Source organism: Blennius ocellaris, assembly GCF_963422515.1.
Source record: "Blennius ocellaris genome assembly, chromosome: 11".
NCBI lineage: Eukaryota > Metazoa > Chordata > Actinopteri > Blenniiformes > Blenniidae > Blennius > Blennius ocellaris.
In genome coordinates this window covers 21,882,403-21,950,884 of record NC_137660.1, presented here as the reverse complement: position 1 = coordinate 21,950,884, position 68,482 = coordinate 21,882,403, and the positions used below count along the sequence as shown (strand labels likewise).

The window sequence follows — 68,482 nt, the reverse complement described above, 5'->3', positions numbered from 1 at the left end:
ATTGTTATTATTATTATTATTACTATTATTTTTCTTTCTTCTTCTGCTACTGCGCGAACCGCTGCATTTTTGACGGCCTGAACGCGGCGAGACCTTCGTCAAAAAATTTACGCGCGCGTCAGAAAGTCCGCCATTTTGTATTTTGAGTCAAACTATTGAAACAAAGACCTTCTCGGATGTGCCTGTACACGCCCAATGCTGGGAACGTTTCGTGTATGATCACATCTGCAGGCCAAAATACACCGTCAGTCACGGCGCCACCTGGAGGACATGCTTCCATCCCGTTCAATGCTGTTTTTTTATTTAAAGTTGAAGAACCCCCCCCCCCAAAAAAGACACATTTTAAAGAAATAGCACTATTTAATTTAAAAAAATTTTTTTAAACAAAGCTTCTCATCAACATACAGCGCTCACACAGCAGATTGCTGGTGCTGTATCTCTCCTCTTAATGAGGGTTTAGCTGAAACAATATTCAATGAGGGCGATTCCTGTATGCACGGCGTGTCTCACGAGCGGTGGATATCCATTAGTTTTCTCCATAGCAAGCCCCCCAATAAGCTCCTGAGGTTCGGAGGCTCGGCGCGGAAGAGTAAAAAAAAAAAAAAAAAGATGGAGGAAATAGAACATCACCTTCCCACTTTCTATCTGCATTAATTCAATAGTTGCCCGCAGCGTCGCGAGGCGCTCACTGGCTGGAAACGTGGAGGTGGGGAACAATATGTGCAGTCAATTACAGTCGACCTCGGACTGTTCCCATAAACAACACGGCAAACATCGTCTAATGAGAAATAGCTGCTTGGACTGAATGCACAGGCATGGTGCAGTCCTGCGCATTCGCAGCCTCGTTTCTTGGATGTTGATTCTGAAATGGATTTCAGCCAAAACACTTGGAGCCACAAAGGCCCCGGTGTGACACGGTGCCAGCAACTGTGCAGCGTCAGACATAATGTGCGGTGAGTTATTTCCTCCTCCCCTGACAAATATGCAGGTATAATGTGTTCCACTTGAGATTTGAGGCGACATGTAAAACAGTCAGATTTAGTGTTATCGTCTCCCTTTAATTTATCATGTTTATGGGAGCGGTTTAAACTCCGTGCGGATGAATGGCGCTTTGGCATGTGGCTCCCGCAAAGAACTGCCAAGGAACATTTCATGATTTTAAAAAACAAAAACGGTCATGAGATCACAGTTTTAGAGGAAATAGTTTGATATTTTGAATATTGTCACAGTCACAAATGGTCTTTTTTTCCCCGACTCCCTGTTTATAACTGGTTGTCATTTTAGAGCCAGCTTCACACAACAGGGTCTTGCTGGGGGGCAGAGCGCAGTGTGCAGAAAAGCCACAGCTGCCCGGCCTTGTGAACTCTGATCCAGGATCAGCTTAGAGTTGACAGGTACGTTTCAATATTCATCCAGTCTGACAGTTGGTCAATTTAATAGCTGGTAAAAAAAAACCTCAGTGGCTTTTAAAAACGTAAATATTTTTTAGATCTTACGCGACGCACTCTCACAGTGGGATTGTACAGGTCGAATCCTGACTTTGACGGCCGTTTGCGTGTTCTTCCTGTGTGCATGTGAGGGTTTTTTTTTCTCCAGGTACTCAGGTTTCTTAAGATGCAGTACGTAAAATTCATGGATACATATCTAAATACATCTCTCATTTGGAAGCGGCATAATAGTTGGTTTTGAAACGCTTGTTACTCGTCAAATGGTTGCATTTCTCTGCATGTTTTGACTGATAACGGTGATTCGTATTGTAAACTTCCTACACATAGTGATCTATGTACACTGTGGGTGGAAAAAAAATCTGCTGCTATTAAAAAGAAAAAAAAAAAGGTAATTAGTTGTGTTGCAATTAAAAAAAAAAAAAAAAAAAAAACTTATATTCTCTCATTGATCTCTTGCAGGCCGGTTGGCGAGAACCAAAGCACCAGATGTAGGATGCCACGGTCTGCTGCGTTTGGTCGTGTGTTTCTGTATTTGCTCTACGATGGACTTGCGGCATGTCCAGGCTGCACTCTGCTTTCATCTGTTATCATCTGGAATCGGCTCCAGCCCCCCCCCCCCCCCCCAACGGCTCTAACTTTGAGACAGACGTATAAAATATGGATGGATGCGCCAGCGTAGTGTACCTATAGCTCACTTGCGAACATATATTTTGTCTGCAGTATTACCGCACTGTTTACTAATTGTGAAACAGCAGCGAGGAGGTTAGCCTGGCGTAAATACGGAAAGGAGAGAAACTATTAATTACCTGGATCTGTCGAGAAAAAAGCCGACCAACCTTTTGCTAATAAACGTGTTGTTTCTTTGATTTGCACCAAAGTGTAAACACAGCAAGCTGACTCCACAATTGTTATTTCTCGCAGTAACTTTCCTGAACATCTGCCGCCAGCAAGGAAATAGCTTCCAACTTCTTTGAGAATCGCGACTTTATATAATTTGCGCCTCTCGTTTTTACACGGATGAAATGAGATTCAAGGTGATTTCAAGGTGCTTGTGGTTTCCCAGGTGGACTTGATAGTTCCATTCCCTGTATTCACCTCACGTTTAGTGGCAAAATCCACATTAAGCCCTTTCATCATGTCGTCAGTGAGGTAGCAGCTCAGTGTGCTTTGCAAAACATGAAATTAATATTTTGAAGACTGCGGCCCATTGGGTTACGTCTTGACCTTCAGTGTTCTGGCAGAAATTATATATAATGTAAGAAATAACAAAGCCTCCAATGCATGTCCTTTCTGTGACAACCAGTGTAAAACAAAGCAGCCAAATAGACATCTTCCAGCTTAAAATGATAAAGGATAAAACAAAAAAAAGGCTTGAATATTTTGTTAAATCTGTGTAAAGGCTAACATATATGGAAATTTCACGGTTTGAATAAAAAGTATGAGAAAATGTACTTTTTAACGGTATTTGCACCGAGACGAGCTTCTGACCAAAACTGTTTCCAGAGTATCTGTTGTAGAATAACACCATTTTTTTGGAAATGCTATTTGCTTTCCTGTTAGTAAAAAAAAAAGAAGAGGGTTAATGCAAATTAAACCTGGATGCCAGGAAGAATAGTTGCAACTCGTATGGCAGATAATGAGGATTTGAGTCTATTTGACGAAGGCGTTCTCCTCCAAAATGTCATGAAATAAGATAAATGCCAGGAGCTCTTGTGACCTGTTGACCATAACGGACTGTAATAATGTAAGATAAGGTCAAGGGGAGGCTTGACGTTATGACAAAAGGAAGGAGTGGTAAATCAGACGGAGGACTTCAGGCCCGTCCCTCTGTTCTTTCTCTCTCGGTCGGTACTGGAGGAGCCATCAGGTACGATTAGTCCCAGCAATAACAGCTACTGCTTAATCAGCAGGTCAATAGGCAATGTTACGCTTCGTTCCTCTCATCTTAGCCAGCGCTGATATAACATTTAACAAGGAGAGCAGTCCGGACCATTGTCTGCTCCTCACACACGGCACACTCAATAAAACATCATAACGCTGCGAGTAGAAACTTCAAAAACTGTCGGAGCTTCCTTTAAATGCTGCAGCCGCACTATTTGGTAACCTTCCGTCGGGCTGTTTTATAAAAACGTGCGGGTAAAAACAAGACGAAGATTACATAAACATAATAGACTTGTTGTATTACCCCCTACGGGCTTGCAACAGAGTGTAAAGTTCATTAAGTCAGGTTAATGCTAATCTTCGGCTGTGTGCAAGAAGGGAACGCTTTTTTTTTTTTTAAGACTGCAGGCAAGAGGAACATCTGTTTGCAAAGACTAATCCTAATTTAGAAAGCTGCTGCTGCTGCTGCTGCTATTCAGTCTTTATCAAAGCCAAGTGGAGCCGTTGCCTCCTGTAGCTGAGCACCGAGCGCTCGCATGGCAACACACTCCCAGCGTGTGGATGGTTGTGAAGGTTGAGGCAGAGCAATCTGGCCGCCGCACGCCGCGGGATCCGCAGAGCAGGAAGCTGAGCGCTGACCGTTCGACCACAAATGAGATCGAATTAACCGCCGCGATTACGAGAGAAGCCTCTCGAAACAGCCGAAAAACCGGATCTCGAGATGGATCGTTGAGCTATTCCATCACACAAATGCAAATGAGGCCCTTTTTTTGGGGGGGGGGTTCAAGTTGGCGTCACTTCCCGTCTATTAAAGTCTGCACACGTGCATCCGCGCGCAAACAGACACGTACGCCAGCGATCCCATCTTCCTGGTTCTTTCGCATCGACGGAGAGCAGATCTACCCCTTTAAGCCGTCAATAACCTTCACATCACAAAATCTGTCCTTAAAAACAACATGTCAGGAAAAAAAAACATATTGGAAGCTGGTGAGTGCACCGTGTTCATAATTTTTGGGTCCGAGAGGAAGAAGAAAAAAAAAAGAATATATTTCAGACAGGGGGATTGGGAGGCCGAGGAGGCCTCGTGCAAACCCCGGTTGCCATCCTTTGTGCCCGTACCGTTGCACTGACAAGAAACAATCACGATGTTTTAACCGGATGTTAATTGAAATGACTGCATTAATGAATGAAATCTACATTAAAAAAAAAAAAAACATCAATTACAAGCACGTTAGCTTATTGAATCTAAAATTAGGATCAAACCCAGGACCGTAACTTAGCATAGCTTCTCTGATTATGCACACGTTAATTAGTATAGAGCCGCATCGATTTGAAAAGTCACTCTGATCAGCTCAGTATCATTTGTGGAAAAAGGTCAAACCAACAAGCCGCGGCTCCGTGAACTCGTCAGACTGAAGAGAGTTGTTACACAGTGACGTGTGGTTTGTCGCCACAGATCAAGAAAGGAGCTGATGGTCGTTATCACTTCTGTTATTTCAGCCATTACTTGAAACCACAATGCATTTTTTTTTTCCTATAGTGCACGTTAACTGTATTAACTGCTAAATCAAAAAATTACATGGAATACGACGATCTCTATGTCAATAACAGAAGGTATTTTGTGATTGTATTAGATTAAAAAAATATATAAAATGACTTCATTGAATTACCGGTATTTGAAGCATATCACGTTTTGAGTTTTTGAGATTCTAATTTGTTTGTTGTTGGGTTTTTATTTTGGTTTTTCTGGCAAATAAATCAGCGGAAACTTAAAATCTTAGAAGCACAGAGATCAACTTTACAATCTTCTTTGTTCACGACTTTTTTTTAATGCCAACTGCAAATTAGTCGGTAAAAAAAAAAAGATGTATTAGGAGTAATAACTATCCATTTATTTACATTAAATTGTGTTGGACTCAAAATCCTTCCGTTACAAAGTCGTCTCACGTGCAATGAAATACACTGCAAAACACAATTTCAAGCACCAAGAAACAAAGGAGGTTTTCTCCTTGAAAGTTAAGTCGAGAAATCAAACTCGCACGTTCAAGACAAATGTTTCAGAGTGAGCGGCTGGAATAAAAAAGTGTCGGGGAAACGGGCACGATAGTTTGAGAAGTTTAAGTTTTGAAGAAGAAGAAAAAAAAATTTGGAATTTGTTTGGGAGGGCAGGAGGAGTTCAGTAACTTCATCTCATGCTGGCTGAGGTGACTGTTCTTCCTCCAATCTGTGAAAAATATTCAATTTAACAAGGTCAAGGCTCGCTCTGAGACTTACATAACTACTCAAGCCTTTTGATATCGCCGCACTGCTGTAGATGAGACAAGAAGCTCCTTTCCAGATCTACTTAAGAACTGAGATCTGGTTTAAAAAAAAAAAAAAAACTGTAAGAAAAGGAACATAAAAGGAGTCTTTAGTCTCACTGAGCTCCCTTATCTTTTCCTAGGGGGGCAATTAGGCTAATAAGAGGATGACTAAGGAATATGATTAGCCAAAGAGACCGAGAGATAAAAAAAAAAGCTGTGCATGTGACGAGCTTCTGACCCTCGCTGAGGTCACTGTGACTTCAGCGGCGTCGCTCCGCTCAGCGATCCCCGCCTCCGTGCCAGACTTTACAACCAGGAAGAGTCAAGAGAATGGCAGTTTGGTGGTGTGTGTGTGTAAATATTGTATTTTTTACACACGCCTGCTTCATCAACGCTCAAAAGACTTTCGGTGTTTTGCGTACGCTCCAGTCGCAGAAATGATTTCACCCGGCGATAAAGACTGTGTGCTCAGAGTGGTCGTCTCTCGGTCAGACGGTCGCCGATTCACTTCCCGATCTGCCCCTGCCCACCCGTCGAAGTGTCCTTGAGCAAGACACCGAACCCCCCACCCCCAAACTGCTCCTATTGGATGAAATGAGTGCCTTACAATGGCAACGTCGTCCACTGGTTCGGGGACAAGTGGCGACCGAGACGTCGAGAGAGAGACAGACTTGGAATCGGCAGTTTGCAGGTTCGAATCCCTGAGCAACACCACCCTCGGCAACCCGCCTGCTCCCCCCCCGGACCGCACTTCCGCATCCTAGAAATAGGACGGGTCAATGCGGGGAAAAGGAATTTCCCCAAGGGGGATCAATAAAATATGATGAGATAGTTCGTTACGATAACAGTTAAGCCTCTCACACGCTGGAGCCTCGCCAAGCGTGTGATCCACGCCGCGCGATACATTTTGAATTTGTGTAAGAAGCCACCGAGAGCCATTGAGCCTATTGACTCCTAATTAACCATCTTTGCTTTCAAACAAGATGGTAATCCAGCCCTAATTAGAGATACCGCGTCGCGCTGCAGCCCGGCGGCAATCTGCTCGCGGCCCGAAAAGGAGGGAGCGTGAAAGGAGGACTGCCTCGAAGTAAACAAATGAGCAAGGGCCGCAAAGGAGGACAAAGGGAGAGTGCGAGAGGTGGTCACCGTGAGACACAGGCCACTGCGAGTAATGGGGACAGTGAGGAGGTGGATGGACCAGACACACAAACACATGCTGAGAGCGGAGGATGGATATCAGTGTTTAATAGGCCTGGCTGCAGCACAGGAAATAAATACAGGAGAGAAGCTGTATGTTTCATGCTTTAGATTTTATTAGTTACAACATAGCAGTGGGAAAGAGAGGGGGGGAGTGAAGTGGGGCTGTCAAGGAGGAAAAAGGAGTGGGGGGGGTTGATGGTTTACCACATGGTTTAGCTTGATGACATTTCCAGTGACAACAGCAGTGCGGTGGAGCCCAGAGAGAGTACACACTCACAAGCACATGAAGTTGGTGGCAAAAGAGAAACAGTGATGAGGCTATGACATCATCCTACGCATTCAACTTTACAAACTTAATGGAGGAGGAAGGACACGGCTATAGAGACACTTGTCTTCACATGCGCGCGCTCGCTCGCACGCACGCACGCACACGAACTCCCCAGCATGCGGGAGTAGTTGCAATTTTCGCTCGTGTGCACTGGCCACAGTGTGGCTGGGGATGATTGCAACATGGTGCAGACAGGCTGCAGTGGCAGACAGGAATATTATGTCATTTTTTTTTTCCCTTCTTTTTTTTTTTTTTTTTTTTTTTCCCGCTCCATCGTTACACAGGATATATGTAAGAGACGACGGATCCTTCACCCCTTCTCTTCCCCCCCCTCTCCCCCGGTTTTTTTTTTTTTTTTAAACCTCCCAACCTGCATCACATTATCATCACCATCATCATCATCATCATCATCATCAACCATTATCCGTACCAAGATTGATATACTCACCACATACGCTTCCTGGGTGGAAGGCAATGTTCTTTGTTGGAGGCGGTCACCCCCAGAGCCAGCTGCATAACAGTAATGTATTTCTGGTAATTCACCATGGTACTGTCCGCCGCTACTAAAAATCCAACCCAAAGAAAAGCACAGGTGATCATATATTTCTTTATTCCCTGGCATCCGCCTCCGCTGCGTCTTCCATGCTCGGCATCACAACGCCATTTCCAGCGCTGAAGGACTGACAGTGAAAACCCTCCCCGAGGAGCTGGGCGAGAGGTGCCGTGCCGCTGCGACCCATGTCTGCAATCACTCTCACCGGGTTTTAGCGCTCGCAGACTGATCGCCGATCCATCCGATTTGTAGATGTAGTATTTCTTTTTCTTTTTTCTTTTTTTTTTGCCTCCCTTGAATATTTTTTGTTTTTTGTTTTTGTTTTTTTTTGCGGTCAGGATTTAGACATTATCTCCTTCCTCCTTGCCTCCTCCCTCCTTTTCCCCCCCCGGTTGTTGGAAACACTCTCTTAAAAACGCTGCAGCGTCCAGGCGTCCGTGTGTGTGTGTGTGTGAGAGAGAGGTAGGGGGAGAGATGTGTGTGTGCGTGTGTGTGTGTGTGTGTACAGTGTAGTCAGAGGGGAGGAGGGAGAGGAGGAAGAGGAGGAGGAGGAGGACTGACTCGTTTAGGTTGGAGATGCTCGGATGTAGCATCTGTTTAGAAAGAAATAAAGTTGGTGTTTAATTAGTTATCGGAGACTTTTTTTTCCCCCAAGCGTCTTGGTGTTACGCAATACTTCCGGAAAGCAGGACTGCCAGGGGCGTCTCTGAAGATTCTCAGCACCTGGAGCCCCATGCCCCCCCCCCCTACCCCCACAACCCTACCGCAATACAAAACAAACAAAAAAAAAATCATTGTCAAATCCAGTCCACACACTGACAAAAACAAAAGGTACGGTGCGCAATCCTCCAAACCGAAATAGATTTTGTTCCAGTCATACAGGATTACTATTGCAACAAAACACACACACGGTGCATCAACCGGCCACTATGTGAGTGATGAGTTAATGCAGTGGTGTCAAACACGAGGCTCGTGGACCAAAACCGGCCTGCAGCAGGCTAAAATCTGGCCAAACCAGCAAGAAAATACTACAAAAAATTTCTTAGAATTTTCTTTAAGAGTCGCCGACGTAACACAACACCAAGATATCACTGATGCTGCCATGAACGCTGGCAAACTAGCATTAGACCCAAAGCCATGCTGTCAGGGCGAGCTTGTAAATCAGCCATAATGTGGAGTTAATATGAGAAGTTTTTTGGGACATTTTGTAGCAGAAAGTGGTTTTATGTTGAGATTGTAGTCATTTTTAGTTGAAATGTTGGTTTTGTAACAATCTAGACATTTTCATGACATAAAGTTTGAATTTAAAGGTTATTACGACACTATTTTACTGGTCTGGCCAAGTCAAAGTGAATGTTCCCTCAGCTGAAATAAGTTTGACACCTCTGCGTTAATGGTTCACACATTGCCTCGGAGAAATGGGACCAGACCGGGTATTTGTAAAATAATGTCATATTCCTGTCACGTCTGAGCTCTGACTCACTTTTTTTAGGGAAAAAAAATCATGTCCAGCAACATTTTATTGCAAAACTGACATTGATGATGAACCCATCTTTTACATGATATTCATAAGGGGAAATGGCTTATATTATACATATTTTTCAACGTTTGAGCTCATTTAGACGGAACCGAACTTATGTACCGTAATGAGCCATCTTACTATTTATCTACAACACTGACAACTCTCTGAGAGGCGGCAGGTGTTTGGGGTCATCCCTATTCGTGATGTGCAATAGTGAATATGCATGCGATGTGGTGAAAAAGTCATCAGGTTTTTATGGTACCCAGGAGGTGCCACGTCCTGCTCCTCTCTGATTTGCTCTCATCAAATGCTAGAGGCAGTGCAGTTTGCATATCTGTCGGTTTAGTGTTAATGACGACTTACATGGAAAACACAAGCGGATGGTGACAGGACACAGCAGGTGTTTCATCGTACTTAGCAGTCCGCCACAAAGCTGACAAATACAACGCAGGCAGAAACATGTTCGTACTGAGCATCATACCTCATTACGTTTTTGTGTGTCTTACAATCACTGGGAACTGCCTGCTTGTTAATTTTGATGTGCTGTATATGAAAACCCTTTTGCAAGCTATATTTTTTGTCTGGTGGTTATTTTCTTCTGCTTTGGCCGACAACCGCTTGCCTCTAAGTGCTTTTAGATGTATTTGCAAAAACGAAACAATAATTATTTTATTGTACATGCTGATTTCTATCACGTGTGTAGTTTATTTGTTATTTTCTTGCAGCTTTTTCTCATAATGTTGAATAATACTGATTGATTTGATTCACGCAAATAGACCAGAATAATGTGTTTGCAATACCATTTCACATCCGACCAACTGATCCAGATGAATTTAATGAGCGAATCAATCATCAGTCAGACACTCACGGGGCTGACAGCTCGGCTAAAGTGCCACAGAAATACATCTACATGCACACTACTTAGACACCCAAAATGAAAGAGATGATTAAAATGAAAACAGAATGTTAATTTTCCAAGCGAGTTATTTTTAAACTCAAAAGGTAACGACGTATTTATTTTCAAATTAATTACCGCATTCAAGTACAGTTCTTTGGTGGCACTCCGGATTTATGTACACTCGGTGTTTTAGAGTCGTTAAAGAGTGAAAACACTGAAAGCGTTTGTTGACATCAGTTCAAACACAACTGGACTGGTGAGAGGGGTTGAACATTAAGTGCCAGGATCAGCAGATGTGCTCATTAATCTTCCACCTAATCCTTCCTGACATGATGACCAGCAGCCATTCAGCACAGTAACAGACCTGTACGACTGAATTAATTCAATTGGATATTTTCACGGTGGACATGTCTTTAAAAATTTATTTTTAATTAAAATAAAAAGAAATATATATAAATAAGAAATATATATATAAGAAATAATAAGAAATATATATACATATACCAAATAACTATTTTTACTCATTAAAACAGATTGATTTCTCTTATTGTAGGTCTCTTTAGTGTTACAGTGAACTGAAGCTTGGTTTTGTATTCACTGAAGTCATGTTGTATTTAGAATAGTCTATTTTGTTATTGTCTGTAATTGTCTTCCTCTGGCAAAAAGACCAAACAATTAAAAAAAATAAAATAATAATTCACAGGAATATTTACATCCTGTCATCAATTTAACCACTTGATCATTACATATCTGCCTTTAAATGGGCACGTTTTGACGGTTGCCACCAGAAAAACTCACTTCTGCTGTTGATTCCAGTGAGAGCTTGTGGAGGTGTGGTGCCAGGTCGCTCTGCCTCGGTGGACTGTGCCCACAACACCTGTCATGAGCAGCAAACAGGAGCTGGCGTGGGTTGTTTTCCAGTCAATAGACTGACACGATGGCGCCGTGCTAAGCCCCACGGTAAGTCGATTAGTCTAGACTCTGAAGTCTTAAAGAAGAGCAACACTTTCCCACACTGAGTTTGAGGGGTGTGTGTCTCTCACTCTCACTTGCACAGGCGCTATGTCACAAAGTGAGATAACAGCGGGGTAATAACATGGGGCAATTTGTCAGGAGTTGAGCTGGACAAATGATGGCGTTGCTATCCCGATTTATTTAATTCTAAAACGAACGAAACCGAAACTCATCCTGAAAAATGGTGGTATCCGCCAAAATATTTCCACCATACAGCTAAACAGACAAAACATGACGCTGGCACTGTCGGTGTCAGGGGAGCAAATCCCTCTGTGGCTGACGCTGCTAAAAATGTGTACACCCCATGATAGTGGAGCGCTCTATGGACGCCAGTACCCTAACCTACACAACTGACTGCGTGAGAGTCTCTTCAGCGAGTTCAGGATCCACACGTAGATACAAAGTGTGTGACTATCTATAATGAGAAATGTTGATAACCCAGTTGAAATATGACAGAATCCTGTTTCTGAAGTAAATGTCTATGTTTTTCTGGGTTGAGGCATTGGGGAAGTCATGTAATTTAGCTCAAAGCTGACATAACATGATGTTCATTTTCGGGCTTATTCCCGAAATCTAAAACAGACCTTTCTGCGGTTGCCAGCGAGTTACTTCTGGGTGACTGGAAGCATAAAAAAGCCTTCAGGGCATTAAAGAGCCTAAATTTTCATCAGTGCTCACATGTCCGAAAATTCCTCCCATCCACTACCTGCTGCTGAGAAGAGTTATATATATATTTTTTGTTTTTATCACTGTGAAGATATTGCATGTTATAGTCTGAACCAAAAATGGAGAAATGATATAAATATGGACAATCGATATGCTGGAGAGAAAAAAATACTGGTTTCTGTGCTCCAATCCAAACAACAAAACCAGTACACTGTGATAAACACTTACATTTACATCCATCACTCATATTTCAAATATATTTGAGTCTTTTAGATAAATCTATACTCTGATTGCTTTTAGGACATCAAAATCAATGTGAGATGAAGTCAGTGTTCATCAATCAGAAATATTATATGATGCTCCAGTTCCTAATAATTCCCAGGGGAAAAATTAAATAAATAAATATATATATATACTATCAGCTTCTCTGTCCCAAATATACTACTGCATTGTCCACAGACTGCACCCGGACCATCAGTTTTCATTATTGTTTGGATTCAAAGACACTAAACTCTGATGAAAATGGGTAAAAAAAAAAAAAATTTTTAAAGTTGTGTAATGGCTGGTTAGTGATCTGTGAGAACATATCTGATTTGAATCCACGTTTGGGTCTTCTTCTTTCCAGATGGAGTTTGACTGTTCTCCGAGTGCGTTCCCAGGTTTACCCCTGCACTCCCAAAAGACATGCACTTGATGACTGTGAGTGACTAAATAGCCTGCTGGTTGTCCCTCTGTGTTTGCCCGGCAGTGGACCGGGTGTATACCCTGCATACACAGTCAGCCGGGATCGGTTCCAGCACCCTGCAACCTCAACATCCAATTCCATTTCAATTTTATTTATACGGCGCCAAATACCACACAGTCATCTCAAGTCACAAATATAAAGCAGAACAGAAGAGAGATTGAATTATATTGCAAGATAACACAATAGTAAAGTTTGCAGTTGTAATATAATATCCCTCCCATGTAAAGACAACCTGAATTCTGCCAGGAATGTCCTGTTTGGAGCATTTTCAACGTTGTCAACAGTCAACTCATACAACCAACTAAATGAAATCATGAGAGCGGAGTTGTGCTCCAACAAACTGACCAGCACAGCAGTGTGTCGCCTCCCATTAACTGGGACGCCGCGGAGATGGCGCTCCTGATTAATCAGACACTACACATCATCATTATCAGGCATGTAAGACACAGCAGCCATTAGCAGATGAGGAACACACACACACACACACACACACACACACACACACACACACACACACACACACACACACACACACACACACACACACACACACACACACACACACACACACACACACACGCACACGCACAACCCTCCATCGTCTGCTCTCGCACACAGATCTCAGAGACATTGTGGAGGCCGGTGGTAGTGTGTCAGTGGGGAAGCACTGACACAGCAGTGGGTCAGTGACTGTGCTGCAGTCTGAAGCCCTACTGCATATCCATGCACACACACACACACACACCACTGCAGCACTTTGATTTCACATTGGCATCCCCCTACTGCATCTCCACAGTAGTGGCTGAGAGCAGCCTGCCCCATCATTACCCTTCTCACATGAGAACCCACTGCTGACATCCTCTATTGTGCTCCGTGCCTGCGCACGCACACATACACACACATGCTAATAACCCACTGGAGTACTTTTTTTTCCTTCTTTTTTTTACTGCTAGTATATAGGACAAAGGGGGCTGCCCTTCTTTCTTGTGTCCTTCGACTTGCTTGTCCACTTTATTCCGCGCGGCGAAAATCAAAGCTGGTTTGTAGGACTCGGAGGCTTGCCTGCTCCCAGAGGAGACGAAAGCTGGACAAGAGCCCCGAAGAACCACTGCCGCTGTAACGCTGGTGATTTATTGCTTTTTTGCACCAAACAAAGAGGAGTTCGCAGAGAAAGTCCTCCTCGCATGAATGCACTGCACCAAGAAGGCCAGGAGTGATGAAACGCGCACACGCACAGTCACACCTCAGCGCTGTCGCAGTGCTTTCTCTCAATGTGCCGTGAGGTGAGTCATCAGCACAGAGAAGCATAACCTCACAGCTCCGGCTAATCTCTCCTCTCCTCCTCCTCCTCTTCCTCCTCCTCCACCTCCTCTTCAACCTGCCAGCATCTCATTTTCTCCACTTATGGATGAAGGCACAGTGACTTACATCATTGCTGCAGGCTCTCATATACATATAAGGCCGCAGATCCCAACACACGGCACAGACCTGCCCTGGTGAACCACGCACGCATCCTCTGTAGGTGAACGTTACGACGAAACCTTCATAACAGAAGGGCCATGACTTGTTTTCTGTATGGAGCACATGTTCACACTCAGATGTGTGCTGCCGAAGAGGGATTTTTAAAAAATTTTAAACACACAGTCCCATGTAAACAATGTGCTAATTAATCCCTTAACCAGAACTGAGTGAAGTTTCTACTCTGCCTTTTACAGAGATACACAAGTTCTTGGTGCCCTTTAAGGATGAAGCCCGGAGATGTGATTAAATGCTGCATGTTCACTCTCAGTCAGCAGGATACTGACCAGGAGGCAGACACCAAAAGCCAAACTAATAAACACAGTGCCTCTTTGAACCCACACTGCTGACAATCAATCTGCTCTTCTTCTGCGGATCAAACAAAGTGTGCAGAAGGGTGTCCAACACACACACATGAAGGTGTGAAGGTGCAGTTCAGACAAACGACTCTCAGGTCGCCTCCTAACGACACGCTCCACTCTGTCATTGCAGGGACGCATGCAGGCGCACACTTTTTGAATCCCAGCATCCATTACTTGAGGCAGTTTCTGTCCTACTTCTCCCAGGAGTGAGTAAACAACACATTACGCTGCTTTTTGTGTGGATAAACATGCTGTTTAACGTTGCTCGACCACTGTGCTCGAATCGCGGCGTGTTTGTCACGGGTCATTTGCGAGCAGGATTTCAAGGATAGATTTCGAAACGTCAACAGCGGCAGCGGCGGCAAAAGACATTCACCCCAAGTTCCCCCTTTTGTGATATATGAGATACGTCACTGTCCAAGGAGCATCACTTGCACACCGCCACGCGAAGAGTCTGAGGCACATCTACAGGAAAACTCTGCAATAAAATTATAGGAGGACTTACATTTCCTTGCTGGCGTACTGCATCTCCTGTACAGGCTGTGTGACTATTCTGACTGTGTGTGTGCTGCTATGCTGTGTTATGTGTGTTGATTTGTTTCTGTCAGCGCCTGTGTGTGTGTGTGTGTATGTGTGTGTGTGTCAGTGCCCAGGGCCAGACCACTGGGATAGCTGTCTCCATGCTGACTTGGCTGTCATACATTTAAAAAAAAAAAAAAAAGGCCTCCTTAACGGTCTGGGGAGCATATCAGCTTCTCTGTCCCATCACTTGAAGCATCGCATCCGAGTGACCACGTACACCCCCCCACCCCCATCCCAACCCACCCCCTCCACCGCCACGCAACCCACTCCACCTCTCACACACATACACACAACAGAACATATATCCACACACACTATCAAATATATGGCGCCCCAACCCCCACTGTCACCACCGAGTGAGCTGGGCCAAGGGTACTCTCCAGAGGTACACACACACACACACACACACACACACACACACACACACACACACACACACACACACACACACACACACACACACACACACACAAAGGAAGATGCCATCACTCAGTCATGACGCATTCACACTGACACACTGACAAAATCCGCCCTGCAGAGCTTCAGTATGCCGGATCACTCACTTACACGCTAAAAGGAAGCAGCTGAGCAGATGTCATTTTATGTCCTTCTTTTCAGCCGTTTCAGTGTTTGGCAGCGTTTTTCTGCGCTCGGCCGGCTCAGTCATTCAAAAAGAAATTTCCCCATTTAGTATAACGACATAACATAATGTAATCAACGCGATGTAATGCATTCGGGCCGAACATCTACCTCAGAGGCTCTTGGTGATTTCAGCTGCAGATGCCACAACACATCATTTCATGCTCTGTCCAAAACAGCCAATGACCCCTTGTGCTGCACGGCGAAGCATCTGCTACCCTATTTAGCTGTATGTTTGAATCAGGGATCTCAACACCCCCCCCCCAACACACACACACACTCACACACACACACACACACACACACACACACACACACACACACACACACACACACACACACACACACCCCGAACTCTCAGACATGCTTTGACTCACAGCAAGAAATATATTTTTTTAATAAATGACTGTAATTTAGTTTTATTGTTAAAGGGCTCCAAATGTAATAAATAGCATAACTCCTCTCTGACTAATTCGATGGATTTGATTTTAAATATCAGTTAAGTAAATGATTTTCAGTTATATAACACATTTCCCAAAGCACTTTTGGATGTTAATGACATTCACCCATTCACAGTCCAATGGAGGCGCTAAGTCCATTCACTAGGGATTGGGAATTCAGTGTCTTGCTCAAGGACACTGTGACAGTGTCCCAGTCTTCCAACGGACTCATTTTCCTAAATTTCACCGATTCCTCTCGGTGGGTTAAAACCATCAAAACCATCCCTGAGAGACTCGTTTGTTTGTGGTGAGATTAGCACAATAATAAAATATAGAATCTGCATCTGTTTCAATCAAAGCAGGATTATATATTATTACCGACTTTCTTCCTTCTCCCCCCCCCCGACGTCAGCAACATGTAAAGTGGCTCTCACCTGGAGTCAAACACGGGGTCGGTGTACATGGGAGGCGAACACAGGGGTTGCTCTCCTGGGCTGTTGGGCGGCACAGAGGGCCCCCCCGTCCTGTCGCGTCCCCGGGCACCATCTGTGAGAGGAGATTAATCGTTTAGCCACTTTTTATGACGGAGAATTCACACACCCCTTCTTCTTCCTTTGTCTGGTGTGAGTAAGCAGGAGGATTCCCAAGTTCTTCATTTGTGGAACATTAAGCACACACGCAAAGGGGACAATCACTCAGCTGCCAGCACGCGTCATTTTTTTTAGAGCACTCGAGTCGTCTGCAAAGTGTGAGACGACCATATTGATCTGGAGTAGTACAGCCAGGACCGCCAGCATGTCGAGGCCACAAGTTGTCAGAGGCTAGTTAGGACCGCTGGCGGCTCAGTAATCTCCTCAGCCAGCCAGATTTAAGAAGCTATTTTTTGCTGGCTCTTAGGCTGGGGGCCGCTGGCTTACTGGGAAGTTGGTTTCATTTTTGTGGATTGTTTTTCTTTTTGTCCCATTTCCAGTTTCTCACAGACAAATTAACTGTGTCACAGTATAAGTGGAAAATCTTGAACATGTAAGTGGAAAGTCGCTGTGGATCGATGCGAAGTATTCCTCTTAAATTGCACCCTGAAATGTTTTTTTGGGGGGGTTTTTGGTAGAGCACCAGGAATGTACAGCTCTTTATAACCTTCAGTTTTCACGTTGGTCATCAGTGTGATTGGTGGCTCAGCAATTACCTTCCTCATCCAACAGAAAGCAGGTGAGCAGGTGTGGGCACACTTCCTCCAAAACAGAGCAGAACGAGCAGAAGGCCACCGGTCCCTTGGAGGACAGGCGATCCAGGAAAATCTCTGTCCGTTTCTTGCCGGAGTCCTGTCCCAGTATTTCCTTGTACTCCCCCAGGGAGAAAACCCTGTCGTACACCAGGTAGGGGAGCACGGTGTTGACATCCAGCTCGCTCAGGATCTTTTGCCGGTGCTGCTTTAGGATCTTCGCCGCCCATATCCTCTTCTTCCTGGTGCATGGCCTCCTGCCAGACCTCTGCGGCTGCTGCCGCTTCTGCCTCTTCACAAACCACCTCTTGGTGCCGCTGCCAAACATCTTCAAGTTGAGGAAACCCACCAAAACTTCTTCCGCCGCTCTGTCAACACAGGTCCCGAAAGAGGGGAGGTGCATATTTCAAGCCAGGGAAGAGACCATGCCACATTGTTTCCTCGAGTCTCCCTTTGTTGTTGTCTGAGTCGTTTATCTGGGGCATGATGAGACAATCTGGACAGTAGCTGATTTCTAGCTGGGTACTTACCGACGCTAAGCAGATTAACAGACTCTTAAGTACACCGATGCACTCTGCTCACCACTGCTCAGATGTCCACAGAATATTTTACATAATTTCAGCCTGTCAAACAGTGAGATTTACTAAGGGGTAGTCATTTAATCACCAAATTCCCCTTTAATTAAAAACACGTCCATCTGAGTTTTACTCTTTCCGTTACTTCTAAAAAGCTAAGGTGAAAAAAAAACAAAAAACTAAAACATTTCAAAGACTCTGGGGTTATTTTAGATAGTACTGACTGGTCTGCAAATGGCACAGGGAGTGACAAACCAAGAATTCCGAGATTTACAACCTCTCCACTGTTTTGGGGAAATGCACGTGAAACGAATGAGACAAAGCAACGGTATATCTTGAATGGGTCGACGGATCTGAACGTAATTCAAACGTTCTATCATTGAACTGTGACATTTAGATGTCAGGGAGGGAAACACCTACATATTACAATGGATGAGGACGGGGACATTTAAAGGGGGTTGATCAATGCGTTGTACCGAGAATCAAGAAAGAAAGAAAGAAAAAGAAAAAGCAGTAATGCAGCACAATCCACTGTGACCTTGAATGACATTTCATGAGCTGCTGTCAACGGCCCGTGCTTTCCAGAAGAGGGAGCTATTTGAGAGTCTCACTGTTACAGTAAATTGTGCTGCCACAGGTTTTCACATATGCCAGGACAACGAAGTTCAACAAGATTTCCCATGCTCAACACAAGAGAGCATAATAGTGCTCCACACCGTAAAAATCAATACATGACTTTTGAAAAAAAATTTAAACTGATATTCCCCATTATTGTTGTTTCCTCATCCGTATCCATCTGCACATATTGTCACTATGTCTGAATAATTAACAGGCTAGGAACTATAAAATATTGATTTTTAGACAGCCTCTGTAATTTCCCATTAACAGAATGGCTTTTGCTTCAGTGAAACAACCCAAAGAGGAAATACTGAATTAAAGTAAATATGGATTGATATTATAAGTAAATGGCTTAAAATTGATTACTTTACAGAAAGAAAGAAAAATCCCCAGGAGCCCATTGTCTTTTGGCACACGGCAGCATTGTGTTTAACACTCTCACCTCATGTCATGGATTCAAATCCAGCATGGACACCCTGGGAGGTAAACACAAAGAACATACACACTCACATTTACATACAATACTCACAAAAGTTGGGGGCATTTAGTTTTGAGGTGAAATTTAATTTGATTTATCATTCCCTCATTATAGATTTCTCCTCTCTACAAAAAAACTAAATAATGAAAACTAATTATTTTAACCAGAGCTGTTTTTTTTATTTCATCATATATTCTCAATAAATAACAGCTGAGAAGTAACAATAGTGCCACATAACACAAATCTACTGCTTGATTTATGCTGCTTCTGTTCTTTTACTGATGAAAGAGTTGTATTGTGTTCTACTGAGAAAAATTTAGTGTGAAAATTGGTCTTTTACATTGCATGCCATAATCTGATATATCACTGAATTTGATTTGGGCTCTCAGACACATTCTGAGTTTTTGAAGGCTGATCTGCTCTTCCATTTCTGGTCTCCTCTTTTACATCAATGAGCCGGCGTTTATTTGCTGGTGCTTTTCTTCAAATATTGAATTATCCTTCCAGATGCCAGACTTTTTGCAGACACAGATTTCTCTTCCCACAAGAAGTGCAATATATAGGTCAAGGTGAGTGGATTAAAAACAAGACAGAGTTTGCAAGAAGACTCTCTCTGCTCCAAATGACCCAGTGTTTATTATGTCCCATTTATGAAAAGATGCAATTGTGTTTTTTTTTTAATACATATTTATTTTGCTTTGTGGTAAACAGGGCCATTGTGTCTTTGGCTCAGATATGTCAACATGTGAGTCGCTAAAACTCAATTTCTCCTAACATGAAAGCACCTTGTAGTCATTTTTGTCCACACTGGTGCTTGTTTGTGAATGTGGTCGCATAACCGGAGTCCATTTAATATTCTAAAGCCATTACCTGTTTGTTTGCAGATTTAAGAAAGCGGTATAATAAGTGCTGTACGCAGTGTGATTTGTGAGCGGGTGCGCAAGGGATGTTTATTTTCCCAGCATTGCCATATTTACTGTAATTTGCCTCTCAAAGAATTGTATATGTCGTGAAAACAAATGAAAGTGTAAAATAAACTCTTAGTCCGTAGTAATAGTTGACAACCCCAAATAAACCCTTGCAGTAAAGCTATTTTGATAAATCTCAGCCAAAAGCTCCCTGGCTGCATGTAAAAGTCATTTATGTCTTCGGTGGGAGTCCGCCGCCGTGCTAAATCTGGTAAACAACACCGAATGACAGCATTCGGCCATTTTCATGAGGGACACAAAGAAGGTAACAACATAAGCACGTCCCAAGACCTCCGCTGACTGGATTACAGCAGTCATTTAGTCGGTGAGAAGATGATTTACATTTAATCCCTCAACTGCAGAGACTTCTTCGCTAGTGCTGCAGAGGTGCTCACGATCCAGGCACTTAACAACAGCTGCTCCAGTGAAGCTCAGAGATCAGACTGGTGGAACTGGACTGCTGCCAGCGGTGAATATATGTGTCTGTGTTCAAAGGGCAGGGTCATCTCAAGAAGAGATCGTTGCTCTCTGAGCTAAAACTTTGTGTGTGTGTGTGTGTCTGTCCAGTGCAGACGTTTTGGAAATGACGAAGTATTAGCGCCCTTCAACAACCTCACAGAACTATTATATTAAGATTCCCCAACCTTGAATTGGATTAATAGACAATTACAATAAATTATGTATTTATTAAATATGTGCATAGACCCATCTCAGCTCAAACATATTAAACCAACCAAATAAAGGTCTGCTGATACTTTTTTTTCCAGGGCGGTGAGTTAAATTCGTCCTCACATAAACAAGAATCGTGTTGCATGAGCAGCTCCAATGTTTAAAAAGTAATCCATATAATCGTGCGGAACTTTGTAATGAAATTAACATTAACCTCCAGCTGTCTGGCTTATCACTCAAGCGACAAATCAAAGTTATGAGTTTGGATTAATTTGAGTGTATTTATAGTCCCACAGCTTGCAGCACCGCAGGGAACCACAAGCAAAACTTTGATTTATTTTTTTTTTTCACTGAACAAATCCTCACAGGCCCTTACATAATCTGATGTCCTTGACAAAGACGAAGCCTTTAAAGCCACTTATCTTCATTTTAGTGAAAATGTACAATTTATTTTTCCACATACAGCATTCTACAAAAATCTGAATAAGATTCCATTAAAATAAATGGTCCACAGTGATCTTGAAATCATACAGTCATACATTCGGAAACTGTGACACCCAAATTCATTAACACGAGTCAAAAGAAATGAACTCCCTGATACATGATGGGAATAATAATTTAGACAATGCAACAGACAAAATGTTCAATTGATTGGAATGGATGAAATGGTTATAGGATGGATATAAATACGACCTTACTACGTAAAATTAAATCCTATTCAAGTTACTCTGATTGGTGTTTAGCAAATTTATAGACTTAAAAAAAGGGTATCCCTGTTCTTCCTGCAACCCTTTGGACCAATGCCAAAAGTGAGTTAGAAGTTCTCGTAGTGATGAATGAAATGGGCCTGATCCCTCTTATTCATCTGCTGGCAGGCTTTCTCCACGTTCTTGGTGAGTCCCGGGGGTCCGCAGCTGAACACGCCCACTTTGCCCACCTATGGGAAACAATGCCAAATTTTAATGCTCATGCAAGTTGTTTCAGATCCAGAGGTTTAGAGACACACGGACGAAAGGCTCTGACCTCGGGGTGAACCTCCTGCAGTGAACTGAAGAACGACACAAAAGGCGGGCGGCCGAAGTGGGTGACGGATCGCAAGCCGGTAAACAGACTGCGGTTCCACACCTTTTGAAAGTGGCGCTCGCACACGTACTGCAAACACAAACCAATTACATATATACTTGTGCAATAGATATTAAAGGAAAGAATTTAACATGTGGCGCCGGATTATTTATCCATCCATCCATCTCTGTAGATGCACTGTACTGCTCAGAAACACCGTTTTATCATCACTTTGACATAGATATCTGCACATCTCACCAGCATGGTTGTGCGAAGGTCAAACTTTTCAGCCACCTGCGTGATGTACGTGTGGACGGACACCAGCTCCTGTGTGTCCACTTCCTCCACCTCTCGGATGATGTCCGACATCCACTCAAACTGGCGCTGCGTTCGTGTGACCCAGATGAAATAAACCTGCAAGCAACACAATTGTCAAGAGACAATGCATGTAAGAATCCACACGGATCCACCCTGTGGTTTAACATTGACGTGCACCTTTTTACACAGAATCTTGGACTTGATGGAGGACTTGAACACCAGGTCTTTCAGGATGGACGCAAAAGGCGTGACTCCAATTCCTCCTCCCACCAACACGGACACCTCGAAGTCGATCCACTCCTGGTGGCCCTCACCGAACGGGCCGTCCAAGTAGAGCTTTTGCCACAAGAGAATATGAACGTCAGTTTTCCTGAACTAGCAGGTCAGAAGTTGAGACGCAGGGAAGCTCGCCTTTGGGTAGAATCCCTGCTCGATGATATGTTCTTCTGTGTAAAGCTCCCGGAGCTGACTGGTCCAGGGCCCCACCGCTCGTATGTGCAGACTCAGGGTCTCTTCATGAGGCGCTGATGTCAGAGTGAAAGGGTGGTACTCATCTGTGCCCAACTTCAGACACGCTATGCGAACCCACTGGCCTGAACGGTACACGAAGCCCTGCGGTCGCTTGAATTCCAGATGTGTCACACCTGCAGGTAAGCGTAGTCGAAGGGGAAAAGGTTGTGTCACGATTTCAGTGACGAACGGGGTAACGAGAAAGTAGACGGGCAAGAAATGGACCTGAAGGCAGCAGCTCAGCTCTGACCACAGGGATCTCCACCTTCTTTCTGCTCAGGCTGATGAGCTTGTCCAGCAGAAAGAGCAGTGCAGGCGGGATGAGGTAGATGTGGAAACGAGGCTCTTGAAACAGAGCATAAGTGCCGTGAATGACCGTCTGTCGGAAACAACAACAACAACAAAAAAAGCTGGCATCAACCGGTTTAATACGGTCTGAGCATTGCATTTTTAGAATAACACTCACCAGAATGTACACCACAACGTAGAGATAATGAGTGACCCAGAATCCTTGAAAGCTGATGTGACGGAAATAGCGTGAGGCAAAAATGTAAATGAATGCCAAGGCAAAAAGAAGTAACACACCAGTGACTCCTAAGAAAAACACAAACAGTACGAAAATTAATTACTGCATAAGTTGAGGAGCGCTTCATGTACTGCCAAGAAACTAAAATTAGTACGATGATGTACCTGGAACCGTCTGAAAGAACCACCAGGACCACTTGAGGGGAAGTTCAGACCTATAATTAAAACCATACAGCGAATTGTGAAAAAATAACTGTGCGGTGTTGACAAAGTGTGAAATTGAGGGGGGGGGGGAATAAAAAGAAGTCCTTACCCGTTGTTGGAAAAGACTTTGGGAAACAAGCAGGACAAGATGCTGAGATCACTGATCGAGAAAATGTAGATATTGACCACGTGTCCCAACGTATGAACGACTGTTGTGAGAAGACGCACACAAAGCAACGAGCAGCGTGTGAATGAAAAAAAAAAAAAAAAAAAAAAAAAACATCATCCTTGTGCACTGTCATATCCACCTGAGAAGAAGAGCGCGGTCATGGCCATGAAGCGATGGAAGTCAATGGCAGCGTCAAAGGGGACGTATCGGTTGAGGAAGGTCTCTCGGCACAGCGTGATGAGGTTGCGGCACACGGTGAGAAGCATGTAGGGAAATAGGAAGGAGATGGTCGCTGCCGAGCCCCGGGACACGATGATGCCCACCACCGACGTCTCGGGGACGCCCGTCGCTTCGGCCTGCAGACCAAAGTCTGAAAAAAAAACGGGATTTCGCAACGTCGTCAGACCAGAGGAAGTACGACGACGGTCGGTCCGGTCAACGGATTTTCACTCACGGTAACATCTGTCAAGCGTCACGCCGGCCGCGATGCCGTAGACGAGGGTGAAGCACACGATGTGACGGCGATAGTTCTCGATGAAGCGTTTGAACTGCTGGATTTTCTGCCGCACCGGGTTCCTGATGTACTGCTCACGCTTGGGCTTCACGTACACATTTGGAGTGTTGACGTTCATCCTGGGAATATTCAGACACGTCGGGGAAATCAGTTTCTATTTGTGCTGAATGTTTTTTTGTTTTGTAAATTACTGCAGGTGCGCACGAGACTTTGTAACCTCTCACTAAATACGGGAAATTATTCAACAAATCATCAACCCATCCGTCTGACATTTATACAGTGGTATTCAACGTAAGGTCGCTGGAGCTCAGCTGACTCTGCGTGACGGCACCACGCACCCTGATCCAGATCACACACATTGAAAAATCCCACCTATAAGCTATTCAGAGGCACAAATTAACCTCAAATACATGTTTTTGGACTGTAGAAGGAACATCGGGAGAAAGTGCACACATGTACAGTGAGAACATAAAAAACCCATTAAGGCTCAAACTGGAAATATTCTGCCTGAGTGCAGTGTTGTGTATTTCTTTTTCATTGAGATTCTACCCAACGTCCCAGTGTGTATACAGAATGCAACACATGGGGATTAAACGCTGTGAAACCGAAAGACAACAATATTTGGCGGTTTCACCACCTTCTTTAAAAAAGAAAAATCACACACTACTACAACAATAAAAGCTTGTTGGGCTGAACAATGCATGTGTCCATTTCTTTACATTTTTCAATATAAAAGTAATTTTTTTAAAACATACTTTTTTCGTCTGCGTAGTTCTGGTCCCTCTATCTTGCTGCAAGAGAAATGTTTAAAAAAAAAAAATATATATATAATATAAACGATCTCCTGAACAAGCAATGTGCAATGTCTGCAATGTGAGACGAGTTCATCCTGCCTGTCCTTTACCTGTTTGCAGGGATTATAAAGGACACCCTCTGGTCCCGGCTCAGCCGCTTCTTGCCTTGTTTCTCCATCCCTGCGCACACAGCAGGCACACGCTAATGCATCCGACAAGGACGGAGAAACGAGGACATGACACAGAAAAAAAAAACAACAAAAAAACTTTTTCCAACCCTTGACATTGAGCTGAGCAAACTGGAGCTCCTTCTCATGGTCCCGTAAGAGGAAATGAAAGTCTTCCCATGAGATCCTCTCCTTGTTATCAAAGCCTGCAGCTTGAATCATGGCCTTGATCCCGTCCTCTGCCCGGCTCTTTGACAGAGCGCCGTTGGAGATTTCAATGAAGGACCTGCAATCCATCGAAAGTGTGAAGAAAAACCCAACAAAAAACACATTCGGGGATGAATTTAAAGCAAAGAGGGGCATGAATTCAACCTGAGCATCCGGACAAATTCATCTTTCGATAAGTAACTCGTTCCTCCGATGTCGTTCATGGAGAACATGAGCTTGGATTTTTCCTCTGGAGACCCTGAAACAGATTCCACACACAAACGTCGTCAATGACATGAAGGAAGGATCCAAACTGTCAATAAATTCATGTCGTACTCATTCCTTGTTCATCACTCTTTACGTATATTATTTACTCGCCGTTCTCGCATATAGTCTTTGAATCCTTTTCGTTTGTGAGACGGTTCCGGTTTGTCGTCAACAGAGGGTTTTCCCTCGAACAGAAACTTAATGTGATTGTCCAAATCATAGGAGTTGAACGTATTTAACTTATTTAACTTATTCCAACTTCATCAGACCATTAAAAAAAACCCAATCACATCTTAACCAAGAAATACCCAGAGGTCCAAAATGTTTATTTTGTTTTAATGCAAACTGGTACTTTCTGAAAATGTTCACATGAATGCACTATTTTCACCAATTACCATGTAAAGGTAAAACATATATCATGTCATTACACTCATTGGTCATTTCTCAAGCCATTTATGCATTCCAACACCCACTTTCTCAGTGTTTCTTTTCATTTTATTTTCATTTTGTGCAAAATGTATATTAGGTCTCCACTGCAGCATGTTGCTGCATCAGCTGTTCAATTCTGGGCACCAGTGTTGTTGTGTTCGCTAATATTACTAAAACAGTACGACCCACAGTGGCTGCTCTAGTAATACCATTTTACATTTATTGAAAATGTATTATTAAACATTTAATGTCTTTCTTTGTCATTTTAAAAACTTTGGTCATCAAGTGAGTAGGAGTCTGGAGGAAAGCGAGAGGATGAATTAATGAACAGTTTAAATGGTCCATTCTGCAAACTTAATGCACTCTTTGCTAATTCAGCACCTATCATATATCAACATAAATTGTATTTAAAAGTACTCTGTATGCATATCTTGTTTAAATATAAGTAATTCAACAGGGACAACAATGTAGTCTTTGTGTTTTGAAGCAGAATATTTGTTTCACCTTTCATGAAGATGACTATCACATCCAGGAACTCTTGAAAGGACAGGTAACCGTTTCCATCTTTATCCGCCAGCGTGAACATGGACTCCACGAACAAGGAGTCGGGTTTGAGGCCGAGCGCGTCAGCAAACTCTGACGCCGTCAGCTCGCACTGCAGGACCTCTCTGGCTTTCTTGCGGGAGACGCCGCTCAGGTCGCCAGCGTCACACTTCTCTATCTCCAACACCTGCGCGCCAGAAGACGGTGAGGTCAGCGTCGTTACGTTGTTATTACTAATATCGCCAGACGTCAGTGGAGGATATCTGCCGGGTTTGAAGTCACCGGTGGAGACCGGCGATTAGTACCTCTGGTTTGAGGTCAGACCTCGTGTGGCCTCCGACAAGGATTGACGATATTGTGTGGCCGAGCTCGGGGCCGTAACACAGCGACCGGGGTGAGGTCAAACCTCGGCGGGCTGTGACTGTACCTGAGAGAAAGCGTGTCGAATGAAAGTTTCCACAATCTGAGCCCTCTGCTCCCTGGTCAACGCCTCCCTCAGCAGTTCCTTCTCTCTCATCTCCTTCACTCGAATCTCCTGCCCGATGTCCGTCACCTCGTGGCGCAGCTGCTTGACGAACTCCGCACGTTTGCTCTCGTCGTCAAAAAGCAGCACCTGAGCGTGCAAACAGGGAGAGTCGGAAAAAGAGATAAACAGGACGTGAGGAAGATTAAAAAAAAAAAAAAAAGATGGACGTCAGCGCAGATCTGCCGAATCACACATGCATCAACAAAGCAATGATGGATGGGGTGAACATATTAGACGGGATCTAAGTGTGAGAGAGAAGTCCTACTGTGGGTCCTACTCACCAGGTCATACTCTTTAGATACTTTGAGCAGCAGAGCTCTGTGGCGTCGGTCGTTGGACAGAAGGACGTCCAGGTGGCGCTGGCTTCCCAGACTGAGGCAGCGGTGAGCGGACCCCGCTCGGTCGAAGACCTGCAGCCTCCCCTTCTCATTGACCCACACGCTGACGGGGTGCAGCTGCCTCTTGGGGCCCTGCCACTCGTATGCTGGAGAGGAAGAGCCAGATAAAAGCATTTAACAACCTTGCAGATGATGTTGAACAAACAGGCCTAAGTGCCGAAATTTGTTTTTTTTCCTGGGAACAGAAGAAAATAGATTGTTGAGGTAAAAGTTTTCTTGTTGTAACCGATAACGCGTTTCCTGAATATCATTTCTGCAGTCAGTGGCAGCTGCTGCCCATCTGCTGTTTTGCCAACAAGTGACTGAAAAAAACACACTCAGAAATGGCTCTTTGTTAACACTGAGCCCGAGCAAAATCAAAGAACTAGTGGATATTTCCAGATTCAGATACCAGTGATTCCCACAGCTGGCTCCTCTGTCCTGACGCCAGCTTTTCTTCTTCTCTGGAACTTCCTGTACCGGTATTTCCGAAGATATGCAACCATGCAGGCCACGAGAAAACTCACTGTGAAAAAGTAAAATAATCAAATATTTCACACAGTGCAGTGACCGAAGTGCAGAAGGAGAGAGTGCGTGTGACACTGACCGACGGGGAAGAGCAGCAGAACAATGATAAATATCCCAAAGCCAGCTTGGCTCCCATCAAAGTAATTAAGTGTTGTAGCATTAGTGCAGGGAGGGAGCATTGACGCATTCAGCTGTGCGGGCTGAGGACAGGGGTCACCTGAGGACAACGGAGACAGCCTTTTCATCTCAAAATAACATGCTCAGTCTAAACCCCACTTTGCAATAAACATCAGAGAAACAGTTTCAATGGTTTTGTATTTTACACACACCCAGAAATCAAATCACTACAAATAAAACAGGAGTCAGTCAAGACACCTTACAAAAAAAAACAATGGGTTAAATAAAACAATAAAAGCAGCCTGAGATATTCAGTCGTTCATTTGTTGGAGCAGTTTAAGAGCACTGGGAGAGAAAAAAAAGAGACCTCATGTCTTATAAACAATAATTAATAAATAATACATGTTGACATACAGGATGTGTGGTTTCTGACAGAGAGAAGGCTCTGTAAAGCGTATTTTTTACCATCCCTCCAGAAGAAGACCTCCTCCTGTATGTCGGTGGCCTCCGCGTCTGTGACGGCGATCAGGACGTGATGGTACGTCATGTTGCGGACCGACTGGATCTCCTCTTCAGAAAACAACCTTGGAGGATAAACAGTGTGGTGAGCTGAACCACTACAATTACACAACTCGGTGAGAATATTCCAAACCCGTATCTATTGAATCGGTCACTGCAGTGTGTTGTCAATCCTGAGGGTTACCCATTCTGCTTGTTCTCAAACCAGAAGCGGTCTCCGTTTCTGATCCGTTCAAACTGGTCCAGGATTATAGCCGAGAAAACTGGACCCGGACCGCCGTTCGATTCCAGCAATCCTCCGGGAAAGAGCTCCAATTTCGAGATATCGCCATCATACAGCTCCGCAACGTCACGGAGCAACTGTTGTAGAAGCACATAAGATTTAGGTTTAACTCGCATCCATCCGATTTACATTTGCACACATTCACATTTGCAACCAGTTACCAAGCATGCATTATTTTTGTGTGTGATTGTGTTAAAAAAAAAAAAAAATCCAGACTATCCTGAAAACAAAACAGGGAGGACATGCAAACTCCAAAAGTCCTTGACCCAGAAACATCAGTGCCGTGATCCAACAGTGCTCACCACTACGCCACCTTGTGGCACCACACAGGAATAACAACAAAGCCTTCTTCAAGACAAACATTCCCTTTTGTGTAGAAATGTATGTTTTGCTCGCAGCGTTCACCTGTGGATTGGTTCTGTTGAGCTCAGGACTCAAACCTTCAAACCTCGTCACCGGAGGCAGATCCAGAGCTCTCCTGATCTCAGTGTAACTTCGCAGACCAAAGTCTCGTCCCCGCTGGACGGTCAGTGCCACCAGGTCTGTCCGGGTGAACCTTAGGGGTCCGTACATATAGTCTATTAAAACAACAATCAAATCACAACAAGACAAGTAAATATTAGCCTATATATATATCACGTGTGATGAAATGTATGAAAGGCGACTGGCAAAAGACGGAAACACCTCTGAGGTCCTCCACGACTACATTGTCTTCTCTCTCGGCAATCTGGGAGGCCATGCCCATGACGAGGTCATCCACGTCCTCGCTCGTCTTCAAGTTAGGCTCCTGGAGAACAGGAAAATGGTGAAATGTGTTTAAATATGTGTCTGCGTGAGGACGGTAACGCATTACACGTGCGTCATCAACAAAACACCACAGGTTTATCATGATTTGCCACCTTGCGCTTCCAAAAGTTGTTGCAAAGACGCATCGCCGGCGACGTACTTCCGTCAATATTATGAATCCTTCGAAAATGGCAAGTTCTGTTTCTGCAGGGGGTGAAAACAAGAGTGTGTCATAACACGGCTGCCTTCAAACGTTCATACAAAGGGTGACATGATCCACCACACGGGTCACAATAGGGAGGGCAGCAATGGCGAAAGTGTATTGTTCACTCTGAGGCTGAAGAAAGAAGAATTACCTCATATAAACACCAGGGGGAGCCATAGTGATACCGAATCTTATAGCAGCAGCCTGAAACTCAGGGGAGATGCCCGGATCTACAAATTTCTGGTAACCTGTGTCAAGAAAAATAAACAGAAAAAAAAAAAACAAATGAGCATCAGATCATTCGGAGTAAATGAAAAGAAGAATCCAAATCCACTCTGGTATCATCACGGCCACAGTGAGGCAACAAAAGCAGTACAGATATGAAAAGTGACTGAAGTGACGAGACCATTCAACCGGCTGTGGGTGCTTATTCAGCAAGCAGGGGCAGACTCGGGTTGATGCTTTGCTGACAGAGCAGGTATCCACCAAACCCCCACCACCGACAGCTCACCTCACCACGGCTTGTGGTCACCGGTGCATTACCTGCTCACCTCCACTTGTACGCACACGCACTCCGGCCTGCCTCTTACCTGGGTAAGGAGGAAGCTTTTTGTCTTGGAGGTATGCAGGCAGCCATTCATAGAGAGCAATATTCTGTGTGGGAACACAGCGGGGGTTCAAAATCAATAAGGCTTCTCTTCATTTTGACTTTTAAAACAAATTATTTTGCGGATGAGCCCCTAAACCATATTTTATTATTTAAGCTTGTCTCTACTGCGCAATAAATGCTTTCATAAAAAATGTGTGTTTTCATAAAATGATCAGTCGTGTCAAGGAAAAGGTTGACTTGTGCACAAGTGAATAGTTAAAGCTCAGTTCCTTTCTGCCTTTTTCTCATTCCTTTTAATTGTGCACAAGGATATTATGTAACAGTACAAATAATTATAAACACCAAGTGTCTCTTTGAGTGTCAAGTGTCTTTCAACTGCCTCACTTGTGAGGTTGTTATCTATTGTTTTCAATTTAGGTAAACACCAATTCTCAAGTGTTCAATGTTGTGCAAAATGTTCTGAAAATCAAAAAAAAAAAAAAAATTAAAAGCACTGAGACTTTTTTCTTTCTACCTGGAATGTGGCCACAACCATCTTCCTGGCGCTTTGAAACAGCGTCTCGTCCGACCACGCCGGGTTTTCTCTGTGCAGCTTGGAGGCGACGTAATTGTGGTAGCGAAACCAGACGATCCCCTCCGCTGCCGTGAACACGTTCTCGTTGGCCCAGGCATTTCCCAACCCTGGACACACACACAAGAGGAAATACTGGAGGAAACACCTGCCATTTCATAATGTCAATTAAATCATTTATTGCCAAATGGTAAACACGGTAAGCTGTTTATTTAGAAGATTAAAATGACTGCCGAACCGCTAAGGGAAAGATTATTTCACTTTGTGGTCAGAGATAGCCTTTTCCTCCCGCCTGTTTTTTAAGAGGAGCCAAGAGGGCAGTGGCAACAGACGAGGATCCTCCTTCTTTGACCCACATAATAACTACACACCTTTAACAACACAAGCAACAAAACACTGGTTGCATGACTACCGCGCGGCAGCTTCTCTGCTATACAGGAAGGGGATTTAGTGCGGTGAGTGTGACAGGCCTTTTACACAATAATTAAAGAGTCATAGCCAACGTCAAGGCCGGGCCTCTCTTGACTCAGCCTGAAGGTGACCAAGGTGCAACGCTGTTTGCATGGAATTTCATCTGTTTTGTTTTGGAACATTGTGGGGCTTTGAGTGGGTGGGTGTTGCAAAAGAAAAAAAAATTCTGGAAAGATCTGGAGTTGGAGGCGGCCCCACACCAACATGTTTCTTGTTTTTCACCTGTTTGTTCACCTTTGTGGTTCTGCTATTGGTCTGAAATTACTTAATCTGTGACTTGGTGCTGTTTAAATAACAAACAAAAAAAACAGACAGTAAAAAAAACAGACAGTAAAATAAACATTGCTCATTATAAGAGTGAACAGTGATTGATACCAGCTCACGTCTCACCATAAAGGCCTTCGGGGCCGTGTTCTCCGGTGGAGGGATCTGGAGCGCGCCACATGCGATTGTGTTCTCCTCCCTGACTTGGCATGTTCCACTCAGAGCCTGAAGTCAAGAGCCCTCCAGAAAAACTTCTCAGGGAGTCAGACCAGGAAGTGGACGGACCATAGATGGAGCTGCCGTCTATCCATGACGTCACAAGGTTAACCTGACATTTAAAAAAAAAAAGAAAAAAGAAAAGAGATTGTTGATCATCCTCAGCAACTCTTTATTTATTTTATTTACCACTTGTTCTGATTGACGTCATAGTAACAATCAAAGACTGAGCACCGGCGTGCGAGGGTTACTGGGACTCTGTCCAGACTCTTTGTCCCACGGTCCTCTCTGGAAGGGCAGCAGAGCTTTTCCCGATGCAGAAGGGTCAAAGACGGGGTCACCTCTGGGGACCTTGATGTTCATGAACTCAGGAGGGCAACCAGGAGCTCTTGAGTTAAACATTTCAAAAGCGACATGATAACCTGCAAAATGTGAGCACAATTGAGTGCATTAATATTTCTAGCACTTGATCGAATCATTAATCATAATTGGATGAAACACTGGAACACAACAAGCAAGGCTTAGAGCTGGATGTCTGCTGTATCTGATTAATAAGATCATTTGAAATTCACTTAGTTCAGGCAGTTTTAAGTTTAATATTTGTTACAACTTACTGCATATTTGTTCAGTTTTGCAAAAATAATTTTTTTTTGAAAAATTGTAGCAGTGGAATTCTATATGTACACCTCAAAATATTGTATTAGCATAATCTATCTATCTATCTATCTATCGATCTATCTATCTTCAGTGAAGAAACGACTCTTCTCAAATACTAATATCAAACATTTTAACAGAATTTTAAAAACATTCTCTCTTCAGTTCATATGTGCAACATATCTAAATTTAAAACATGCATGTCAGACAACCAAGTATAAATAAACAAATATTGATTGAAACACAGGTTCAATCAGTGGTTTGGGAAATAGAGTGCAAAGTACGATCGTGTCATAAATGTGTGAAATAAAATTAGATACTTGGAAAAACTTCCCCCGGAAAGTCCTTAAAAACAGTATTTATTAATATTGGAATAGTTGCAATCAGTTACCTTCACTTTTAAAGTGTGGTTATTTGGGGTGGGTAATATATGGTACAACTACTATACTGCAACTAGCTAGTGTATTCCTGCAACAGGGAACTCGTAGTTACCAGTTGTAATCGTTAAATTTCCCAGTTGGGAGCGTAAGAAGAAACAACCAACAAGTTTGCTTCATAAAGTCTGCAGATACATGACAAATGATACATAATATTGTCATTACCTGTACAGGCAATCACTATTCATTTTCCTTACTGGGAAATGGGAGTTTTTCCCAGTTCCCAGTTAACGCATCATTAGGTCTTCCACCTTCACTAAACATGTAATTTCCTCTTTTTTTAAAAGTCACACATGTGCACCTCCTGCAGCTACATCCTGTTTTTTTTTCTTTTTCTTTTGCTTCTGTGGAAACTTGTTGGGGTGAAAAAGTTTGTCACGTTTACCGAAGAAGAGCGCGAGCACGGTCCGGTTGCTCGCGGAGGGCAACCCGGGGGTCCCGGCGGTCAGCACGCGGCTCACTGAGCGTGGGTTTGGCAGCAGAGGCTCGTGGACGGGCTGCAGGACTCCGTCCCAGTACTGCGCGGGCACGAGGCGCACGAGACGGGACCCTGCTCGAGCGTAAACACAGTGAGGTGAGTTAAAAGTTGCGTGCGTGTGCGTGTTGCGTGTTGAGCGTGCGCGCGTGTAGCGGACTCACCGACCACTCCGCGTCTGGGACGTCCCAGACTGTTGTACCAGCCGTCAAAGCGGGGAACCTCCCAGGACACTTCACACGCTGCATCTGAGCAACACATCTGGACTTTAAATACTATAAATAATGTCTGCTTGAAAACTTAAATTTTTGGTAATTTGCTAAAAAAATAAAAAATAAAAAAAAAAAATAAGAAAAAGAAAAAAAAAGAAAAAAAGAAAGACAAACTCACGTTCACTGACAATGAGCACTGAGCCAAACACTGCACACACACTCCAAACCCATTGACGCAAATCCATTGATGCAGAGAGGTGGCTTTCAACTCGGTCCGCAGCCAAGAGGAGAGGATGACTTCTGAAAAGTTGAGATAAGGTGAAGGTAAGTGACATTTATATAAATAAATATATATTTTTTTTTTATTCCGTGTACCATCATTTCATCTCATAAACTTCAAGTTGTCAGAAGTCAGTGTTAAAAAGCCAGGATGTGATGTCTTTGTAATGCATGAATAAATAGCAAGAGCTTTAAAAAAAGAAAAAAAAACATGTTGCTTTTAGTAAAGGCAATTAGTCTTAAACACTCAAAGATATCCCCAAAATTCCAGAAAATGTCTTAAAATGTGATTTTAAGAAAGAGGAAATGTCTCACCTGCTGGAGTCGCTGAAGTGTGCAGAATTGCAGGAGCAGTATAGTGAGGGGTACACATGTGTCGCGCAAAGTATCCCAAAGTGAATGTGACCTCCGTTTCCTGAATGGGAATGGCTATCGTTCTTGGATCACACCTCTTTTCCCACAGCGTTGCAGTGAGCACATCCTCCTCTTCGGTGACACGGGGGACGACCACTGGTATAAAAGAAGCGCACCTCGACGTTCACATTTCACTCTCCTCTTCTGAACTCATCTTCTGAATCTCAGGTAAAACTAACACTCTTATTCTTGCTTTTTTTTTTTTTTTTCCAATTTAACTTTTGACTTTTAAGTAGAATGAAATCAGGTTATAATGGAGCCAATTCAAGAAGATTCACTCTTGTCTGGCTTGCATGCATGTATAGAATTGCATGTTTTTCTTACTCAGGAGTAAAATCCTACACAGCCACACAACGTTGGCTGCTACAAACAAAACAAAACAGACATGTTATGTTTAATCTTGCCACATTTCAAGATGGAGTAATAGACCATCTCTTATCAGGTGCAAGTATCAGGAGCTGCTATCTCTGCATCTGGAGGAAACTGAGAACTCTGCCACTAACACTGGTCTTCTCTGTTTGCACCGTCTAGGTTCTGTGGTGTCCGTGAGCTCAGAAACCAGGATGACTTTCTACGATGACATTTACCCATTCTACCCGCTACAAAGGACTGCCTTCATCTTCAGCAGCCGCCTGCTCACCATTATTCTGGTCTTCCTTGTGCTCGCGGTCTGTCTTCTACTCATTCTGCCGGGGATCCGCGGGAAGTCGGTGAGGGAGACTCACTGCAAACATGCTGTATAGAACTTCTGGACACTTTAGCTTTTTTTTATGGGCTTAATAGGATTGTTGTGAAATTGTGATTTAATAAAAAAAATTTTTGTGGTTCCTCTCCCTTCATGTCAGCGGCTGTTCTGGATGTTCCGAATCCTCACCAGCCTGTTCATAGGAGTGGTGATAGTGGGTAAGCTCCATATTCTAACTCCTCTTGACGCAAATCAGAGATTTGTCTCTACTCCCGCCATCATGACTTTCCTTTTTTTTGCGTCCTTCTGTCTCCAGCGCTCAACTTCACTAACGACTGGGCCGAGGGCAGAGTGACCACGAACGCCACCTACAAGTCTTTCAGCGATGCCGTGGTCAACGTTGACATCGGCCTGCACGTGGGGCTCTATGGCATCAATGTCACCCTCAGAGGTGAGTCACTGCCGCCGCCATTATGCCTCAATCCAACACCCAACGTAGCTTTGAATGAGACATGGAGTTTGAGTATTACGTTCTCAGAAATGTTCTAAATTGTGCCTCTCAACACGTCTTGCATTTTTCTTCTATACTGTATTTAAGTTTGGTGTTTTTTTTTTTTTTTAGGGAATCCTGTCGTACAACTCAATGAAACTATTAACTACAACGAGATGTTCAGCTGGCAGGACACTATTGAGGAAGACTACGAGGAAGCTCTGGAGAGGGGATTGCCGAACCCCATCCTGTACGTCGCCGAGAAATTCACCATGCGCAGCCCGTGTGGTCTCATCTTTCAGTACAGATACTCCGGTCGATACGCTTCTGCGACTCTCTGGTTGGTACTAATTTGTCATTTTTTTTCAATTTCGTGAAATGCTCGTGGAAAAAAAAAAACCCCACAGAAATTAAAACGTTTGTATTTGCGTTTTTACAGGACAGCTTTTTGCTGCTGGCTGCTCACAAACATCCTCTTCTCTATGCCAGTCATCCTGTACGCCGGGTACATGATGCTGGCCACTGCTGCCTTCATCTTCTTCTCCATGGCCTCCTTCTCCACCACCATGAACGTGCCCCAGTGTGTCTTCTCAGTCGGTTCCGACTCCTTTGTGACGGCATACAGCCATTCCTTCTGGCTGGCTCTCGCCACAGGTAAAAAGTGGTGAAGCTTTGCGCCCGCATGTCACTTGCATCGCGCTCGCGAGATCGTGCAGGAAGCCGTCGGGTCTTCTTCTGACTGAGATGATTTCCAGGTCTGCTGTGCGTCGTAATTGGGAGTCTTGTGGTGCTGTTGAACTTCCTGATGCCGGAGAAGATGAAGGAGGCCCTTAGCGCCGGGGCCGACGGCGACGAAAACGAGAAGTTTCCTTACGGAGACGGCTACGTGAATTCGGTCTTCATCGACGGAGTGATTATTTATCCAGTGACGTCAAAATTTTCGGCGGTGAGTTGTTAATCCTGCACGTTGTCACAGAATACCAGTAATACCAGTACCTGTAAATTGATGAGTCCTTTATTTACACAGTACATTTCTTGGTCTGTTTGGCCTCCGGTTGTACATACTGCACACTGAAACTTCATGAGGACAACATTCCTTCATCTGCAGCACACTAACAGTGATAATGTTTTTGTTTTTTTGTTTCAGGCTCATCTATGAAGATGTCCACATTTCCCTCAGGGAGCTTTCCCGATTTATACTTGAAGATGTTTTCTTACTGAATGTGTTTGATGTTTTATATGTCAGTTGTACATAGTCAGATATGCACGGTTCATGGTCTGATCCGTACAGTGTATACGTACAGTAATCACCATATGGTTACAAGCAAAAGTACTCCACTTATATAATGCACTCTCGGAGGTCATTAAAGCACTTTACACTGATAGTCTCATACACCCATTTACAAACACTCATTGGTGGGAGTTCAATGTTTTGCCTAAGAGCACTTCAGCACATGGACAGGCAGAACCGGGGATCCAGCAACCAATCAATGAGTTGGAGGACAACTAATCCTACCGGCTGAGCCACAGTCACTCAAATATGGATGATAAATCTATGATGTGAATGAAATCTGTTCGATTATCAATTATATTCATGTTGGATAACTTCAAGTCCGGATCTCTTGCATGGCTTCAAGAGTAGGTTTTGGGGGAATTTTCTGGAATTTGTGTAAGGTTTCTGAGATGTCTCTGTGGCTGTACAACTAAAGAGATCCAGTTAAATGTGAAGCTGTGGGGAAAAGAATTAAAAAATCAGTTAGAGACTGATCTCTAACCGAGCCAAATGTACTTAGATTTTTGTGCACCTTCTTTCTTGTAACCCTTAAATAAAATGAAGACAAACAAGTGTTCAGCTGAGAAATTGTATTTTTAGTGTGTTTTACCATTACATCTTTCCAGTAATGTATATTTGATACATTCTTGTACACTCCGGTAAAAGTAATGATCACCTATACTATGTGTCTTTTGGGTCGTAGGTGTGTCTTTGGCCTTCAGCGTCACCATAATACACAGAGTTTAGTGCTTTTGTACAGCATATTGTTATCATATTTTAATACTTACTGTTGTAGATTATCATGTCGGATTGAGAATGAATCCCCGGTCAGAATTTTTTTTCATAATCTCATGCATATACTGTAGGAGTAATATGGCCTTTCCAACCAGATCCTTGAGTAATCCAAAGTATTTACACGAGAAATACAAGTTGTAACTCCATACACATTATAAAAATGACTAAATAAAAAATAAATGTACTAATTTATCTCTTCATAAGAAAATAATCATGACCGTAAAGCTACTTCTCTTCAACACCATAAACTCACGTACAGTACTACAGACAGAGTATTCACATTTTAAGGCCATTATGACAATGTGATTCAAGATAAAACCTGAAAATGAGAACCGGATGTTCTTTACAGCATCGCAACAGGAGGCCAAAAGTAAAATGATAGAAAAATAAATTCTCCTCAACCCAACCGAGCCACCTGCCTCGCCATCTCCACTCAGCCAGACATGCAAGAACGACAGCGGGCTGATCCATGCAGGGTCGCTAAATGTAGACGGGCGTCTCCTGTCCCGTCAGCAGTCTGAACATCACCGCCGGCATCGTCTTCATGTTGATCTGACAGAGAGGCAGAGATGAGAGAGGAGCGCGGCGGTTGCCTTGTCAACTTAAGAAGCCCATTTATAGATGCAGAGTTGTTACATCACTTCACTCCCAATTTACTGCCACCAGAGTCTTTACAAACGTGACAGAGAAATGTGCTGCTATGGCTTTAATGATGACATATTTCTGGAGTCGTTAAAGATAACACCCCCCCCCCCAAAATAGGTTAAAAAAAAATGACAGAATGATAACATTTTTGAGTGTTCATAACTAAAAAGGCTTGGCCTGGTGGTTCCTCTCACATGTGATCTGAGAGTGTGATGACTAATCAAAGATCAGATCGAGGGTCCACTGGCTTTATTGGAAGCCAATCTGGGGCTGTAAAAAAAATTAATTAAAAAAATAATAATAATAAAGGTCGGAAACTACTCATAAAGACAATATGTAGTGTTAATGGTGGAAATCTTGGCTGTTTCCTTCCAGGGTTTCCATTTTTTTCATACATTTTACAGCTTCTTATGAACATAAGATTATGCGTTCGGAGTCAATTGTGCGAAATTTTACGACCACGTCGGAAACTCTGCTATACTTAGAAGTCAAGAGGTGTTTTAATTGGACTGCAGCAGATGACACCCATCAGATGACACCATCTGCTGTTTTAATCACGATGAGGAGGAAACAGATTCTAACCTTCACTGAAATAAAAATCATTCAGCATGTGGTAAGTACCCTTAGACCAGAGTGCATATTGCTACTGGTGCGCTTCATATATCTGTCGTGCAACAGTTTGCCTTTTACCATTAGTTTACATACCTAATGTGTTGAAATTGATTTCAGTTAATATTCTGATTCTTTATGAGTCAAGTTTTGGCAGTGAAATGTGTAACATGAGTGTATGCCATAGTGGAAATGCATGAGAAATGTGTGACATATATATATTTAAATTTTATTTTAAAAATCTGCATTCAAAATGTATCATTTTTCAAATTATATAACTAAAATGTAAATAAAATTCGATCTTAAGTTGGCTTTTCTAGCCTCTCGGCCACCATTGCCCCAAATGTGATACAATACCAAGAAGATTTTCCCATTGAAACATGATATTGTATTTACATACATTACAACACATAAAGCAACACAGCCAAAAGCTGGTTACTTTAAGAAAAAGTACTTTATTACTAGCTATTAGATAGATATATTGCTATTGTTTCCTATACATTATACTATACATTGTTGTCTTACCCCAAATGGGTAAATTGTCTTATGATGTCAGACACCCAATGAAAATAAAGTAAACTAGTTCCCTAAGTGTTGATTCAATTACCACGAATCATAAATTCCTTCTTTTCCAGTGCGTTTCCTCAAACAAACACGCATGCTGCTAAAGCACTGGCACTATGATTGTATTAGTTTTGAACTCAAATTTAAATATTAAATCAAACCATTTGTCTTTGTGTCCAACAAATGCATGTTGTGACCCCGTATGTATCCAATAATCTCTGGCCTCCAACTGATTCGGGTCTGTGTAAATGGCACAGTGCTCGTGTGGTGCAGTAATCAGTGAAAATTGCCATCTTGTGTCATGAAGCGTTCTTACCTCACCCACTGAGACCGACAGGGTCTGAACAATCTTCTCATGTGCCATGGCAACAACGCTCTGGCCGTTTATTTCAATGATTCTGTGTCCAACGCGGACGCCGCCTCGCTCGGCGATGCCGCCGCGCATCAGACTGCAGATCTGCAGACGTCAAAAATGCGTGTGAGAAAGCAGAGCATATAGCAACGCGGTCGATCTTCGGAGAGGCGGCAGCACTGCTCGGAGGACGCCGACATTGAGCTTCGACTTAACGCTCGGCGTCACGCTCACAAAGGGGCTTACTCACAATGCCATTCTGAACGCTGAAGCCCAGCTGAAACTTGAGATCCGGTCTCTTGATGAGGACGGTGGTGACAGGAGGGCAGCTCACGATACTCAGCTTCACCTTCAGCTGATTCTTTAAACCCTTCAGTGACACAAGAACGTATCTGCACTTCAGCGTTTTTTAAGTGAGTTGCACAACTGAAAAATAAATATCCACTTCTTGTCCTAAAAGAAACAGGGGCTCTGGTAACCCTCATTCTTTTTTCATGCAGATTCCACAATGTTGGATTCAAATGAAAAAAAGAGTTAAACTGTTGAAACTTTTTCAGGAGAGAAGCAGAATGTTATCAAAACTTCAACCATGTGGAGTTGCAATCGTAAATATATATCATCAAGTGGCCGAGGTGCTTCATACCTTGATGATGCCCTGGCACGTGGCCAGCGGCAGTCCCACCAAACTCGTATCATTGATGGACATAATCTGGTCCCCGACGCTGAGTTTTCCCGAGCGAGCTGCGGGGCCGCTGTTCAGCATGCTTGCGAGGATGACGGTGGGCAGAATGGAACCCCAGCCAGACTCCACTATCACCACACCCAGGCTCTCTCCTTTCTGCTTCTCCACATACAGCTGGAGCACACAGGGGGGGGAAAGCGTCTTGTAACTTCACGCACTGGCGTTCAGAACATTTCTCAAAGGAAATCCATCAGTCACCATCCACAATATGTCTGCGGGGGAATCAAAAGCAAAAGAAAAGAGTGTTGCACCTCTTTGCAGTTGTCGGAGTTGGAGAAATGGACAAGGTCATCATGGTACATTTCCTGGGAGTTGATGATGTCACTGTATTGTTTCTGGCTCAGGTCTGTAGGGTTGATGCCGTTGGCTCGCAGGAATTCTCTGTAGGCCACACTAAAAGCCTGGCCGATGGACTGTGCAATTAACTGTGCCTATGGGAAGGGGAGTGTTTGGGGAAAACTACTCAGCAGAAAGGTTATCCCAGTTGACAACAGCAAGGAAGTGAGAAAGACCACAACGGTTTTAAATGACCACCGAATAAAACTAAAGCTAAAAAAAAAAAAAAACATAAACTAAATGAAAGCTGCCAACTCGGGCAGCGAACACTTACGTCCTCAGACTCGAAGACATAGCAGATCATCCGGTATTGAGACTTCCCTTCGCCGGGAGAGTCAGGAGATTCACTAAAGTCCTCCGAAGGAGCCTGAGACATGCGCCTCCGTGCCATCAAGACCACAATGCTGCCAATGTCTGCAATATAGGATATAGTCCGCAAGGCACTGTCCATCATCGTCTCCTACGGACGGCAGAAGCAGTGACAACTGTTAAGTCTGAAAAGAAGTTCAACAATCAGATGCAGGAGACAGGTTTTTCATATTGCGACACAAATCAGCCATAACATTATGACTACTGGCGGGTCAAATATCGTGACATCTGTTAGCGGCTGGCAGCAAGTGAAGCTTTTGGTTTGATGAACTGACGATAGATAGAGGAAGGATACGTCAGTGTCTTTCAAAAACAATTCAAGGACAGAATCCATGGTGACCATGGATGATTGATGCATGTGGTCCCGTGGAAGCCCCGCCTCACAACTTAAAGGATCTGCTGCTAATATTTGTGTGCCAAACACCACAACACACCTTCGGAGGTCTAGTAGAGTGCATGCATGGACAGGTCAGGGGATGTCTCGTCAGCAAACGGGAGAACCTAATGCTCATGGTGTTACGGCTGAACAGTGCAAGTGTTACTCACCTGTGTGTCGGCGTTCAGCACTTTGACAGCTTTTGTTGAGATGAACAGGTCCACTTCTGTCATCATTTGAGAGTCCTCATCTTGGCTCTTGGAAGTAAAAAAAAAAAAAAAAAGCTTTCATCAGACACTTCAGTGATTTTGTGTCACTTATTCTCATGATGCAACTTTGCAGCTCTCAATCAAAAACGTTCCCGTGGGACAAGGTGAGTAAAAACTGGTGCAACAGCGCCACCCTGTGGTTCATACGCACATACTGCACAGACAAACTTTCACAAATGGGTCAACTGGCATTAATACGACCCCATCCCACAGTAAAAGGTACCCAGAGCAGAACTCTCCCCCAGAGCTGTACAGGTAGAGGAGGAACACACCAGTTATGATCTCCTTTTGCTGTTTCAAGTTCCAATTAAACAAGATTTTGAAACAGGCTGTATGAAACATTTAGAACGCAAATAGACGCTAACAGCTCCGGATTTACCTTTATGCGGCTGACGGCTTCGTGTGCCTGGGACATGCGGACAGACTTGGAAGGATTTTTATCAGACAACACCTGAGTGCATCCAAGGTAGTTTGCAGCAAAGATAATCCCATCGATGAGATCCTCTGGCTCACAGGGGCCTGGGACTGCACAGCACAACCAAACACTGCTGTAAGACTGGGATCTGCTCACAGATTGCGCATTGTGCTAAAAGATTTACAAAAAACTATGAACGTCAAAAGATAGTTACCGTCCTCGAAACTGGGGAAAGAAGCAGCTTCCTGTGTTTTCTGTAAAACATCATCAGTTAGACAAACACTGCGAAGGAGTTATAAGCGGCCACATTAAATCTTATTGTTGGCGTTTGTGTCGTGGTATAAAGGAAGGGCTTAGCATGCATACATTAAAAGGATCAAATACAATCTCTGTTTATTTAAAATCTTTAAATCTGGTGATGAAACTATTCCCGACCTGAGCAGGGTCACTCTCTTCTGCAGGGATGGGCTCCGGACATTGAGGCCTCCTCATCTGCTCTGGCGTGTCCTCAGGCATCGTGGCTGTGCTCGGCTTTTCAACCTGCTGCTGCTGCTGCTGCTGCTGCTGTTGCTGCTGCTGCTGCTGCTGCTGCTGCTGCTGCTGCTGCTGCTGCTGCTGCTGCTGTTGCTGCTGCTGCTGCTGCTGCTGCTGCTGCTGCACACAAGCAAGTTCAATCGTTCTAGTTTCCAGGCGCAAACGACTCAAGATGTTATTATTTCATAGCGTAAGGTATTAATTTGGAACAGATACCGGAAGCTATTTCATTTGACAAAGATGTGCTTTGCACTTGGTTACCTGCTGGGGTTTCTCTGGCTGTTTCTGTCTCTCCTCCAGAGTGTCCCTCTGCTGTTCTGGAGTGTGATGAGCAGCCAGGGACGCTTTGATAATCCTGGGTTCCGTCTCTGGGCTCCTCGCGGTGGAGGGACTGGGTCTGGGAACCGGAGGTACCTCTCGAACCGGCGGGGCCTTCTGGGCGTCAGTGGGTGACTGAGGGTGGGAGTGACGAGGTGGAGGAAGAGGATGCTGCTTCGCGGCACCAGACCGAGCTTTGGTCCGCACGGCGACCTTTTTGCAGTCCTTGGACAAAGCTTTTGGACGTGGCTCGGCGGTGTTGGACATACATCCTTTGACACCAGGGGCAACATGCTCAACGTCCTCTCCAGTTCCTCTCCTTCCTCGTCCTTTACCCGGCCTCTCTTTATCTTTTGGGCCGAGGTGAGACGACTCACACTTCTTAATGGCTCCTGGAGCATTATGGTTTTTTGTGACTCGAGGGTCTTCTTCTCTCTCCCTGTCGTCACCCCCCTTTCTAATTCTTTCATTCTCGTTTGAAAGGTAAAGGCTCGTCTGGCTTTGAACACTATTCTCTGCCTCCTCCAGATCCTCTATAAATTTGGCCCCGTCCAGCACTTCCTCTATCTCGTCGCCATCGTTAAAGAAGAACCGGTCTTCCTGGCACACCTTCACTGCACCTTCTGCTTCACCCCCAGCGATCGGGGCAATCGGGGCGCAGTGCGACCTGAAACGATGGCCCGTCTTATGCTGCCTAGTGTCTGATTGTGAACCCTCACATATTTCCGTGCTAAGTCGAGGTCTGGGAGCAATCTGGTCAGCGGTGTTGGTGTTCTCATTAATATCATCGCCAGCTGCGTGCTTTAAATAGCCTCCGTCCTCAGGACAGTACTGTTTGTAATACCTCATGTCGACGATGCCCTCTCTGTTCAAATGCAGCACCTCATCATAGTCCTGCTCGACATCAGAGCCCACGTTGTCGTACTCGGAGCAGGTGTCCTCCATGTCCTCAGGACTCGGGTCACAACTCATGTAATAGCGCTTCGAAAAAACAGCGGGAGTCAGCCGGTCATTGTTTGCATCCTCGGAGGTACAAGATGGTTTCTCAGTGGCCTCAGTCACCGACTCTCTCCTGTCGCCTTAGCTCTGCTTCGAAGGTCCTGGACTTGGGCACGATGGAGGGCTGTGAGCTAATATTTTGGAAATGGTTGCAGGTCTCTTCCCATGAGCCATAACTGGCCCCTTCAGACCTTTACCCTAAACCCTGTGAACATCAATGGATAACCACATTTAAATTTTTTTTAACACACTTGAATTATAAGTGCTGCAATTCTTCACGTCATATTTTTCCAGCACATATATATATATATATATATATGTGTTTACCATCAATCACTCTTATTTTCATTCAAAGAAATGAGCAAACTGTATTTTCTAAACGGTATCAAGGAAACGGATGCATGTTTCCGCACACATGCGGTATTCAAGCCAAAGAGCAACACTGATTGACTTCATTTTGATCCTCAGCAGATCTTCGTCGGGTCCAACATGCTTTCATCTCTTCAACAATACACATCTGGTTTTTTTTTTATCCTGCAGGTGTGAGCTTCTCCAGTCAGCTCCAAGGCTTACTGATGTATGGGGTGGTTGTAAGAGACGTGTTATTTGTAAGCGTTACAAATACTGCACGGGCGCAAGTTACATGTATAACCACAACATGGTTACGGATATAAGCAAAAAAAGTAAAGATATACCCTCAAGTTGGTAAACATCTGTCATTTTAATTGATATTCACAAGCAAATGTGGGTGTGAATTGCTCAGCAGCCGCTACACAGCAGAGAACGTCCTACATTTGTCTCATAGTGAGAATGTTTTCATGTTTTCTCTGTGCACGTGTGGATTTTCTCTACTCTGCTCTCCTCCAACAGTCTAAACACGTGCATTTGAGGTTAACTGGTTACTTCAAATTGCTCAGGCGTGAATGTGAGATTGACAGCTTTGTTCAATAGATTCAAACAACGTTTGACTAAATAAAGATCCACTTAGGATGGAAATGTAGTCATAGAAAGTCTTGTGGCTTAAATACTGGTACATATGTGTTGGCCCGTGATGTTCTCAAGAGTGGAATTAGTATGTAAAATTCTAATTAGATTGTGTTCCTCACTCACAAGCAAAGAAATCATTTTGAATCTATTTTGGACACAGAACAAGTTTTTCTCAGTCTCCATCATGTCACAGCATGATTACCCAACAACACCTTCTCAGAGCATGTTGAAGCACCAGATTTAAACAGCATATGTCAAAGATTCTTTAGTTGCACTTAGAACAAAAAGGAAAAAGTCTGGAAAGGGTTCACATATAATGCTCCACTGACCATTTCCGTGGCACACTTTAAACTCACAATAACAATCTCTGAGAACAAAGGGCACGTATTAAAGCCATTATACAGCAAATCTTTCTATTAATTCCACACAACTTAACACCCACGTGCTCCATCTGAAGCCTGTTGTCTTCGAGGCCTTCTGATGTGAATTATCTTTCATCTTGCTTGGCTATGTCAGCTCTAATTTTGTCTTGATGTCACACAGAAGAGGAAAAGCTGCAGCCTAAACTTAGGCAGGCCAGTAGCCTGTGATGTGTTTTTTTTTTTCCCTTCCGGTTATTTTGTTATCTTAAACAATAGCATTAGGAATGCATCCCTGAAAAATGGACACAGTCTGGGTAATGCAGTTGTCACACTCATGAGCCAGAGCATGCATCCCCTGGGAGGTTTGAAGGCACAATACAAAATCTGATGAAATAATAAATTGAGAATATATATATATATGAAGAAAATAGATTGCCTGAATTAAAAATGCAAATTTGTTTACTCTCCTTTATGAATTGTCATTTCTTGTGGGAGCTAAACCACAAATAAAACAGATCAAGACAGTAGTCTTAAAGCACATAGAGCCTAACTTACGAAATCTATCGACATTGTTTTTAAATTTTCCTTTCTATTGTTACTCTGTAACCTCGCATGAGCTATAAAGTACATGTTGATGGACTACAGTGTCCGTTTTTTATGTGTTTTTTTTTCCAATATGATGTGAAACAGCCTGGATGGAATTGATCTAGAAATAAGGGCTGCATTACCTGTTTAATCCTGAGTATGCTGGAGCCAGGCACACACTGAGCAGTGGTGTGCAACACGCCCAGTCTCAACATGCCACCATCAACACCTCTCACTCTCGTCTATACGGGAGGCATTTTAGCTTCGGGCTGACAACACACACACAATCACTGTCTGCTCTGGGCTCGGGACTTTTAGGATTCCGCTGCACGCAGACAAACACAACCAAAATCAGCCTAAATGGATGCTGATCGGATGATAATGCCGCTCGGATTATCGCACCGTCAGGTTATAAGAAACGTGTAATCCCAGCTCACAGCGCCCCAAAAAAATCATGACCTCTCCATGGTGCTGATTAAAACAATTAGGGTCATCACAGCGTTGAGCGCTGCAGTTTTTTCTTCTTCTGCTATTTGCCCTGCCCTTGGTGTGCTTGCAGAGGTATTTAATAAGCCCATTATGCCGAACTTTTGCCGCAGCTGCAGGGGTGGTTGTTGTGGTCTCCTCACATTGCATCTGCCTACATTGTCGATAAGATAATCCGATTTATTTTTTTCCCACCACCCTCCAGCGCAGTGAAGGGGCTCACGTATGCTTTTACCACCTGAAAACATAACGTTATTATTTTTTTTTTCTCCCTCCCCACGCCGCTGCAAATTCACATCGACCTTGATTTGGAGCATGGAGACTGCACCACGCTGACATCCAGCTAATGGTTCTGCTGATGTGCCACATCCAGATGGTTGTTTTCTGGCTCCCGATCGCAATGGGCCCGAGCATGCAATACCCGATAACACGCCGCCTTCTCCCTCACCCTGCGAGCCACTTACCGACATCGGTCCCCGCGAAAAGCCCGTGCGCGGCGGCTGCTCGGATCAGATCGTTCTCCGCGACCGGGATGATTTTTGAATAAAAGCCGCACAGCAGCCCGGGAACCTGTGTAACACATACGCCTCCCATCATGCGCGCACTGCTCTGTTCGACATATAAAAAAAAAAACCCAAACACTGATAAACACGTACATGTAAATCACATTCAATGTCTCATTTAATTCTCCAATGATGCACTATTTAGGACCATGAGGCTCATATATTTTTTGTCACACACTGCATTTCATTTAATGTCCTTCCCAAAGAAACAAAAACAGAATACCTACATTGGGTTAATAGAGGAGTTTTGGTTTGTATAAAACAGTGTTAACGTAAAACTGTTGTCAAAATCGTCAAAATGTTTTCTAAAAAAATGTTAGGACAACTTTTGACACCGTGAAACTCCGTATTCCGTAACTAGGTATTATTATTTTCATTTAAAGATTGTTTCTGCTCTGGAAGGTTGTTGATATTTATTACATTTCGTTGAAGGCATTTGTTGTCATTGCTTTAAAACAATAAAACACAGTTTCGCAGCTCTATGTTTCCACAACATGCACATATAACAAATAAACACATTTAGGACAACTTTATCAAGTGTACAAATGTACACACACACACACACACACACACACACACACTCACACACACACACACACACACACACACACACACACACACACACACACACACACACACACACACACACACACACACACACACACACACACAATTTTACTTTCCTGTTATGAGTGCATAAATTCCTGAAAATGGCAGGTGTTCCAAATATTCGATGTTTAATATCAACTTTTTATCAAATATACATAATTTCGGAATTTGACATTTAATTTCATACATAATTTTTCGTGTGTATGAATATATACAAATAAAATTGATGATAGAAACATCGATGTGTCTGGGATCGATTTGGAGAACTCGAACTCGACTCGTAGTCGCTCCCCTAGTCAGGCCTGACAAGCGGGATCGTCGCTCTCTGTTTTGGTCTGTACTTGCGGTCCACTCTGATTTCATTTCAGTCTCTCCCATAGTGTTTTGGGCTACATCGCCTGGGAAGTAAAGGCTTCAGATGTGGGACCAGTGAAGTATTGAAATACCACTCTTTTTTCTTTCCGACCCTTCATTTCTCCGCCCGTGTTCCTCCCGCAGAGCATATGCGGCACGGCGAAGCTTCGGTCCGGCTACACCTTCTGAAATATGACCGACAGGAAAGACAAAGGCAAACCAAAGAGCAAATTATCGTTGTCCAAGAGTAAAAAAAGTGACGTTAAGCCGATCACGTCGTTTTTCCTCAGCCAGCCTCCCCCTCGGCTGGCCTGCCCCCTGTGCGGCGACTTCGTCCCACGGTTCAAGATCAATGAGCACATCGATCTGCAGTGTCACAAGTTTGAGCGAGGAGACGTTTCTGCAGCCTCAGCAGGTAATAACGATGTGTCGAGCAGCCGGCTGTCACCCGCAAGGAGTCCCCCTAAGTCCCCAGAGCCGGATGGAAAGGTGCAAGAAGAGGTCACAGAGACCAACACCAGTCCTTACTTTAAGAAGAAGAACTTCCAGCGTCCGGATACACAGAGCAAGACCGTGGTCAGAACTATCGATCTGGGAAGACTTTCCTCCAAACTATCGGGACACTGTCAGAAAAAGAACCGGGTGGGGGATAAAAGTGCAGCAGCTTTTCCAAATGAGGAGACGGACCTAGCGGGGACCCTGGACAGCTCACAGAAAGAAAATATGTCGACCCAGCCCTCGAAAGGCAAAAAAGAAAATGCCGCCTGCGGTGTCGACACGCCAACGTCGGTGGACGATCCTTCAAGTTCAGAAAAAATACATGACAGCAAACCCAAAGCGTCGAAATCAGACTTTCCTCCTAAACTGATGAAGAGAAAGAAGGAGACGTCTTCCACTGCTCTGTCCAAGAAAGCAAAGTGTGACGAGAACACTGAAGAACCAGAGGTTCCATCCTGTGACATGACAACTGACATAGACCAGTGTAATTCTGACATACCGTCATCATCTACCTATGACCCTCCTTTGAGCTCTGAGGAATGGCACAAGAAAGATGCAGTGATTAATGATGACCCAGAATCTGGTGGCGAGACCTCCACCACTGAGCAGAGCGAACACCCTCAATGGCTTCCCTACTACCTCCGTAACTTCAGGACCGTACTGCGGGCGGTGCTGGAGAACGAGGACGACCGGGAATTGTTCGACCGGGAGGATATGGCATCCATAGAGGCGTTTGAGAAGTTATCAGGTTTTCTGTTTTATCACTCGGCAAGTACTCCTTGACGCCGCCTTGAAGTGAAGGTGAGGCCTAACTGTGCAATGTGTTTCCTCTCTCTAAAGTCACGGGTCAGAAGCTGTGCGCGAGACTCTTCCAGAGGAAACTGAAATGGCTTCAAGTTAATAAGCTGGATTATGCAGAGATATGCAGCGATCTGGGACCGACGGCACAGGAGCTGGTTCAGGGCGGTTTTCTACAGACCGGTAAATCATCCCCAACTGTTTTGTTGGGAATTTTTTTTGAATGAAGATACATTTTGTGTCTCTCCTGGTATGTCTTTACTTTGAGTGCTATAATCTGTTAATATCATTGTCCTCACGGGCATTTTTTATCCAAAAACCAACAAAACATTGACGATTCAATGTCAAAACTGTGCACTAATCCTAACAAGTGTAACTTCTGTCGTTCCCTGTCCCCTTGCCCTCCTATTTTGTATTTGCACCTGACAGAAGGCGACCTGGAGGACCTCGGGGAGGCCCTGGATCTCCTGCCGGCTCCCGAACTTAAAACTCTGGCTAAGACTTTCCATCTGGGGAACTCTGGGACTCAAAAACAGCAGCTGGTAGACGGGCTCCTCCGTCTTAGCAGGCAAAAGTCTCTCTTCTCTCGTGCCGCTGCCCGAAGCAACGTCGGAACCGTGATCCTGAAACGGTTGGAAAAATCCCTCGCGTGCGTGTTCCAGGTCTTCACGCGCCGTACTCCCGGCTGTACTGACGAGCGCAATGGCCTTTTCCTTAAAGGGCAAAGCAGCTGGCGGGTTCCTGCGTGCGTCTACGCCGCGGCCCTCGGGCCGTCTTCTCGCGAGTCCTTCTGCTCTTCTCTCTGACGGACACCGCGGACGAGGAGGAGGCGGCCGGCGGAGGACAGAGTCAGCTCTACACCATCCTGTTGGTGAACTCGGGTCGTCTGGCCTTCCCGGACTACGCGGTGCAGCGTGGCGCCAAACTGTTCCGGGACAGAGACGACCTGATCGGGTTTGGACGACGTTAAAAAAATCTTTGTGTTTTTATTTAACATGCTGGAAAAACGATAGCCGTGGCTTTATTTTCATGGCGTCAGGTACGAAGCTGCGATGCGAGCGCTGCAGGACGTGACCTTGGCGATGCAAGGAGGTCAGTGGGAGAAGGCCCTGGAGCTTTACGCTGCTGCCAAGGGTGCCTGGCAGGAGCTGAGGACAAAACACGCCATCAGGTGAGGCACCGTTTGTGTTTGTTTTCAGCCCCTCTTATCTTTAAAACGAAGATCCGATCGACCCGATTGTGATTTCACGTTTTACCTTGTATTTTCCGACCTAGTCACCAGGAGGCGCTGCCCGTGTTCCTGCGCAGCTTCACTACCGGATGGGCTTATACGCGTATTTCATCGCGAGGGGTGGAGATCCTGCAGAGGTTGCGTCGCTATGAGGTTTTCCCCGAATTGAACTCTGTTCAACTGTTTCCGACACTTTCAGGTTTCCGTGTAGTTTAAGGTGTCACAGGCGACGTTTTCGTTGCAGGAAGCGGTGGAGGAGCTGCGGTCTTTGCTGTTGCAGTCCGTCTACTGTATGGACAGCCGTGGACGATGGTGGGACAGGCTCGCGTTAAACCTTCACCAGCATCTCAAAAAACCCGAGCAAGTGAGTACCAGGATCGCTGTTTTTGTTCACCTCAAAAGGTGTTTGTTAGAACTTATTCTCCACGTTTGGTCTGTGTGTACTGCCTGTTCTTTACTTTTCACCCGGTGGTTCTTCTGTTCCTGGTAGGCAATACAAGCAATCAGAGACGGGCTGTTGGACCCCCTTGTCCGCACGGGACATAAACTTTCCCTCCATCAGAGAGCAGTTAGGATGAAGGAGTCTGCCAGCTGCAAGAAGTACCGCCTGCAACTCCGAGAACTGCCTGCTGTGCAAGTCCAAGATGTCAAACATGTGATTTCAATAAAAAGTTGGACTTAGATTTTTTTTTGGTTTTTTTGTTTTGTGTCAGTAAAACTAGACGTTTATGGTTTTTAACTTCAGGTTACCATTCGAGGACAACTGTTCCCTCATGAAGGGGGCACGGGGAAATCCAGGTTTCTCTTGCCGTCGTCGCACGAAGAGGGAGGAGAGTGTGAGCGAGCCACTGTGATATGCTCTGTGGAGGAGCTGTGTTTGGCGCATTACCGACGGCAAGGCTTCGACCAAGGTGACTTTCTCCACTCCTCCCAGTAAATGATCTCGATATCCACCAGTCACAAAATCAATAGCTGCTTTCGTTTGTTTGTTGTTTGTTTTTGTTTTTTTAATTAAACAGGGATCCATGGAGAGGGCTCGACATTCTCCACACTCTTTGCTCTTCTGCTGTGGGACGTCATTTTTATGGAGGGGATCCCAGATGTCTTCCGAAACCCATACCAGGTATCGTGTCGGCTTCATGGAAGATTCTACTGTAATTTTTTTTGCACAACTCTCAATATTCGGGTTCGTTTCTGCTCGCAGACGTGTCCGCTGGACCTTCACACCGACTGCTTCTATGAGAACAGAAAGGAAGCGATTGCGTCTCGTGTTCATTTGCTCAGCGAGGCGTCTGTGGAGACGCTGAGCGGCATGTTGGAAGAAGTTTGGAATGCCCAGGAGGGGAAAGTCTGTTCGCTGGTCAACTGGGAGCGTTTTTCATCCCTCCAACAGGCACAGGTGTCTACTGTCATAAAGAAAATATAGATATTCAGTGTTAACAGATGGACAGCAGCATCATTTGTCGAGATATGTGTCAATATATGTGGTGCAATCGTGGCGCCGACATGGCAACTCATGATCACATATGTGCATTGGTGTTTGCAGTCTCTGGTTGCTTGCTTTCGTGGAGGATTCTTAGGCGGAGTAATATCGCGGATGGCGAAAGATTACAGACACTGTCGTGGAGGTTTGCCTGATCTTGTGGTGTGGAACACTTCAGACAACAGCTACAAGGTGCAGTCATCTGCTTGCCAAGCCGTCCTGGCTGTTAGAAACGTTTGGATTTGGTCTGTTTCGTCTGACGCGTTCAGCTGTCGTGACATTTTGGAAACTATCTTAGTTTTATGGACGCACATTCTTCTAACGTCAGGGTTTTATACCAGAGGTGAGCCTGGTATAAAAACCCTGCTTCAAGATGTCTTATTTTTATTAATGTGTCGTGAAAAAGCTTAGGGAAAAAGCCTGAGAAGAGCAAATTCTTCCAATCAGATGTGTGAAATCACACATCCCAAGTCGCCTCCTCTAGACAACTTCCGGAATGTCACGTCTATGATTTTTGTGTTTTTGTGAATGTCTTTGACTGTGGGATATTTCATGTACGGAGCGATTCCCTTTCGCTGACTTGACATTGCCTGTCGTGCGATTGCAGCTGGTGGAGGTGAAGGGGCCTCGTGATCGGCTGTCCCAGAAACAGCAAATCTGGCTGGACGAGCTGCAGAAACTGGGGGCTGATGTGGAGGTGTGCCACGTGACCGACACTGGAGCCAGAGCAACTCGTCTGGAATGAACAGATTTTGGACAAAGTGACCGATGATATGGTTTCTGATCATTGGCCGGCGTTCGATCGAAATATTAATTTCAGCAGAGGGGGAGACTCTGCGGGACCCTCTAGTTTCTCAAAACCAATATTCCTCCTCTTAATAAGCTGACATTATCTCCCACACAATCTAACCCCCCCCCCCCCCCCCCACTGCGTTCTGGTATAGGGAACATGCTGTGCCGTGTGACGAGTGAAAGTCACTGCCTTCAACAAATGAAGGTGCGTCTGGAGATATAGATCATCACAGAGACGTGCCGGGATCAGAAATAGCTTTCATGCAGATAATCACAGGTTGATGCATGACAGGAAATGAATCCAACCACCACTCACATTTGATGGTGTTTCCTTTTCTTTGGCAACACTGTATCCGAGGAATCTTGCGTTGCCAGGCAACCACAACTCTGATGTGGTTGGCTGCTTTATAGATTGTGTCACACCTCTGTGAGGTTGTTATGCAATTAATGACTGTGATCGTACACCTATAATTATTCGCTTTTGCTGAAATACTCCACAAAAACTGTGTGCATGTGAAAACAGTTATTTCATTTTGACCATCAAATTTGGCAAAAGTGTGTGTGTGTGTGGGGGGGGGGACGACTGTCTCATGTGGTCTTTAAAGTTCTTGTATCAGAGTTTTAAAACAGTCAATGGAACCTGAAATATTTCCCAAATAGTTTTCAATAAAATGGATTTGTACACAGAAGAGATGTGATGGTGTTGAAATATTCGCGCTGGTAGGTGTTTAGCACTCTGGGCCCCATGGCGAGAATGTCTCAGGCTCCATGAGCTTTTATTGTGTTGACGAGTAGAGCTCACACACGTCGCCTCTCAAAGACGAGGGCTCCCAAGTACACACTCATGCAGAATGTCGAGTGCTGTCGTGTTATTACTGATAACATGATGTGTACATCTGACTGATGCAGAACAGAAACGTCAGCTTATCAAAGCCATGCGATGTAGCTCCTGCATTGTGAGTTGTTTTTTTTTGTGTGAATTCTGAAGCACACCATATTGATATCGGGTTCTGTTTTTCACAATTAATTTCATGTGGCCAAGATTCCACAATTTGCAACACCCTTAATCCGTCCGTCCATCTTTGTCCCCCACTTAGTCACAATTGTTGCGTGGCTGTTGATGACATTCATGTAAATTTCCTGAAATGAACCTCAATGAAATGCGCTTCAATGAAATGATCACATTTTTGTAATTATTTTCTGCCTCTGCTGCGTATTACTAGATGACTGATGATTCAAGGGTGTTCTTATGCATAATTTGATTCTATCTTTTCTATCAAGGTTGCTCTGATACCCATGTACCCATGTGTGTGTGTGTATATATATATATATATATATATATATATATATATAAAACCTGTAACCCGAGGAATGGTTGTGCATGAAAAGTTTCATGGGTCAAAAGTTTATGGAAAAATACAAAAAAGCTTATCTGAGACCACTCAGCCAGTCCCAGCTGATTACAAGTCCTCCAATAGGCCAACACACGAACATTCACACTTCCACTAAGTTCCACAGTCACCGGGCTCCACTTCCACTGGCTGCTTCACCTTGTTTTGCTTCGGGCTCCAGTAAACTTCGGGAGGACCTCAGGGGGCCTGGGCGTTTTCATATTCTACGAGTAATTCTCACATGTACCTTGGACCAAGACCATTCAAAGCTTTATAGATCAGAAGTAAGATTCTGGAGTCTTCTCTTGCAAGTTGGTACAGTGCAGATATGTTACATGCACGAGGCTGCTGCCATGTGATTGGCTGAACGGTGTCACTAACGTCAGGTGAGCGAAATAACGTTAAAAAAAAACCCGCAGGTGTCTCCTGTCCTGTTCAACATCTACATGCTGCATAAACACTTCCAGCGCAGCTCTGTAATTTATGCAGGCCGGGTCCATCATGGACGCGTCGGCAGGGGGGTGGAGGGGTCTGCGTCTGACGTCACGACGCAGGGGAGAGGAGGCGATGAGAGGAAGCTGCAATAAACACACAGGGCGTCTGCGCCTATCTAAGTAGGACAATAAAGTGAAAACGGCATCAATGCTCTAAACAATGGATCTGTCACACCTGCTTCTCCTTCAACTTCTCCTCTTCGCCTGCTTGCTGAACCCCACCCAAGGTGAGCGAGGCGTTTTTTTGGAGGGGTTTGGTGGTGGGGGGGTGTGGAGAGAGGGAGAAGAACGCTTCGGGAGTTTGTGTTGAATCGGCGGCGAGCTGGAGGAGCGGAGAGCCTGGTTAGCCGCTAGCTTTAGCAGGAGGGATCAGCCGGGGCCTGCTTGTTGTGAAGAGGACTGCACCCTTTTTGTCGTGTTCCACTTCGAACCCGGGCAACGAGCCGCGGCCGCGGATTGCGGGCGGCTGTCGTGGGGGCCCGGAATACGCCGACGTCGCCGCGTTATCCCCGCGTGTTGTCACCGTTTCATTGTCGCGGTGTTTCGACTCGGGTTTTTTTTGTTGTGATCGTGCGAACGAGCGCCGACAGCCATTGTTATGAGAAGATGGAGATGCCGACCGGGTGAACGGACCCGTTAGCTCGGCACTTCCTGCCTCCCAACGTCCGATCGTGTGTACGGTACGGGGGTGGAAATAACGGGAGATGAGTCGGTGGCGATTTACGTGAAATCCACCGGTGCTGTCGTGTGCGGATCTGCAGGCGTAATTTCGCTAGGTTGTTTTTTTTTTCTTTTCTTTCGTCTCTTCTCCTCACTGTCACCAATCACCACTTGTTTTCTCAAGATAAGATCCGATTTATCCTCACACAAGTCTGGATTGTTTGTTGTGAAAACGTCGCTTAAATCCCGCGATCGCACGGTGGGATTCCAAGTTGTTGTCTGTACATTGCAGTACTGACCTGTAATACACCTGTGAACCGATACTTGGCTTTGACAACCAATCCGATTAAATCACCTATGTAAATAAATAGACCCCCCAGTAAGTCCATATTTATATTTGACTCTTATATTGAAATCATGCCAGCTTGTTAAAAGAGGCCTTCGTAACTTTTCCACAAATGGGTGGTTCACCTGTATTTTTTTTAATTATTTTTGTTTTATCTTTTTTCATAAAATAGTATAACCACAAGTCATAGCTTGTCTCACTTTTTTTTTTTTTTTTTTTTAATGCACTGTGTGGTGAATTTAAGATGTTTCCGATGTACAGTCATGGCCTTCACTTCTCATAGTCACCTCAATGAAAAATTTAATGTCACAACCTAAATAATTTATTATGCACATGAACAGAGAAGTGGATGAAGCCTGGGTTGACTTATTTGGCTTTGTTACACCGAATCCCTGTCATTTCTGGCTCAGTACTCAGACATTGCCCATAACACAGTCCAAATGACATATTTTAACAAGAAAATTCCCTTTTTTGGTTTAAAGAAACGTGTGACGTTAAGAGTAGAGCCAATGTGATCAGTGCACATTGACTATTAAGTGAAATAAAGATGGAGATTGATGGTTTGAATAGAGATAATATTTGGTCTCGAGATGAGAGTTTGACAGATGTGACATGGGTAGAGATGCTAGAGAAATCTTTTTTCTTTTATTTTTCCCTTCAAGCCCACCACCCACTCCTCTGGTGGTGCAGTAATTACACTGTGGTGGTGGTGCACGGCTCTAAAACTGGCACTTACTTGGTTTAAATAGATTTAATCGAACGTTACAAACACATATCTCTGCTCACCGTTTCCGTCCTCTTGCCAGTCAAATGTCTGCCGGGATCGACAACTTTTTAGCGCCTCGTTCAGTTTAACATGAAAGAATCCTGTTGTTGTTCTTAAGGTTTTAGTTAACGCAGCTGGTGTGACGGACTCATTGTGATACCGAGGATGTAACTTTTCCTCATCATCTGACACTATCAATTGATCTTTTTTCTTTTCGAGTTATAAACTAATATCAATAATACGATTGGGTAAGCCAAATTACACAGTCTGAGGCACATGGTTACTGTGTTTGTTTATCCCTTATCGTCAATTTGATTAGAACAACAATATTTCTTATCTTTGTGTCTGTCGATATTTGTGTGTTTTTGTTATTTTCTTCAGCGTGTTTAACTTCATTAGTTTAATTCTTGCTTTGCAGCGGATTCTTTCTCCTATTTATTTATTTTTTTCCTTTTCATTTTTGAGAGAAAACAGGCTGTAGTTGAGTTGAAACTGTTAATTATTTAGTTCAGAGGCACATTTTTATGACAGAATGTTTTTGTTTATTGTAATATAGGAATGAATCATAACTATTAAACAGGCTTTCGTGCAAAAATGTAAGTCTAACAACAGTTGTAGAACATATATGAAGACTTAACTAACTTTAAAATCCAAACTTGCACAGTTTTCATGTCTACGAATGTAAACAGCTGTTAATTACTATTTCATGTGATGATTATAAGAGAATATGGCATCCAACTATACAATACCATCTGACTTAAAACTGAACGTGTGGCATGAGAGTTTTATCCGGATGGATGTTTAATTTGTTTTTCAAGTTCCATCCGTATGTTTGTCTATTTCTATTCTTTTCTGTTGTTATTGTTGTAAGAAGAGCAGAGAATTTAAATCTACTTTCGGATCAATAAAGCAATAAAGTCCAAAAGCAAGGATGTTTTCGAAGGGCTTACAGTGTTTGTTCTGTGCACACACACACACACACACAACCTCAATCAACTGACAGAAATATGGGCTGCTCACACCTGGTGGCATTGTCATTTAACAAGTGTTCCTCTGTTCTTGTCACGCAGGGCACTATAGGAATCCCCTGAACCAGTACATCCGTCACTATGAGGGCCTGTCGTACAGCACGGAGGTGGTGCACAGCAACCACCAGAGGGCCAAGAGGGCCCTCGCTCATGAAGACACCTTCCTTCATTTAGATTTCCATGCCCATGGGAGGTTTGTGCTCTTTATTGTATTTTAGCTGATATCAAGTGAAAGTCAAAGAATGTTTCCACGTGTCCTCATGCCAAACCGTTTTGCTTTATTTAGGTGGTAATTGATGAGAAAAGGACCGTGGCAAATGAATGATTGAACTTTGTGTCATCGTGTTTGGTTCGATCGTGCTGGAGCCACAGTAAAGGAGGATTAATCATTGGTTTCTCTTCAGTGGGTTCTGTTTTCACCATTGAAGCCAGCCGGATTCATTGACGGCATTTGACCAATTGATCGTTTCGACTGTTTTTCAGCGCACCGTAGATTAGTTTCTTTTCTTTTCCCGATGTCATTGTGTGCCGGGGCTTATTATTTCTTTGGGACAAAACGGGTCTTTTCAAAGCCACAGATTTGAGCGGCGACGCCATTTCTTCCAGCTCTTTGGTTTTATTTCCACCACCAGACGATCGATGCAGGATCAAGTTAATTAACTGACACACTGGTGTGGGAGTTGTTTTGATTTCCTGCCACAATCTTATTGCAAGTGAAACGGAGAAAGAAAAAAAATGGTGCATTTCTGTATATCGCTGAGTTCTGTGAGGGGGGGGGGGGGGGGGGGGGGGGGGCGGGGGGTCAGCTGTTTCAGTCCACCTGAACTGACTGAGATTGTCCTCTTGAGTGCAGGAGATGGATGGGAACACGGAGTCCTCGTCAAGGCTCCTTCAGCCAGTATTTTTGAAGAGGTGGTGTTGTTTGATGGAAAGTGTCTCCGCTCTCGGTTGACAAAGTCACGACCATCTGGCTGGGATCTTGGCGAAAACGCTGCTTTATCATCCTACTTGTCACGGCGGCCCCGCTGTTCCTAAACAGGGAAGAGAGTGATAAGGCGAGCGCTGCAAAACAAAACCCGCGAACGGAAGCCGTCTTGTCCGCACGGAGAGCAGAAACGTGCACTGCTTCGTCTTCCTTTTGAAGTCGGGACAAAGCTCGCGTTGCCACTTCAGTTCCTTGTCCACACACCATCGAGCTTCTCTTCTTTTGATATAAAAGTCTCAGTGGGGTTTTGTCAAGAGGTTTTTTTTTTTTATGCACTCGAAAACGCAAATAGTTTTTAATTTCCCATCTACATTGGTGTTTTAAAGCGACCAGGCTGCTTTTTTAAAGCCGCCTGGGTTCTCTTTGGTTACTCTTCCACGCAGTAATTCAAGGTGCTTTGCAGACCTTGGGGATGAACCAGATTTCTCGTGGCTTTTTGGTCTGAGTCGGTTGCTTTCATCTCTTCACGCAGTCTCTGAGCGACCCCGGGATGCTGCGATCCGGGCTCGGTTTTGAGGCGAGGCCATCTGTTGCAGGACTTCCTCTTCAGTTTTTAGATAGTCTTTTATGACTGGTTGTATTTTTAAAGCTCATTGTCATCCAGCAGAATGGATTTGGCACCAATCAGACGCCTCTCTGATGGGGTTTGGCGCAGTACATTTTCCTGAAACACTCGATGTTTGACTGGTCCTGAGTCTTAGCATGTTTTCAGATTGATTTTTTTTTTTTTTCTATGTCTTGTATGTTTTCTGAAAGGATTATGTCTCAGAAAACAGCAGTGATTTAAAAAGCATTGAATGCTTGGATTGGGTTTTCCATCAAATCCTTGTTTTTTTTTTGTTGTTGTTGTTTTTTTACAGACTTGAGTTTTCTAATAGTCAATCTTTCTGCTGTGCACAGAAATGAGAAAGTAGTGACTTACGCACAGTAAAAGTACACAATAAGGACATTGTGTAGGTGTTAAATGAAACCCTAGGTGAACTGTAACATCTTTGTTTCCCTGCAGTTTGTTTGATGAACAAGAAACGGCATTGTTCCGAGCCGTCCTGATTCTCTGTTCACTCTCTTACAGAAATATGCTGTAGTTTCTCCCCCTTTGCAACAGAAAACAGCTGAGAGGTTTTCCTCTCTGCCGGTGCTCCTGCTTCATCCCCTTCCCTTTATTCATTTGCATGTTCCCTTCACTGCAGACGCAGGAGGAATATTACTTGCTTCCAAAAGTCTCGAATCTATAGACACCCACTCAAAAATCCTGTGTCTAACAAGTTGCTGTGTGTGTGTGTGTGTGTGTGCGTGTGTGTGTGTGTGACTTTCCTTCCAGGCATTTTAATTTACGAATGAAGAGGGATACCACCTTGTTCACCCCAGATTTGAAGGTGGACGTGTCGGGCGAAGAGATTCCTTTTGATACCTCGCATATCTACACTGGAGAAATCTATGGTAATACTGAATTTTAATTCTACTCCTCCTAATGTGTGACTGCAGTGCTGCAGTCCAGGAAATTTCACGGGAAGTTTTTTGTGTGTGTGAGACTGCTCTAACGGACACATACATGTGCCGTTCGGATTTTCAGGTGAGAAGGGTACACTGACTCACGGCTCCATCGTAGACGGTAGATTCGAAGGCTTCATTCAGAGCTACCATGGTAATTACTATGTGGAGCCTGCCGAGAGATACCTGGAGGGCAAGAACGTGCCCTTCCACTCAGTCATCTACCACGAAGACGACATACGTGAGTCTCAAGCAACTTCAGCCTGATGGGGTTTTTTTTTTTTTTCTTCTTGTAATCATCATGTATGAGTAATTGGATACACGCCTATGAAAATGCGTGACTGGGAAAGTGTAAGGTGAAGGATGCTGAGCTGTTGGAGGCAGGCTGGTGTGATTCCCACCCTCCCACCCCCGGGAGCAGAGACACCCGGGGTGCTCATTAGCTGAGTAACCCAATCTTGCTCTTGGGCTGCCGGCTCATTTAATGCGGTCTTTACAATGTTGGTACTATTAGCGAGCGCAGAGTACACTCCACTACTCCAACACCCACAATTTCAAGTCATCTGTGTACACATAGCATGAGGCTGAGGGGCGAAATTAGACTGAATTGTGAGAGGAATCGCTAATGAGAGCGCGCGGAAAGGTAGCGGCTCACAGCAAAGCCTCGGCTCAAGTGGCGTGTAAGTACATCCATTAGCTGATCATGAATAGTGCCAGAAATAGAGTGACTCAGGGGGGTTAAGTAGCTAACATTGTCTCTCATAATCCTAACAGTGTTGTGTCTGCCTCTCTCGCGCAGACTACCCGCACAAGTACGGCCCAGAGGGAGGCTGCGCCGACAGCTCCGTGTTCGAGAGGATGAAGAAGTATCAGGCCTCCGTTATGGAGGATCCGTCCAAGGTGAACGTCCCCCCCCGCGCCACCGTAGACCTTCATGGGGATTTGCAACGAGATGGAGCAAATATCTTCCAATTTCTCCTTCTCTATTAGTGTGTGTGTGTGTGGGGGGGGGGGGGTCAGACGGACCCGTGGGGTTCTCCGTGTGATTTTTTTGTGTCTGAAATTACAAAACCAAGAGCGTAGGACGTCCGTTAAATGGCGGCACGTGACGAATTTAACCCTTTGATTCCAGTCCTGTCGCTACTGACAGGATTTGGCAGGAGTCGTTCTCCCAGCCCTCGCTCCGAGACCAGTTGATATATCTGGAAACGTCATTACAAAAAACAGACCAGAAAGCAAAAGAGATGAAGCTGTGGGTACATATATATATATATATATATATATACACACACACACACACACACACACACACACACACACACACACACACACACACACACACACACACACACACACACACACACACACACACACACACGAGTCATTACATTGTCCCACAGGACGTCTGCAGTACAATCACATTACACATGAGATTTACCAGCAGGCCATAGCATGAAGGATACACAGTGATATTGAAGAACTCCCACATTACATTGATGGATTAAGGGCAGAAACACTGACTCATTGCACATTTCTGGCAATTTTGTTGTTTTAAACCATTTAGCAATTTTTAGATCATGTGTTGTGAACCTGTTTGCCATTTCTTTGTAAACTGGGACCTTGTCCGCTGATGCTGTAATATACAGTATGAATGTCCATTCAATTTAGAGCAGTTATACACGCTAATTAATGTTAAAAAAATTTTGCCTTTGATATGGGTTTTTACAGATTTTAGTGCTTTGAAAAATGACCTCTGACAGGCAGTGTACGACCAAAAGCTAAAACCAGAGAGGGACGTACCAAAGACTTTCCAGAACCTAATAATGCAACTATCATGTTTTCAAACTGTATAATACACAAAAAAACACGAATAATGTTTTTCTGGACAAATTCTTTAGTTGGGCTTCATACAGTATTTGTCTCTTTTCAATTTTTTTCCTCCCAAATTAAAAAAAATGTAATAAAAAAAAACAGTATATTTCGCTGGTGCAACATGCAGTGCTTTGCTAAAGTTTGATGCCCGTGTGGAGGAGGGAGCTGCAAGGGTTCTTCCAAAAAGGTTAATGGTTTATTTCTATCGCTTTATGCGACTCGCAGAGTGAATTAGCGAGAGAGAGAAGTCAGTGTTGTTTGGTGTGACCGCCCTCTTATCGCTTCTTTGCGGCATGCGGCTTTTGAAGGAACTTATTTTAAAACATCTCGGAGAACCGAGCTCAAATCTTCTGTGGATATAATCTGGTTCAGATCCTAAACCCGCGCAGGCTTGATTATGTTAAGATCAGGGCTCTATGAGTGCCAGATCATCATTTTTTTCGGACTCCTCGTTTCTTTAGTATATAGGAAATGGCTCTTTATAAACACTTGGGGTTGTTATTGGAACCGATCAGAAAATGTGTGTCCTACATTGATAAGTCGCATTGTATTACTGTGTAAGCCTTAAACTTTGCAGAAAAAAAGCATGATTACTGTAAGGTATTGAAAGTGTTAGTAGGCAGTATTTCTATACTGCTTTGTATGTTTAATTTAACCGTTCCCATTTGCTGCTCTGCTTCACCAGGAGCTCCACATGGAGGCGGGCTTGAACGAGCCAATGCTGCTGAGGAGGAAGAGGATGGCCCAGGTGGAGAAAAACACCTGTCAGCTTTTCATCCAAACGGACCACCTCTTCTTCAAGTACTACAAGACCAGAGAGGCTGTCATCGCTCAGGTACACAATGGCCACTCGCTTGACACACGCTGTGCTGATGCAAAAATGTGCTGAAGAAAAGCTTTTAAAAAAACCACAAAAAAAAAACCCCACAGTAACGGTTAAGTGCAAAGTACATAGGGTTGAGACTCTTGGAATCAAAACAGCTCTTATTCAGTGGAAGCTGTGAGTCATAACACCTTCGGCAGAACAGTTTGAAATGGAATCGCTCTGCAAATGCACACCAACTATAGGATTTCTATGAAAATATAATTTCCATGGAAACGTGCATTTGATATTTTTGGCATTCACAAGTTGGCTTTAGATAAAACAGGACTGGCCCGCTGTCTGATCAGTGCACGCTGCCGGGGTGGGGATCAGGTCGGGCTGCGATGAACAGCAGTATATATGGACCCGGATCAAACAGGCAATAACCGCTTTGGATTTCTCTATTCGTGGTTGTTCAGTTATTATAGCAGAGAGAAGGAATGTGTATCTTGTGAGTGTCCGTCATAAAACGACCGTGCGGTTGTGCAACGACTACCTGTTTTTAGTTTTTTTTTTTGAATATCCGGACTTGATTCAAATAAATTAATTTTTTTCATGATTGTTGCAAGATCGTTTCATAAACTGGGCATTTGAGTTATTCTCTAAAACCTCAAACTGAAGTTTTTATCTTATGCCGTACTCGCTTAGATCTCAAGCCACGTCAAGGCCATCGATGCCATCTATCAGGGCACCGACTTCATGGGCATTCGCAACATCAGCTTCATGGTTAAGAGGATTCGGGTGAGTCTTTTTGCTCGTTATCCCGCCGCTAACTTTCTACGTTTCAGAAACGCTTCCTTCCTTTTTTTTTTTTTTTTACTCATCCTCGTCCTCCTGCTCAGATCAACACCACCAACGACGAGAGGGACCGGTCCAACCCATTCCGCTTTGCCAACATCGGAGTGGAGAAGTTCCTGGAGCTCAACTCGGAGCAGAACCATGACGACTATTGCCTGGCCTACGTTTTCACAGACAGAGATTTCGATGATGGCGTGCTGGGCTTGGCCTGGGTGGGAGCCCCCTCAGGTACTCGCACTCTTGCTTGGGAGCAGTAACACACTAGAATAGCACGAAACAATTTCATATACCTAAATCCAAACTGAAGAGAGAATTCTTTCTTTCTTTCTTTCTTTCTTTATTTTTCATGCTGTTGTGCGTGTCTTCTGCCTTCTGCCGGCCGTACCTCGTAAAGGTTTGAAATTCAGCGTTGATAAATGGGTCTTTTTCAGTCCGGCGGTAGGCCGTCAATACACCGTTTGAGCAATTGTCACGAAAATGAGTCATATTCACGCTCGTTAATGAGCCAAATCCTTCCGAGGGGTGTGTAGCTCGTTCTTTGAAAGAAAGCTCTTTCCAACTTGTGCTTTTTTTGGTTCCCAGGGAGCTCTGGAGGCATCTGTGAAAAAAGCAAGCTGTACTCGGACGGGAAAAAGAAGTCTCTCAACACTGGTATAATCACCGTACAGAACTACGCCTCCCACGTACCTCCGAAAGTCTCCCATATCACTTTCGCGCATGAAGTAGGACACAACTTTGGCTCCCCGGTGAGTGTCTTAGATGTTCCAGAATTCACGCTTGGTGAGAAGGAATTTATTAGACCCCATGTGCTTTATCTCTTCCTCTTTTAACCCCTGATTTTTTTTTTTTTTTTTTTTTTTCCCCTTTCCGTTTCTTTCTTGCTGCCAGCATGACTCTGGATCTGAGTGCACCCCAGGAGAATCCAAAAGCCAAGACAAGAAGGAGAAGGGCAATTATATCATGTATGCAAGAGCCACATCGGGAGACAAGCTCAACAACAATAAGTTCTCCATCTGTAGCATTCGCAACATCAGCCAAGTGCTGGAGAAGAAAAGGAGCAACTGTTTCGTTGGTGGGTTTTATTGTTGTTGTTGTTGTTGTTGTTGTGGGTGGAGAATTTTCATCCCAAGCTCAAGTTTCTTTGAAAATTGAAACATCTGCTTCAGCGTTTCCTGTGATATCAGGAGTGACATTTAAAAAAAACAAATACTTAAGTCAGTAACCAGCTTGGAAGAGCTTTGAAAGCAGTTTTTGGAATAACTTTGGTATTATTTTAACCTGATTATGTTTTGACAGCTTGTAAATTCTTATTTTCCTCGTTGTTTCATTCCAACGCAAATCTCACACTTGACGAAAACTTTTCAGTCAGTAGCTGAAGATAAACACATTTTTTTTTTTTTTCTTCAAACACATGTCTCACCATTTTAATCAGTTCTGTACACGATGTTCTCTAATTCATCTGAAACCAGGACGGGTTTCCAAGATGCATCCCACTGCCTGATAGTTCTGCTTTTTTCACATCGAGCTGACTGTTTTCGCCTTAGGTTTCACTGTGAAAATCTTTCCATAATAAATATTAGACTTCTCATCGTTGTAGAACTAGAAAGCGGGGGGGGGGAAAGTACGACTAAACCTTCTAGTTTATTTAAACTAGACTCTTAAGGGGTCTTATTATTCAAGAACCAGAGTGCATGTCTTAATCTCATGGCTCATGTGTTTAGACAAGTTTAATTCCCCGCTTGGTGTTTGATGATTTAAGCTCAAAGTACTGCAAATTGTCTCTTTCTTAACTAGAGGTGTGTGTTTTGTTTTGTTTTATTCGAGTGTAACGTTTCTTTTATATTCCCTAAGAGGTTTTGATTAAGTTCTATTTCCCATCAAAGTGCATCCTTCACATAAGGATAGCTAATGTAATAAATGTTGCAGCGTATTAATAACTTTTAGACTTTCTGTTGCCGTGCGTTCCTCGAGTTGCCTCTCGCTCCGCATGTGGCACAACAGAGCGCTAACTTTTATTTCCCCACGAAACAGAATCCGGCCAGCCTATCTGTGGCAACGGCCTGGTGGAGCCCGGCGAGGACTGTGACTGTGGCTACAGTGATCAATGCAAGGACCAGTGCTGCTACGACGCCAACCAGCCCGACAACAAGAAGTGCAAATTAAAGCCCAACAAAGTCTGCAGGTAGAGGAACGCGCTTTTTTTCTTTTTCTTCCGCTTGTGTCGACCGAGGCGTTTTTTTTTGCCGGTTACATAATGCAGATTGCTGGATGTCCTCGCCTCAACCCCCCCCCTTTCTCACCTCCAGTCCCAGCCAGGGTCCGTGCTGCACTCCCGAGTGCTCCTTCAAGGGGCGAAACGAGAAGTGCCGCGAGGAGTCGGAGTGCGCCCACCAGGGCATGTGCAACGGCGGCGGCTCGCAGTGCCCCACATCCGAACCCAAGGCCAACTTCACCGCCTGCCACGGAGAAACGCAAGTCTGCCTCAACGGGGTGAGTGTCCGAGCTTCACCCCCCCCCCCACCTCCCCCGGGCCGTCGTCTGATCCGCCCCGTGCTCACCGCTTCCTCCCCGCAGGGCTGCTCCGGCTCCATCTGCGAGAAGTACGGCCTTGAGGCGTGTACCTGCGCCAGCCAAGACGGCAAGGATGAGACTGAGCTGTGCCACGTGTGCTGCATGGAGAAAAGTGAGTCACCACCCCCCCCCCCCCCCCCCCCGCTTTTGAATTGAGTCTGTTATTAATAACTCGAGACTCTGCCCTTTATTTGAACCGCGTTGACTCGTCGCCGCGCTTTTTGTGTCTGCAGTGAACCCCAACACGTGCAGCAGCACCGGCTCGGAGCGTCTGGCTCGATTCTTCAACAAGAAAGTGACCACGCTGCCGGCCGGCTCGCCCTGCAACGACTTCAAGGGCTACTGCGACGTGTTCATGAAGTGCCGACTCGTGGACGCCGACGGCCCGCTCGCCAGGCTAAAGAAGGCCATCTTCAACCCGGAGCTCTACGAGAACATCGCGGAGTGGATCGTGGTACGTGTCGACTCCTCCGAGCAGGTTTTCAACCCAACGGGTGTTTTGTCCGGATCGCGTGTTGATTTGTGCTTGATTTTTTTCCAGGCACACTGGTGGGCAGTGCTATTGATGGGCATCGCCCTCATCATGCTCATGGCGGGTTTCATTAAGATTTGTAGCGTGCACACACCGAGCAGTAACCCCAAACTGCCCCCGCCCAAACCTCTTCCAGGTGAGTCCAGGGGGACGAGGAGCTTTTAATGTCATGAGTGCTTAAACAATTAACCTGTGGGAGGAACTTTATGTGAATTCGGGATTTACTCTACGGTCATAACTGATGCCCACATTTCACATATTTCGCTCCTCATTGGCACATCGTTCCCTTTGAAACACACAATTGGGAACAATGTCTTTCAATGCAGGATGTTTTTTTTCTTTTTTTTTTTTAACATCTCGTGAAATTCATGGGTTCAGATGCTGTAAAAGAAGTGTGGCACACAGAGATGACCAAACTCAGAAGTCATTATTTTTTTTAATTATTCAATCCAAGATGAACATTTGACTGACGACACCGCTTGAACATCTTTGACCAATAATTGCATAGAAACAATAAATAGAGTGTTGGAAGAGTTTCTATAAAGAAGTAAGTACTTTATAGGCTTTTGCTCTTTTAGTTTTCCTACTTACTGCCCATGTCGGACAATATCTGATGTCACATGACCGAACGTCAGATAGGAAGTTTCTCAGTTTTTCACAAGTGGAGCACCTTTGACTCAAAATATCAAACATGAAGGATCAAAATCAACAAAACTAAAAATGCTAAAATGAGCATTTTTTGCTGTTGCGGCCACAAGGCTGGAGGTAACCTCGTCTTTCCTCTTTCCAGGCACTTTGAAGCGGCGACGAGCGCAGCAGCACGCCAACTCCCAGGTGCAGCACCAGTCCCAGCACCAGCACGGCGGCCACGGTGGGCACGGCGGCCACGGCGGCCAGCGGCAAGCCCAGAGGCAGCCTCAGCGACAGGCGCAGCCCCAGAGGCACCACCGCCAGCCCAGAGAGAACTATCAGATGGGCCAGATGAGACGCTGAGTCCCTGCACCCACACCCCTTCCTCCTCCCCCACCCCCACCCACCACCCACCACCCCCACCCCATCCCCCCTCCTCCTCCCCCCCAATGCCTTGGCTCCTCCTTGTGCCTACAGTGGGAAACAAAAGCGTCACTCCATCCAAAGAAAAAGCCTGACATGGTTGTTAGTCATCATCATATCCACCATCGACAGACAAAAACAGACACGTGAAACAGAGAAAACACTAATCTAGCAACTCGATTGGGCTCTTTGTGGAGTGGACTCGACCATCAGCCATTTCCAATGCAGTGCTATCTAGCATCTTTTTCCATCTTACTTTTTTTTCTTTTTCTTTCTTTCTTTCGTTCTTTTTTTTTTAAGGAGTGCCAAGGAGTTAAGGAACCACGTGTAGCTTTAGTACATTATGTGATGTGTTTTTGTTTTTGTTTTTTTGTTTTATTGCAATGTCTTCTTGAGTGACAAGCCCGTGGCTGCTGGTGAATTGTTCCGTGCTAATTTTTTTTTTTTCTTCTTCTTTTTTTTTTTTCGCCATCCTAGCCAGGAATGAGAGACACTCAGTGGGGAATTGCGGCACTTTTGTGATTTACACATGTCAAATGGCAAAAGACACTGGCTCCGGTCTCTCATGCAGACAGTTCTCTGCATGTAACTGTAAATATTTAGTGTATCATAAGTGAAAACAAACTATTTCTTCTACTGTAAATGTGTAATTCTTCACTTTTTTTTTCCTTTTGATCTTTTTCTTTTTTTTAAATTCTTTTCTTTTTGGTTAGTGCTCTCAGGATTCTTAACACATAAATGAAGGAATGATGGTTGTGGCGAGCTCCTTTGGACGACGCCGGCGAGGATTCGACGCCATCGGGTTCTTCTCGCGGTCCAATCAGGTGGATCT

The 68,482-nt window shown here is 44.3% G+C and overlaps 4 protein-coding genes and 1 pseudogene across 5 annotated transcripts; 3 read left to right on the top strand and 2 right to left on the bottom strand.

The window, feature by feature from the left end:
• Nucleotides 1–21,443: 21,443 nt before the first annotated feature.
• On the bottom strand, nucleotides 21,444–33,834 carry duox (dual oxidase; the record flags this gene model as incomplete). Its single annotated transcript, XM_080504278.1, has 33 exons — nucleotides 21,444–21,566; nucleotides 21,653–21,781; nucleotides 21,950–22,105; nucleotides 22,187–22,345; nucleotides 22,421–22,653; nucleotides 22,745–22,898; nucleotides 22,986–23,113; nucleotides 23,210–23,259; nucleotides 23,358–23,457; nucleotides 23,557–23,787; nucleotides 23,872–24,050; nucleotides 24,687–24,722; nucleotides 24,836–24,905; nucleotides 25,003–25,178; nucleotides 25,265–25,358; nucleotides 26,300–26,525; nucleotides 26,766–26,951; nucleotides 27,146–27,348; nucleotides 27,654–27,767; nucleotides 27,849–27,986; nucleotides 28,352–28,470; nucleotides 28,590–28,765; nucleotides 29,094–29,266; nucleotides 29,373–29,475; nucleotides 29,588–29,678; nucleotides 29,831–29,927; nucleotides 30,270–30,333; nucleotides 30,804–30,970; nucleotides 31,722–31,923; nucleotides 32,046–32,233; nucleotides 33,288–33,452; nucleotides 33,542–33,625; nucleotides 33,768–33,834. 33 exons carry the CDS (start codon nucleotides 33,832–33,834, stop codon nucleotides 21,444–21,446), a joined length of 4,581 nt encoding a protein of 1,526 aa, XP_080360404.1.
• A 1,011-nt stretch (nucleotides 33,835–34,845) lies between these two features.
• On the top strand, nucleotides 34,846–36,616 carry duox2 (dual oxidase 2; the record flags this gene model as incomplete). The annotated part of the gene is made up of 7 exons (XM_080504764.1): nucleotides 34,846–34,992; nucleotides 35,128–35,185; nucleotides 35,284–35,418; nucleotides 35,590–35,797; nucleotides 35,897–36,111; nucleotides 36,213–36,403; nucleotides 36,605–36,616. 7 exons carry the CDS (start codon nucleotides 34,846–34,848, stop codon nucleotides 36,614–36,616), a joined length of 966 nt encoding a protein of 321 aa, XP_080360890.1.
• A 1,389-nt stretch (nucleotides 36,617–38,005) lies between these two features.
• On the bottom strand, nucleotides 38,006–44,227 carry LOC308136216 (annotated as a pseudogene). The gene is made up of 11 exons: nucleotides 42,998–44,227; nucleotides 42,638–42,745; nucleotides 42,417–42,456; nucleotides 42,167–42,312; nucleotides 41,689–41,775; nucleotides 41,048–41,233; nucleotides 40,689–40,868; nucleotides 40,339–40,551; nucleotides 39,946–40,065; nucleotides 39,660–39,800; nucleotides 38,006–38,077 (listed from the first exon to the last, which is right to left on the bottom strand). The product of its transcript is annotated as an uncharacterized misc_RNA (transcript).
• A 3,863-nt stretch (nucleotides 44,228–48,090) lies between these two features.
• Nucleotides 48,091–52,959, top strand: fan1 (FANCD2 and FANCI associated nuclease 1). The gene is made up of 13 exons (XM_080504470.1): nucleotides 48,091–49,245; nucleotides 49,338–49,478; nucleotides 49,725–49,926; nucleotides 50,016–50,249; nucleotides 50,335–50,466; nucleotides 50,571–50,679; nucleotides 50,771–50,890; nucleotides 51,017–51,181; nucleotides 51,272–51,437; nucleotides 51,546–51,649; nucleotides 51,731–51,925; nucleotides 52,073–52,201; nucleotides 52,617–52,959. The coding sequence occupies exons 1-13, from the start codon at nucleotides 48,192–48,194 to the stop codon at nucleotides 52,752–52,754; spliced, it is 2,889 nt and encodes a 962-aa protein (XP_080360596.1). The 5' UTR covers nucleotides 48,091–48,191; the 3' UTR covers nucleotides 52,755–52,959.
• A 1,850-nt stretch (nucleotides 52,960–54,809) lies between these two features.
• LOC308136235 (disintegrin and metalloproteinase domain-containing protein 10-like) lies at nucleotides 54,810–67,964 on the top strand. The gene is made up of 16 exons (XM_080504491.1): nucleotides 54,810–54,913; nucleotides 57,529–57,679; nucleotides 59,793–59,911; nucleotides 60,045–60,203; nucleotides 60,762–60,862; nucleotides 62,520–62,669; nucleotides 63,345–63,437; nucleotides 63,539–63,722; nucleotides 64,077–64,240; nucleotides 64,383–64,566; nucleotides 65,526–65,676; nucleotides 65,801–65,984; nucleotides 66,069–66,177; nucleotides 66,299–66,519; nucleotides 66,607–66,733; nucleotides 67,388–67,964. Exons 1-16 carry the CDS (start codon nucleotides 54,847–54,849, stop codon nucleotides 67,588–67,590), a joined length of 2,367 nt encoding a protein of 788 aa, XP_080360617.1. The 5' UTR covers nucleotides 54,810–54,846; the 3' UTR covers nucleotides 67,591–67,964.
• Nucleotides 67,965–68,482: the final 518 nt, after the last annotated feature.

Bases quoted from the DNA above. Each gene is read 5' to 3' on its own strand.
- fan1 (XM_080504470.1), top strand. From the start codon at position 48,192: ATGACCGACAGGAAAGACAAAGGCAAACCAAAGAGCAAATTATCGTTG. The intron at 49,927-50,015 runs GTTGGAAAAATC...TTTTCCTTAAAG, and splicing joins GGAACCGTGATCCTGAAACG to GGCAAAGCAGCTGGCGGGTT. The intron at 50,891-51,016 runs GTGAGTACCAGG...TGTTCCTGGTAG, and splicing joins ATCTCAAAAAACCCGAGCAA to GCAATACAAGCAATCAGAGA.
- LOC308136235 (XM_080504491.1), top strand. From the start codon at position 54,847: ATGGATCTGTCACACCTGCTTCTCCTTCAACTTCTCCTCTTCGCCTGC. The intron at 64,241-64,382 runs GTGAGTGTCTTA...TCTTGCTGCCAG, and splicing joins GACACAACTTTGGCTCCCCG to CATGACTCTGGATCTGAGTG. The intron at 64,567-65,525 runs GTGGGTTTTATT...CCCACGAAACAG, and splicing joins AAGGAGCAACTGTTTCGTTG to AATCCGGCCAGCCTATCTGT.